Source organism: Capsicum annuum, chromosome 12 (genome assembly GCF_002878395.1).
Source record: "Capsicum annuum cultivar UCD-10X-F1 chromosome 12, UCD10Xv1.1, whole genome shotgun sequence".
Lineage (NCBI taxonomy): Eukaryota > Viridiplantae > Streptophyta > Magnoliopsida > Solanales > Solanaceae > Capsicum > Capsicum annuum.
The window spans coordinates 106,144,282-106,216,370 of NC_061122.1; positions in this window are offsets into that span (position 1 = coordinate 106,144,282).

Consider the following 72,089-nt stretch of genomic DNA (forward strand, 5'->3'; position numbering starts at 1 on the left):
GCTTTAGAATGAGATTTATAATTTCAGAAAGCTGCATTCAGAGTTCATATATGAGGCTTGGTTTAAGTTCTAGAAGAAGTTGAGTATGGTTCCCAACCATCGAATTTCAGGGAGAAACTTATTAGAGTTATTCTATAGAGCCCTAACCATCATTTCTAGAGCCATGGTAGACACTATGTCTAGAGGTGCTCTTATGAGATTACACTGGAAGGTAGCTTCTGATATTCTAGACTAGATTTTTTTCACTAACCAAGGGTGGCAAACTCGAGAGGCTGAGAGGGATTCTTAAACTTAACTATTATTGCCTGAGTGACCAAAGAGTAGCTGATAGTTTTGTGGTAGAAGAGATTGTATTTCTGAGGACTGATCTTGAGCTACTGGCTAAGCAGTTTTCGACAAGAAATTCTAAAAAGGTTAATATAGTAGGGGCACAAGGTGTAACCTCTAGAGTATGAGTCTGAGTTTGAGGAGAAGGCAAAGTATGTGGATCAGCAGATGGTAGGTTTCTGAGTGCAAGGCAAGGAAATAAGGGTCAAAACTATTATGATGATAGATATAAAGACCATAGTAGGGACAAAAATGGTGACTGGAGATGGAGAGATTATTATAAGCATAACAGAAATAGGTACATTTCATCTAGCAGATGAGATACGAAAACAAGAACAGAAGCAATAATGACCGAATTGGTAAAGGGGCAGGAAAGTCAGGAGACTAGCCTCAAGGAGATCAAGGTTGATATTTTAGGGTGGACCTAGAAGGTTGAGTCTTATGTAACTACTATCAAATATTTAGAGCATTAGTTTGGGTAGATGTCTGCCATTTTGTATCAAAGACAGCCAGGCACCTCCCGAATAACAGAATGCCGAATCCTTCAAACACTAATCAGTGTCTAACTATCACCACTAATTGTTGTACCTCTAATAATGGTCCCCCGGACCTACTATTGAGGAGTTGACGATTGATAGCATTAAGAGTGATGAGACATGTGAGGCGGAGTCTGAGAAGTTAACATAGGGTAATGATGATTTTGAGTATGATAGTGGAGAGGATTGGGTCATCGAGCCTAATGAACATGTGGACCTTTATAGTATGACCCTTTTCTTAGTATTAGTTAAAAATAAGGAGGACCCCAGTGCAGTCACCATTCCATATTTGATTGGGCCTTTTATGTCAAACAGGCTTTATGTGACTTGGGATCAAGAGTAAATATGATTCCAATGGTTGTGTTTTTGAGTAATTAGGAGATTTTTAAGTATTTAGGACTGTTGCCATATTTTTTATTAATTTTTGAGAAAAATGATACCCGTTCAAAATTTTAAAACTATGTGAATATATATGTATGAACATTGTGAATCCTGTGATGGCATTACGATTAAGGACATGATAATCACTTGCTAACAATTAAATGAACCAGCTAGTAGTAGCTTGTAATATTGACTCTGTTCCATGTGTATATAAAATGCTACTTAGTTCCCTTTGTGTGTTGAATTCAAAACTTACTCGGTTAGTTTTGCCTAGGTTGTAGGATAGTCGGTTAGGAAAATATCACAGGTTATTTTTATTCTAGTAAACTTTTAACCTAAATGACCTTCCCAATATGAAATAGTATCCTTTGATTCCTATTTAAACCATATAGCCTATTTTTCTTGTTTCACCTTTCACGTTTTTATTTGTGTTACGGTAACCTATTTTAGCCCATTCCTCCTTGGACATTGTGCACCTCAACTTAGGAAAATTGCCTAAGTTGAGGGTGGCTATCATAGGGGTGTATAATGTAAAGTGGGTATATAGAAGGGTGAAATAAGAGAAAAAGTTAGTAGAGATTGATGTGGTATCAAAAGAAAAGAAAAGAAAAAGAAAATAAAAAGAAAAAGAAAAAGACAAAGAAAATGAAAAAGCAAAAAAAAAAAGAAAAAGAAAAAGAAAAAGAAAAAGAAAAAGACAAGAGGAAAGAAAAAGAAAAAGAAGAAGAAGAAGAAGAAGAAGAAGAAAAATAAGAAAAAGAAGAAAAAGAGAAAGAAAAATAAAAAAAATGTGAAAAAAAGTGGAAAAGAGAGAATAGAAGACCACACCCAACTTGAATGTGCAATAAAGAATAAAAAAGTCAAAATAAAAAGAAAAATTGGTTAAGCGTGGACCCCAAAAGTAGTTGTAGTGCCAAGGAGGCTTAGTTACTTAATATATCCATATATACCTTACCAGTCTCCCGAGCGTACATTTCAAGTCGAATAAAGTTCTATAGTGATCCTAATTTGACTGTCTAAAAACTAAGGTAAAGAAAATAAGGGCAATCCTATGGTATTTAATATACATTGATTGGAACTTCTCTTCTGAGTGTGAGTGTCTCATGACTGTCTCTACATTGACATGCATTATTTCATATCTGTGAGTGACACTTTTTTGTTGTGAGGGCACATGAGTCATATTGCTAGTTGCTTACATATTTTCGGTAGTGTAACTTATCTATATATTCATAGTTGTCTGTTTCTAATGTAATGCCATCAAATGATCCTATTGTATCACATTATTATGCTTCATGTTTCTGTGTTGTTGGTTTTGAAAAGTTGAGATAGGAGAGGGTATTGTGATTTGAACTTTAAGTGTGAATTGGCTGCCTTGGATTGCTTAGATTCCCCTAGTTAAGAATCCAGTTTTGTTTTGATGTGTTTTATTATGTTGCTTGAGGACATGCAAATTTCCTAATTTGAGAGTGTTGATGTGCTATTAGAAATATAGCACTTCAACGCTTAAAACTATGAAATATGCAAGTTTCTTAGGTTTTTTTGTTAGATATGATGTGTTTTGATTATGTTTTGTAGGAAACTAGGTTTTGGATACTAAGTTAAAGAAAAAAGTAAAAAATAGAGTTTTTGACTACTTACTTGATCATTTTTGGGTATTTGTGATACTTTTTAGATGTACGTGACTAAAGCATGTGCTGAAACTTTAAGTTCGAAAGCTTGGTTACAAGAATTGGAAGCCATTGAACTTACCTATGTCTGCATGTAGATTGCATGTAGCACATGTGGTCCATATGTGACTATGTTAAGAACCAGAATTGAAGATCCAAAGACTGAAAAAGGTGAAAAAGATCTTCTGAAACTTACCTATGTCTACATGCAGACCGCATATAGCATATGCAGACTGCATGTGGGTAAGGTATGTACCAAAAGTGCAAACTTCAGAGACCAAACAATGCATGCAATTTTTCTGGAACTTACCCATGTCAACATGTGCCCACTGGCAGGCCGCATGTGGTATATCTGCCTACTAGAAGGTAACATATAGACATAGTTAAGTGGACATCCACCCTTTTTATCATTTTTCATTTGGGCTTTGATTTTTAGGTTTTCCTAATGTACTATAAATACCCCTTATATGTTTTTTAGTAGAATTTATGCACTCTTAAGACTTCCAAACATATTTTGATTTTGAGATTTGATTTTGGTCATAGAATTCTTGTGTATTAATTTTTGTTGATTAATTCAATTAAAGTTTTGGGTTTTTAGTTGTGATTATTATGATTACATCTTATGCTTTTAATAATAAATGTTGTTGATTACTTCACAAGCATGAGCAGCTAAAAAACCCTTAGGTAGGGTTGTGGAAACACCAATAGAGTGATGAAGTAGAGGAAGTGCTATGTTGTTCTAAACCAATACCTATGCATTCATTATGTTATCTTCAATTTAATAGCTATCTTAGTGGTTGCAAATATTAGGATCCTACCTAGATTATTGCTACTTACTCCAAAAGAGGAGTAGTGACTACAAAAAGATAATTACAATAGTAATTTGAAGTTTAGCGGTTGATCTATGCTACTAGGTGTTATCTAAGTAAAATGGTTAGTTATTATCTAATAAATAGAAACTCAAAAGGTAATAGTTAACTAGAATCTAGGATAAAGGTTAGTAAGGCGACATCCTGAGACACTAAAGGTAAAGGGTAAAATCTGTCAGCTAGTACAAAAGATGATTGGTGATACATAACTTTTCAAATTCAGCAGGCAAGGTATCGGGGTGGTTTAATAAAGTATGATAGACTACAGAGTTGAGAATCCAGAGGAAATACAATCCTAGTGTTCACCGACAACTTATTACTACTAAAGTTAATACTAGATACTTGTTCAGTATTGATACTTCAATCCCCCTATTTGCTTTTCTAATTTTGCTCATTGATTTAAGAAGCTGAAAGATGCAATTCTATGTATTCCCTTAGGATTAGACCCCAACCTTTGTTGGATTAGTATATTGGATGGCGATTGAATAATCTTCAGATTGAAGGTGTAGCTTTGGCATTATCAGTTCATTAGTTTAAAGCTTCTACAACAAGGGACTTGTTCTCGGGTTTTGCAAAATCAAAATTTCTCATCCGCTTGCAAAGCCATCACAAAGTTCTATCAAGACAAAGCTCCAATAAGTAAAGGACCAGTTTTCTATAATGGAATATGCCTTTAGATCTAGGTTGTTGAGTCTTTGTATTTTGCTCTAACATTGTAAACCTACTCCTCTTTTGAGAAATTTGTGTGGGCATTTTATTTTCTCTCTTTTCCTGTAGATCTGAGATGTGGGCTGGAGCTAGCCATTATAGTGTTGGGGGGTAGAGTTAGCTATGGTAGTACCGTTATGGGCTAGAGTTAGTCTTGGTTATTTAACTAAGAGTGTCAGCTAGAGGTAGTTGATAAAGGGGTCTAGAGTTAGCCAAGTTGTGGTCAACTAGAGTTAGTTAACATTGGAGACTATAATAGAGTTATTATAGTGTTTCCCATTTTGAAGCTATCATAAGGGAATGAAGTTATGAGGTTAACCATAGGATTATGAGAATGAATCTGTAATCAAACCATTGCTTATTTTTAGTGAATTGGTTTTGGTTAAAATCCTACATGGTAGGTTGTGATTTTGTTCTTCCTTGGGCAAGGAGGCTTCCATGTAAATATCCTACGAGGTAGGTCGTAGTTTTGTCCTTCCTTGGGAAAGAAGGTTTCTATGTAAATATTTTGTGTTCCTTACTATTTTTCGTCGATCTTATTTTCATTCTCTTTTCTAGTAAAGTTTGCATTGTCCTGTTGTTAGTCATTGTTAGTCAGATTTAGTCAAGGACTTGGTCCATTGACTACTTGTGGATTCACACAAGCCAACATCAAGTAACAAGAGAAACAAGACAAAGGCTATAACAACCCTTTCACAGACTTTGAAGGATGATACAGAGCATGAAGAAACCATAATTCAACATGAAAACCCATGGGCAAACCTTTTTAAGAAAAATCAACTAGCCTCATGCGGTATGACTCTCGGTTACATTCCTCCTACTATAGTAAATGGCGAACAAGTAATGCAATAAAATAAAGAAAAGGTAGAAAAGAAGGATGCTAAATAGGGATGTTCTTTGATAACATATGTGATTAGGGAAATTGCCTAGACATAATTATATGAGAAGGTGCATAGATAGAATTTGAGTGGACGGTGCTCAATCAGAGTTTTTTTTACATGAAGATGGCTATAATGTGATTAAGTTCATGGAGAATACATGGAATGTGTTATTCTCTGGACCTCACATTATCAATGGTAGACCTATCATACTCAAGTAATGAGCAAGAGACTTTAACTTTAGCACTGTATTTCTTACTGAGATTCTCTCATGGGTTAGCTTCTCAAATTTACCAATGCATTGTTGGTAAATAATTCACTTAGTAGAATCGAAAGTGTTGTGGGTAGACCAATATTTGTAAATAATGTACCACATAGAATAATAGAATTTTATTTACTAAGAGATAATTGAAGTTAATATGACTAAACCGTCACCGAAGGCGCTGATTATGATGGATCCTAATGGTAGGTAATAATAAAAAGAGGTGGTGTCAATTTTTGTCCTCTATTGGTTAATTTAATTCTTGACATTCTTCAATTTCAAATGAAATATAAATATTTGTCTCACCCAGATAAAGATTTTCGATTAGATTCTTAGGATAATTTTGCCACATTTTAATAACAACAATGCATTTCTGTATTTAGGAATACGAGAATGTATAAATTAATTATTTTAATAAATATTTTTTTTGCAACAACTTTAAATCAAAAATTGTCTTAAAATTATTCAGATAAGAAAATCTTTGTCTACATATTTTTTTCTTGAAAATAATTTATTTAGGATGACTTTTATTTATTATTATTAAATAAAAAATTTGGAATTAAATTAGACATTAATTCATCTAAGAATTGGCACAACCTAGTCAATTTATTGATATGAGGCTTCAGTTGAAGTCAAAATGGTTACATTTGCAATACAATTGATTCATCGTCTTTCAATTTAGCTATGTCTTTAATAAATTTTGCTAAATCTTAGACACTCTTGGTTATTTGCTAAAATAGTCTATCCCTACCCCTTTAATTATTAATCCCTATTTTAAAAATATATTTGCCTATCCTATTTCTATACCCATGCCCAACCCAACAACACTTAAATCGACATGGCTTAGTCCCCTTATAACCCACTGTTCCTTCTTTACCCAGCAACGTACAACAACACCACAATATCAACAACAACAGCGAACAACACCATCAGTTATGAAGTGCAATGCATCAAAACCCTATACCCAATTTCCTCATTTCATTCTCTTTCCCACTCTCTCTACCTCTCATATTTGTATGAGCATGTGAGTTACATGTGCTAAAAAGTTTTTGAATGACCCAAAGTGGCCACACCAATGTTCAAATTCCCAATTTCAGGGTGGATTCCCCTCGATTTCATGCCATGAAGGTACAATGTTGTGCAATTGTTATTGATCCTTGAATAGATTGCATTTCCCCTATAAAAATCCAAAAAAATTCACTATGAATTTGACTCTTTTTTGGCCCATGTTTATCCAATTTAAAAGTTGAAAAAACTATTTCTTATGTATAAACTCAACTTTCAAAGAATTTAATTTATAAATAGGCAGTGGATGAGGGTTTAAGGGATAGGAATTCCTTGAGAAAAAATAGGGTAGAGCATTGCTTTAATTTTACATAACTAAAGCATTCAAGAAGAAATGAGCTCAAATAATCAAAGTTCAAAAACTTATTTAAGCTCTGGTGGATAACAGTTAAGTTTATTGGTGGAAATTTCATCATTGAGGCTCGTTTGTTCTAGTTCATTCTCAAAAAAAGGTAAACAAACCTTTCTATTTTTTGTTCTTGATTTATCTTCTTCCTTCCCTTCTTCTTATTAGCAACAATAATTCGTAAGAACAGTAGTAATGAAATTATTTTTTGTAGAAGACTTAAAGATCATAGATTTTTTATATAGATGAATGTTGCTTATTATGCGACTTATTTCTCAATTTTATTTCTTTTAGCAACATACGAGTACATTTTGAATGTCATTCTTTTTAGCTCTTTTTCCTGTTGTTTTGTTTTAGGCTAATGTTCAATCTACTATTTTTCTTTAGTGTTTCATGTTTTATGTTCTTTGTTGTTTACTTGTTCTTGGATCAATATCATTTGTTTCAAATCACAATGCTATTTATTTTAAGTGTTGGCATGCCTCAATTTTCTTTATTAGTTTTGTGTACTAGCTTAAAGGTTTCTTTTTTTCCATCTTGCTAGTTATTTTGCAAGAAGTATTCTTTTTATAGAGCTAATGTACTAACTCTTTGATGTTCCTTGTATGTTTGAGTTTCTGGATAAAATTGGATGGGTATAACAAAAACAATAAGGTCATGGTTCACATTTAATTTGTTTGTCCTCTTGCTTTTTGGGAATTGCTCGAAATTCGTGTGGGCAGTCTCTCTATCCAAATTTTCTCTAGTCAGTCCTGTGCATGATGCCGTGATAACTTGTATGTTTTATAAGTGTTGGATTTCTCAGAAATGTATTTGAAATGCATGTCCTCTTTTGAAAGAATAGTTTTTTTAAAAAAAAAATTATCTCATTTGAAACAATATCTCTCCAAACATTTTGCTTAAATATGTGAGGTTGTCTGCTTCAATCAGTTGTTTATTTTTAAGTTTCAGTATGTCGTAGAGTCTCTTGACTATTATTTGCATTAAAACATTAAGTTCTTGGCTGACATATTATTTTTTTGTTTTCACAGATGTTGCCTTCCTTTGAAATTTAAATCCTATTTTTGGTGTGAAATTTTCAGTTTTATTTATCCTGAATGTTTTAAAATCTACGAAGCTTAATCCCTCTGTCTCGTCACATCTAAAGAGAATTTTTGATATCCCTTATGCTATGATATTTAAATGAAACTAAGATTTTAGAAATTTCGAAGAAGTACGACTTTATTATTTTGCTTATGTCATTGTATGTTGCTTCTATTATTGGATTGCTTCATAAATTTCTTGCTCATGTAAAATTGTTGACTTTATAGAAGTAAAATGGTGTTTTATTGCTCGACTTGGTGCCTTATTCATTGTTATGGTTAAACCAAATTATGGATCTTTAGATACATATCTATGTTACTCTTGGCTTCACTAGGAACTTGAATAAATAAATGGTCTCATAGTTTCATGCACTTTCTTTTCTCCTAAAAGTTATGAGCTTATTCCATTTTAGTTAGGTGATTGTGTGTGTAGGGAAAAACTGATTTGAGGTATATTTGTGATTTGCTTGTTACTGTGTTATGACCTTTGAGAAATTGTGTATCAACATCCACTCTATCAAGTAACATTTTAGGATGCGAAATTCCTTAAAATTCTGAGTGTGCTTACTAATAATCTATGTATCTACTTACGACTTGCTATTGCATTTCATTAATCCTTATATTTTTTTTGGATGAACACCCTCGTTGGAGTCTAATTGGACTCATGTTCCTTGCATTTATTCAATGGATCATGGAGGCCCAATTTGTTAAGACAAGCCTACTCCAAGTCCAAAAAATAAACTAAAGTCATGAACATCAAGGTTGTATACAAAGATATGTTACATACAGGTTTTGAAAGTTGATATGCACACTTAAAAAAGCAAAAAATAGAAGGAAGAAAGTATGCAAATTTCCAAGCTAGCATAAAGTGTGTATATAGCTTAAACCATAAAAGAATGATGCTCGAATACAGCTAGTATACACAGCTAAATGGGGGCTGGAAAAGTGCATAAAAGATAGGCTCAAAGGCTGACCAGATTTGAAATGGGCCAAGTAGAGGTCCAATACTTGAACTTCTCTCCTTTATTTATTTGTAAATTCATGTTTGAATACTTGCTAGTATTAAAATCTTAAATTTGGTTAAATCTAAATAAATTTATCTTCGATTTTTTAATATTTTTCTTTCTTTATTATTTGTCACGTAGCATATTTTGAAATTAATAAAAAATGAGTTTTTTATGTTTCCTCATAAAATGAATCTTTGAGAATAAAAAATGACATTTTATATTACTCATGTGGAAAATTGATTTATTTAAGTTAAAAAATTCTCCATAACCTAAAAATCAACTTTTCTTTTAAAAATCAAAATAATTTCACTATTTAATCAAATTTCATAACTTGTTTTAATTGGTATTTTTTCTTTAAAGATAAGAATTTCTATTATCAAAAATGATATTCAAAATCACTTTCTATCTCTTTTTTTAATTGAAAATAATTGTTTGTTCCTTAAATTGATAAAAGAATTATACTTTGTTAACCTTTCCTTTCGAGAGAATTTTACTTAATTTAAATAAACAACTTTTCACTTTAGTAAAATGAATTCCATATTTTGCAAATAAATTTCAAGACTTTACAAAATTATCCATGTTTTCAAAATGAGTTAAATCAGTCAGTTTGTCTTTTGATCAACTGTTTTTGAATGGACACACTTAAGTATCTTTCAAACCTTCTTAAGGCGTTATCTGAATCCTTACTCATTTTCTCTAAATTTGATGGAACTGTCTGAGTTCTGTATTATAACTGAAATTTGACTGTTTCTAACAGTCCTATATACGGATATCTAAAGAACTGTCTGATTTCTTTTACTGACATTGAGTCTGAAACTGGAGGTAGTTGTTTAACCGACATGCCCCATGGATTCTAAAGTAGCTGAACTGGGGCCCAATTTCTTCCCTGGAAGGGTGTCAATACCGTGCCATGGGTAAAGACATGCTGTGAGTGACCCTCAAATCTATCAGTGTCCCCAAAAAAGAATGGCGGATGTCCGCCTCATTAACCTTTAAGCTGGCAGTGTTGATGTCTTAACCTATGTTGGCTACGTAGTTTTGGAACGCAAGGATTGCTTCTAAGAATCGCACCTTCACCTGAAGCAGGTGAGTTACCATCCTTGGGTTCGCTCGGTGCTAACTCCTACTCCAATCTGAAGAGACATAACATGAATTAACTGACTATACATGAATTGGGTTTACTAAATTTTCGTTGACTGGTGGAATAATACTGATAACTGACTAAGATCATAAGGTTTCTGAGGTTTCCTGAGTCACATAACTGACTGAAATTTATAGAACGTGGATTGACTGAAGATATCATGACAACATGACATGGCTCTAGGCACATAGCTATAGTTTCGGGTACAAATACCCCTAGGACTCGATAGAAGGAAACTGACACACATGACATAACTTGATTACAAGATTTGAGTCCACAATTTATAATATCATAAGTAAGGGATAGTGTACTTTATGAGTCTATTCAATATCTCAAACATGGTAGGGAAAGCATGGATACATTTCGTGTATATGTTCTATTATTCCATTATCACATATGCTTCACACCACAACAATAGCAATACATAAATAGCATAGAATTCATATTGAGTGTACAATAACATGGACTTGTCATTTTGGTATCATAAAATCATGTAAATATGGACTTCTAGCATCCTAGGCATTTTAACAAACACCTTGCAGGCACACCTTGGGCATAGGTTTTCTCAACAAATGCTAATCATCTTGAACCACCCAATTTTATGGGTTTTAACCACAAATATGCATACTTCATGGAAATCATCTTAAAATAATATTCTGAAGTTTAAACAATGGTCATTGACATGAACAATATCACATAGCAACAAGGAAAACAAATTTTCTCATTTATAATCATGGTTCTTGAACTCTATAAATAAAAGGGGTCCATAGATGAACACTATGTATACCTCACTCAAGGTTCTTTATGTATTTTAACTGGAAGGATTTGAAATCCTTTGATTCTTGAAGAAGATGGAGTCTTGTTCTTGAAGACTTAATTTAGGGAGGAACCCTAGTTGTTTGTAGTGAAAGAATGATGAAAAGTGGATGAAATCGGGTGTAATTAGGTTTATATAGACGAGTGGTAAGTTACCAAAACACCTCTATTAAAATGACCTGGAAATAAAATGAACGTGGCGTGTGACGGTCCGACTGATGGTCCGTTAGACTCTTGGTGGACCGTCATTTAGCCCATAAAACGTGGACCAGAAATGGGCTTCAGTGGATAAGGGTTGACGGTATAAGTGATGGTCCGTGAAATATCTGGTGGTCCGTCAACTCACCTGTCACACCTTATCTAGAATGTAGCTCAACTGGTATGGCTTTAATGGTCCAAGTGGTGGTCCATCAACTTGGCCGTCAGGCCTTAACCAGAATGGGGCCCTTCTACCTTGGAAGTGATGGTCCAATTAGTGGTCCGTCACTAACGGTCCGCTAACTGGGCCGTTGCACCTGAGCAATTCTGACAGTTTTGAGTAAAACGTCCATAACTCCTTCGTCTGATGTCGGATTTTGACAAAATTGGTATTGTTGGAAAGACAACTCAATTTTCCACTTAATAGAAAGTGAAAATCTCAAAAATAATGCATGTATAAAAATAAATTTCCATTTCAAAGAAAGTCCTAGAATTCTTGAGATGATTTCTAGCTAGGAAAAGGTACAGGTATTACAATATATCCTACTTGAGAACATTCGTCCTCAAATGAAACTGACTGGGAGGGGAAACATTGATCTGAACATGAATTGCTGGAACATGATCTCACTACTCACAAACTATACATAGCATACTGATCATGGATATCTGATTCATGGATAACTGATACATGAGTACGTAACTGAGCAATCTAATAAACTGAGTTTCTCAAGGTGAGAATGCATAGCTGATGCATGATTAAATACTGTACCGACACATGAACTCATGTATTAGTATGCAATGGAAATAGATACCACGTTTATACTGAATGTTGAACATGAAACTGAATAAGCTTAAGAAGGACTGTTACCTTGAGCTTGATCTGAATTGGCGGAGAAAAGGTGAGGGTACTTGGTACGCATATCTGCTTCTGTTTCCCAAGTAGCTTTCTCATAAGACCGATTTTGCCAAAGAACTTTGAATAGAGGGACTTCTTTGTTCCTCAATCGATGAGTCTGATAGTCTAAGATTTCAACTTGAATCTCTTCATAAGAGGGGTTGTTCTGAATGTCAATGCTCTGAATTATAACTACAACTGTTGGGTCACCCATGCACTTCTTGAGCAAAGAGACATGGAGGACTGGATAGACTGAGGCTAGATCTAAAGGCAATTCAAGCTCATAAGCTACCTTGCCGAAGCGACTGAGAATTTTGATGGAACTGATATAGCGAGGACTGAGTTTCCCTTTCTTGTCGAACCTCTTCACTCCCTTCATAGGAGAGATCTTAAGATAGACATAGTCGTTGACCTCTTACATGAGATATTTTTTACAAACATCTACATAAGACTTCCATTGGCTTTGAGCAGCCTGAAGTCTCCCCCTGATCAATTGAACTTTCTCTAAGGCGTCAAATACCAAGTCAGGACCTATGACTGAGGCCTCACTAACTTCAAACCAACCGATTGGAGACCTACACCTCCTACCATAGAGAGCTTTGAATGGATCCATATGAATACTGGAATGATAGCTATTGTTATATGCAAATTCAACCAAAGGTAAGTGGTCATCCCAACTTTCTTTGAAATCAACCGCACACACCCTTAGCATATCTTCGAGAGTCTAAATGGTCCTTTCTACTTGACCATCTTTCTGAGGATAAAATGCTATACTGAGATAGACTTGGGTACCAAGACCTTTTGGGAATGCTTTCCATAAGTAAGAGGTGAACTGGGTACCTCTGTCTGAGATAATAGATAAAGGAACACCGTGTTATCTGACCAAATCCTTGATGTAGATTTTGGCATAATCCTCGGCTGAGTAAGAAGTATGAACTGGAAGGAAATGATTTGACTTAGTCATTCTGCCTACAATGACCCAAACTGAATCATGCTGGTAGCGAGTGCGAGGCAACAAACTCTGCAACATCTCTCTTCATCCCACTCCACTAATAGATCACCTGTAAGTCACGGTACATCATAGTGGCCCCTGGATGAATAGAGTATCGCACACCATGCACTTCTTTAAGAATTCATTGCCTCAAGTCATCTACACCTGGAACGCACAAACGACCCTAACAACGAAGAACACCATCTCCCCCTAGGGAGAAAACCTCAACCTTCTGATTCTGAACTAACTCTTTTAGCTTAACAAGGATAGAATCCCTGTCTTACTTTTTTTTTACCTCGGAAACTATAGATGACTCTAAACTACTCTGAAAACATACAACACCCTCTGAAGAGTCGACTAAGAAAATGCCTAGTCTGGCAAGCTGATGGATTTCCTGAGCTATTTTCTTCTTGCTATCCTCAACGTAAGAAATACTGCACATGGAGAGTCTACTGAGAGCATCCGTTGCAATGTTGGCCTTGCCTAGATGGTAAAGGACACTTATGTTATAATCCTTCAAGAGCTCTAACCACCTTAACTAATGAAAATTGAGATCTTTCTTAGAAAAGACATACCGCAGACTCTTATGATCTGTGAAGACATCTATATGAACTCTGTAAAGATAATGCCTTCAAATCTTTAAGGAAAAGACTGGCTTCTAACTCTAGATCATGTGTAGGATAATTCTTCTCATGTGGTTTTAACTGTCTGGAGGTGTAGGCTATGACCTTACGATGCTACAAGAGGACACAACCTAAACCTACTCTGGATGTATCCTAATATACCACAAAATTATCTAAACCATCTGGAAGGGTTAGAACTGGAGCTGAGGTGAGTTGAGTCTTCAATTCCTGAAAACTCTTCTCACATGAATCTGACCACTAAAACTTGACCTTCTTGTGAGTCAATCTGGACATACGAGATGCAGTAGAAGAAAACCCTCAACAAATCATCTGTAATAGCCATCCAAACCCAAGAAACTCCTAATATCTAATAGAGAGACATAGCATGGCCAATTTCTTACTTCTTCAGTTTTTTGAGGATCTACTCTAATGGTATCACCGAAGACAATATAGCTAAGGAATGCTACTGAACTTAGCCAAAATTCACATTTGCTAAACTTGGCGAATAGCTGAAGATCTCTGAGATTCTGAAGAACAATTCTGAGATGGTCTGAATGATGACGCTCTGTGCGAGAGTAAACCAGAATATCATCTATGAAGACTATGACGAACATATCCAAGTACTTCTTGAACACCCGATTCATCAAGTACATGAAAGCTTTAGGTGTATTGGTAAGACCAAAGGACAGGACTAGAAATTTGAAGTGACCATACCGAGTACGGAAAGCTGTCTTTAGAATGTCACATTCTCTAACTCTGAGATGATGATAGCCTGATCTGAGGTTTACCTTAGAGAAGTAACTGGTGCCCTGACTATTCTGGGAAGTGGATACCTATTCTTGATTGTAAATTTGGTTGAGATAACAGTAATCGATGCACATTCTAAGAGAACCGTCTTTCTTGCACATGAATAAGACTGGTGCACCCCATGGGGATACACTTAGCCTTATGCATCCCTTATCTAAGATATCCTTCAACTGATCTTTTAGTTCCTTAAGCTCTGTTGGTGCTATTATGTATGGTAGAATAGAGATAGACTGAGTATTTGGGAGAAGGCCTATGCCAAAATCTATTTCCCTTTTGGGAGGAATGCCTGGAATATCTTCTAGAAAGACATTAGAATATTTATTAACCACTGCGACTGATTCGAGACTGGGAGATTCGGAGCTGGAATCCTTAATATGCACGAGATAATAAACACATCCCTTAGATATCATTCTCCTTGCCTGAAGATAGGAAATAAGCTGACCCCTGAAAGATGAAGTACTAACCTTCCACTCTAAGACAGGTTTATTCAAACACTGGAACTAAACTATTATATTTCTGTAGTCAACTGTGGCATAGCAGGAATGAAGCCAATCCATGCCGAGAATGATATCGAAATCAGTCATCTCTAATTTAACTAAGTCTATTGAGGTGACTTTCTGAAATATGATAACCAGGCAGTTCCTGTATACCCGCCGGGCTATGATGGTTTTACCCACAGGGGTGGAGACTAAAAAAAGCTCTGCTAGAATTTTGGGACTGATTCCAAAATCTCCTGCTATAAAGGTAGTAACAAAAGACAAGGATTCACCTAGATCTAGCAAAGCATAAACATGAACATGGAAAATATGTAATGTACCAGTAATGACATCAGTTGAAATTTCCTGATCCTGTCAGGTCTGAGGAGAATATAGTCTGTTTGGGCGTTTCCTACTATTAACACTGGAAGTGGAACCCTACTGATTTGGGTGATCGGACTGAGCTGGGGAATGAAGATGTTTCTGCTGACCTGAATGAGGACAATCCTTGATCCTGTGGCCTAGCTTGCCACATCCAAAACAAACATCACTATCGGCTCTGCAAATACCTTTGTGGTTCTTACCACAAGTCTGACATAGGGGATTAGTTCGGGCACTGCTAACACTGCCCTACGACTTAGATCTTGGGGATCTATCTTGGTTACCCTCTCTGAACTTAGGAACTGAAGCACTTGCTATAGAATGAGCTGAACCTGATAACTTGGGATAAAATTGTAAATGGTTTCCTTCCTTAGATTTGAGTGGAGCAAAACTAAAACTGCCTGATCTTGCTCTCTTTTTCTGCCTCTCTTTAGTCTTAACCTTCTGCTCCTCTATCTGCTGAGCATGGGTCATGAGTTTGGCTAAGGTCATATCACTATTTAGAATCGCAGACCTACACTCATTTACCATACTGTCGTTCACCCCTGACACGAACTTACTCATCTTAGCCCTATTGTCTGCAACCACATGAGGGGCATATCCGTCTAGCTAAGTAAATCTAAGAGAATACTCCCTAACCATAATGTTTCCCTGCCTAAGGTTGATGAATTCAAGAACTTTGGATTTCCTTAGCTCTTAGGGAAAGAATTTGTCAAAGAAATCCATGAAAAATTCCTCCCACTCATTAGGACCTGCACCATCTACCCTCTCGAATTTCCACTATTTGTACCAAGTGTGAGCCACATCTTGCAACTGATATGCGGCTAACTCAGCACTCTGAATAGAAGTAACACCCATGATGTCAATTACCTTTTGGACTTGGTCAATGAACTCCTGAGTGTCTTTATCAGACTTAGACCCGAAGAAAGATGGAGGATTCATTCGGGAGAAGTCCAGAATCCTAGTTGTTGTGGAATTTGCCACTTGATTAGCCAGAATAGCTGGTGGCCGTTCATTGTGGGCAGCCATAGACTGAGCAAGTGTGGTGAATGTGGTCCTAAAATCTGCATAGGAAACATGTTCGCCCAAAGGATGTTCGTGCTAAGGAGCTGGCGGGTTTCTTCTCTTTGGAGGCATATTCTAAAATAAGAGAAGGATTGATTAGACTGAGAGTTTAACTTGAGATTATGCTCACTAGCACTACATGAGTAATGAAAGAAAGGAAACTATTTCTAAAATATCTTATAGCCTCCTGCACATAAATGTGGCCTGCAACACACCCATGTATAAGAATTTACTAGATGCGGCTTTTAGACTTCCAAGGAATCTATTGAGCCTTAGGCTCTGATACCAAGTTTGTAACGCCCCATTTTTTTGAACCAGAATGCTACATAGTGCTTATAACCCCGAAGGACCATAAGCTAACCCATGACTGATATCTATTCCTGTACACTGTATAATATACTTGTAAAATATGGAAAAGATGAACAATAGGCCATAAGCTTCAACTGAATAAAGAAACTGTCAAAACATGACATTCATGTAGGTAGCAAATACCCAAAACAACTGAATCTGAACTAAATCCAAATACTAAATCTGAAAACCTCTAAGTACTTTCTGCATAAGGAGTTGAAGGAACATGTCTCCAACTAACTCCATAAATTGAAAACTAACTGAATTAATAAATAAATAAATTAAGTAATATCATCCTTAAATGAAGAAAAGGCACTGCAACTCTGAGTGCTAAATGCAATAGCTACTGCTGGTCTTGAAATCATGTCTTCGAACCTGTGGTGTAACATAAAAAGAAAGCACCATAGCGCAAATGTGTCAGTACAACTAGAGTACTAAATATACGACTGAGGTAGGTTAATGCGAAGGGTTTACATGCATGAATAATGCTAACTGACTGACTGATATGAACGTAAAAGTGTAAAGTTACATATATAGTAACTGAGGTCGTGAGTACGTGATAGCTAAATCTGTATGCCAATACATGGCTGAAAATGAATCTGATGGAACTGTCTAAGTTCTGTACAATAACTAAGATTTGACTGTATTTAACAGTCCTGTATACGGATATCTAAAGAACTTTCTAAGTTCTTTTACTGAGACTGAGTCTGAAACTGTGGGAGGTAGTTGTTTAACCGATATGACCCATCTATGCTAAAGTAGTTGAACTGGGCCCAATCATTTCCTTGATTGAAAGGGTGTTAATACCGTGCCATGAGTAAAGACATGATGTAAGTGACCCTCAAATCTGGCAGTGTCCCCAAAAGAGAATGGCGGATGTCTGCCCCACTAACCCTCAAGCTGCTAGTGTTGATGTCTCAACCTATGCTGGCTGCATAGTTCTGGAATGCAAGGATTGCTTCTAAGAATCACACCTTCATCTGAAGTAGGTGAGTTCCCATCCTTGGGTTCGCTCGATGCTAAATCCTACTACCATCTGAAGAGACTGAACATAACTTAACTGACTATACATGAACTGGGTTTACTGAATTTCCGTTGACAGGCGGAATAATATTGATAGCTGACTGAGATCATAAGTTTTTTGAGGTTTCCTAAGTCACATGACTGACTGAATTCTATGGAACGTGGCTTGATTAAAGATGTCATGACAACATGACATGGCTATAGGCACAGAACTATAGTTTCGGGTATGAATACCCCCAGGACGCGATAGAAGGAAACTGACACACATGACATGACTTGATCACGAGATTTGAGTCCATAATTCATAATATCATAAGTAAGGGATAGTGTACTTCATGAGTCTATAAAACATCTCAAACATGGTAAGGAAAGCATGGATACATTTCGTGTACATGTTCTATAATTTCATTATCACACATGTTTCACACCACAATAATAGCAACACATAAATAGCATGAAATTCATATTGAGTAAATAACTAATATAGACTTGTCATTTAGGTATCATAAAATCAACTACATATGGACTTCTAGTATCCTAGGCATTTTAACAAACACCTTGCATACACACCTTGGGCATAGGTTTTCTCAACAAATGTTAATCATCTTGAACCACCCAATTTCATGGGTTTTAACCAAAAACATGCATACTTCATGGAACTCATCTTAAAATAATATTATGAAGTTTAAACAATGGTCATTGACATGAACAACATTACATAGAAACAACGAAAACAAAGTTTCTCATTTAAAATCATGGTTCTTAAACTTTATGAACGAAAGGGGTCCATAGATGAACACTATGTATACCTGACTCAAGGTTCTTGATGTTTTTGAACTAGAAGGATTTGAAATCCTTTGATGCTTGAAGAAGATTGAGTCTTGGTCTTGAAGATTTAATTTAGGGAGAAATCCTAGTTGTTTGTAATGAAAGAATAGTGAAAAGTCGCTGAAATCGGGTGTAATTGGGTTTATATAGACAAGTGGTAAGTTACCAAAATACCCCTGTTAATACAACCTGAAAATAAACTGAACATGGCATGTGAATGTCCGACTAACGGTCCGTCAGACTCTTAGTGGACCGTAATTTTACCCATCAGACGTGGACCAAAAATGGGCTTCATTGGATAAGGGTTGATGGTATAAGTGATGGTCCATGAAATATCTGGTGGTCCGTCAACTCGTTTGTCATACCTTATCCAGAATATGGCTCAACTGGCATGGCTTTGACTGTTCAAGTAGTGGTCCATCACTAAGTTGATGGTCCATCAACTTGGCCGTCAGGCCTTAACCAGAATAGGGCCCTTCTACATTTGAAGTGACGGTCCAAGTGGTGGTCCGTCACTAGTTTGACGGTCCATCAACTGGGCCGTCGCACCTGGGCGATTCTGACAGTTCCGAGTAAAACGTCCATAACTCCTTCGTCTGATGTCGGATTTGGATGAAATTGGTATTGTTGGAAAGACAACTCAATTTCTCACGTAATAGAAAGTGAAAATACCAAAAATACAGCATTTAAAAAAATATATTTGTATTTCGAAGTAAGTCCTAGCATTCTTAAGATGATTTCTAGCTAGGAAAAACCACAGGTATTATAGAGGACATGTTATGTTTATTCAGTTATTTCAATAGTTCAGTTAATTCAGTCAGTCAGAGTCAGTTGGAGGTATTTACCATCAAATCCTTAGTTAATTTAGAGACTTTTTAACATTCAAAAAAATAGTTAGACTATCGGTTAGTTACTTTTAGTTCTTATCAGTTTTTTCAGACGTTTAGAGTTTTCCATTTCAGTATTTAGATATACATTACCTTGTTAGTTTATCTTCCGTATATATGTTATGTTTATATTTTATTCAGTGCTCATAGAAGGTACCAGCTCATAGGTTATCTTGTGGTCACTTGTGACCGTAAGGACTGTTATCGCAACTAGGAGGTACCCTCGGGTCATAAAACAACTTGGTTATAGATCCCTAAGTTTTAATGTGTCTTAGGGATTCAGAAAGCCATCTTTGTTAGAGTTTTGTGCATGGTTGTGAAGCGCACCACACTTATGGACAAGAGGCTACAAGACATTTTAGGAAAATTTTCCTTACTATCAATATTCATGTCGAGCGAAAAAGCATGAGATCTACTTAAACTCACTTTCTAACTTATCTTTTGTTGCATTTACAGACAATGCCTCCTAAAAGAAACAATAGAAGAAGGGAGAAAAATTAGCCCGCACTACCACCTGTTTAGAAATATCTCCTAAATGAGCATGTCTCTCACACCGATTTAAGAGTTGCTTTCACTACTTTAGCTCATTCAGTAGTGTAATACCCCACATTCTGGACTAAAATGAAAATCCATCATTCCTATGGGTAGACATTACATAAGCCTTTAATCCTATGTAAATCTAGTATGTTAATTAATTATATATCGTGGGAATCTATTTGAGCATGCATTTAGATCATAGAGGTTCCCTAACACAAGTACAAGTTGAAAGTTTTCCTATCGTTCAAGTTTTAGTTAGCGTCAAAACTTAGGTCATATTCAATCGGTCATAAATCCTTGTATATATTGAATTAGAGAGCCTAATCTATATCAAATGAAAAATATTTGAATTATCTTTCCAATGATACTAATTTCACCCAAATTCAATAACCAAGCAAGAAGTTATGGCTTTGCAAAGTATAGTATGTCGCCTAACATAAGGTATGCGATGCATAACCTAAGGTGTGCAATGCACACCCTAATATGTGCGATAATATGTGTGACGCACACCCTAAGGTGTGCTATAATGTGTGCACCGCACATATGGGTGTCTAGGTGACTTAAACAGTCCTTTTTTGGGGAAAAATGGTCCTTTTCCCACCCTTATATAATGCCTAAACATGGAATTAAGCCCTTGTTTTCACCAAAACATTTTCTTTCTCACAAAATCCTCTCAAGAACACATTAGGGTTTTCAGATTGGAATTCAAGTTCAAGAAATTCTCCCCATGAATCTTCATTTAATTAAGAAATAAGGTATGCGTAGTGTTCATCCATGGATCCCTTTTATCCGTGGATCTTAAGAACCATGTTTTAAATAATAAATTATGATCTTTATGTTTTTGTGTGATTATGCTCATGTTTATGGTTGTTAATTGTGTTTCAAGATTGTATCTAAATGTGTTTCCAAAAAGTGTATGGGCATGATAGTTGGAAACCCATGAATTTGGGTAGTTCAAGATTTCTAAATTTTTTAAGTACACCTATGCTCAATATTGTGCATGTATGGTATTTGATAAAATGCCTAGAATGATAAAAATCATGTATTATAACTTATGAGTGAACTATATGATAAATTCATGCTAGTTTATTATGTTCAAAGAGCTCACTTGTCATTGTTGTTCTATATATGTGTTAATAGAATGTACATGATAATTGGGGAATGGATTCATAGTGTGTCTATAAGCCTTCCATGCTGTGAACAAGATTATGATGTTGAAGTACCACATGAGTTATCCCCAAATTATTACAATATGAACTAAATGTTACATGTTTGCCAATCCCTTATGCTTAAATGGTTTCCATGCTATTGTTATGAATAGTATATGTTGTTGGAATGACCATGATATTAGAATATGATATTTATGATTAAATTATAAGCATTCCTATTCATGTTAGATATTATGATAACCATGTACTTAATGAAATCCCTCACTCATGTATTATGGATTGTTATTGATTGTCATGTACTCAAGAAAGTCAAGTTGTGTTAGTTTCCTTCGATCGAGTCTTGGGGGTACTTGTACCCGAAAAATATAGCTTGGTGCCTAGAGCTATGTCATGTTATCATGATACTCTCAGTCAAGCCATGATCTATAGAATTCAGTTAGTCATGTGACTCAGGAAAATTCAGTAATCTCAGTAGTCCTGTAATCTCAGTAATCTCAGTGCTCAGTAAGCTCAGCACCCTCAATATTCACTGTTAATATCAGTAACTTCGGTACTCTGAACTAGTCCTCAGAACTCAGTACATCCGGTCAGACACGAAATCCAGTAAACTTAGTTTAGCTTCTCTAAACAAGACCACTAGTATCAGTCTAGTTAATTTGTACCAGTTCAGTTATGTTATTTAGTTCAACTTAGTTATTCAGTTCAGTATCCTTCAGATGGGAGTAGAAGTTAGCACCAAGTGAACCCAAGGATGGGAACTTACCTTCCAGTTAAGGGTGTGATTCTTAGCAGTCATCCTCGTGTTCTAGAACTACGTAGCCAGCATAGGTTGAGACATCTTAACCTGTAAGATTAGGATTAATGAGGTAGCTTAACCTGTTAGTTTAGGGTTCCCACCATTCTCATTTGAGTACCTTCCAAATAAAGGTCACTCATAGTTGTCCTTACTAGTGGCGCGGTATTGACACCACTTCTATTGGGGCAGAGACTGGACCCCAACTTAGCTATATGCATTATTAGGGCATGCCGGTTAGACAACTACTTCCCACAGTCTCAATAAAAGAACTAAGATAATTCTTTAGATTTTAAGATCGTCAGATACTGTCTACTTAGAAATAGAATGGAACTCAGATAGTTTCTTTAGATTTATGGACTATTAGGTACAGTCACTTATGCTATCAGTTATATAAGTTCTCAAAACTCATGTTATCAATCACATCAGTTATCAGAATTCATGATATTAGCATTCAACTTCAGGACTGCTAGTTCTTCATAATCAAAACTGTGATATACAGTTATTCATGTATCATTAACATAGTACTAGTCCCTAAGTATTTAGTAATACAGTATTAGTTCCTTACTTATTAGTGATTTTCATACTCAGTATTCAGTATCAGGACTGTTAGATAAAGTTAATCAGACCAGTTCTTTATAATTTGAACTATCAGAAATAGTCATTCATCTATTTAGTATCTCAGTATCAGTACACTTATGCTGTCAACATTTAGACTCAATAGTCAGTATCTCCATGAGTTCAGTTACAGTTATGTATGCATGTATGTTTTCTCATGTTCATATCAGTCAGTATTGTTCATGCATATAACCCTTTGTATTTAGCCTACCTCACTCGTATACTCAGTACATTCAGACATAATGATGCATTTGTGCTATGGTACTTTCTCTTATGTTATGCCATAGGTTCAGATGAACAAGCTCCAGATCAGCAGTAGCATTCCAGTGTTCATAGTTTGCAGTGAGTCCTTATCATTTGAGGATGATATGATTATTGCTTCATTTACTATTTTAGTTCAGTTGCTAGATGGAGTTAGTTGGGGACATGTCCCATCAACTCCTTATTTAGACAGTTTAGAGGCTTTCCAGAATATAGAATGTTAGATAGTTATTTCAAATTTGTTTTGGTATTGTTATACCATTTTCAGATATTGTCCTATCAGATGTTTATTCAGATTTAAACCTTATGGCTATTCAGTATATATTTCCATATTTTCATGTTATATTATGTAGTGTACAGGTAAAGATATCAGTCATGGGTTAGCTTATGGTCCTTCGGGGTTAGGAGCACCGTATAGCATTTTGATCAGAAAATTGGGGTGTTAGAAACTTGGTATCAAAGCCTAAGGTTTAATAGAGTCTTAGGAATTCTGAAAGCCATATCTAGTAGAGTCTTGTACATACATATGTTGTGCACCACACTTATATCCAGGAGGCTATGGGATGTTTTAGGAACAGTTTCCCTTCTTTCACGTCTTAGATCGTGCTATAGCAAGGTTCTCTTAGAAACTCGTGTACATTCTCATCATGCTTCACTCATGTTAATTACACCTTACTTTTAAGGTAACAAAAATAGTGGAGCTAAAGTACTAAAGATAAGGATTTCTCAAAAAGTATCCCATTAGTTAAGTTATGTTCCAAAGTTGTACATATCTCATTCATGATCATGAGAACTTATTTTCGAACCCAGATTTAGATAGGCCATTAGATCCCTTCTCAAAATCCTATAATAGCATGTGACCCAGAGTTAGAAGCATTAACACAGGAGTTTAGTAGTAGACAAGTTGTGATACGATATCCAAATTGAATAGATTATATATTCATGGGGATAGTTGTGATATAAAAAATCAGTAGGTTTGAACAGTGTGAGTTAGAAATTTAAGTTTATTAATTTGAAATTAAGCATGAAGGTGTGAATGTGATATCAGTAGTATGTGAGGAAATAGAGGCAGATGATTTATTTAGTAGGGCGAGCATGTGTTGATCATAGTGTAAGTATGTGATGATGATTTCAGTGTAGTACATAGATTAGTTTAGTGTTCACAGACTTATGATGATGGCTTAAAGAGAAGGGAGAGATGATAGATCAAGTAACCAAGTCAGGCTCTCATATTATAGTAGTAGTGCCAATATGTACAAAAAAGCAATTAAGAAAGGCGATTCCCCACCCATCCTTATCTCAGTACAAAGGTTCGTACTTTAGTCACCATAGTGCCTATGCATGCTTCATATCTAATATTCCATACATATATCTTATCTTCACACATATTCTATAGAATTATGTGTGCTTTCAGTTCCCAGTATAGGAAGTTCAATTCTATATCACTCAGTGTTACAAATCGTGTTCCATAAACTCAAAAATTCCAGACTCAGGTCATGTAAATCATGACTCATGTACACGTATCATGCTCCCCAGTATACTTAGTTTCCATGACTCATAATACACCCCACTAAATAGATAAATTTAGACTATATCATGTATATACTCAGTTCAGACCTTTTTGGTAAATCCATGTCATTAATATTCTACTCCTAAGGTTTTATTCATGTGTCAAGTTCAGTTAGTATCCATTCATGTTTTGGGTTCTCCTGAATTAACCCTTCATGAGCTCTCTTTATGAGAATAGTGTAGTATTGAGAAATTGCTTAGATGGAAGAGAGTTAATGTTTTATGTTAAGAGCAAATTCTTGCATGCATGTTTTATACGAAGGTATAGATATGAAGATAGTCTTGAATATCCTGTTAGTATGCAAATAAAGGGCTAGCAAGAGGTAGTACTTAGAAATTGGAAAAAGAATTCAGAGTGTCAACGTATATTCCGATCCTTGACTTATGTCAGCCTTTATTATACGACTATTATAACTTAATTGACATCTCAATTATAGTTTCAGTACTCAACACACAGTAATTAGTGTTCAGTCTCAAAATTAAGCACTTTAGTATCAGCCAAAACCTCTGTTTCATTATTCAGTTATCGGGACCCAACATTTAGTTCCAGTATGGATCCCAGTTACAGTCTTAAGTTATAGTGTCAGCTTCAAATTTGTATTCAGCTCAGAAATTCAGTTCAATTTTGGACTTGTTTGACCATAGCATACACTTATCAGCTACTCAGTTATAGGTATTCCAATATCTCAGCCTATGGAATGTTTACAAATCATCTAATATGCTTGGTCCGGCATTTTCAGACAATAAAGCTTTCATGAAATCCATGATTAGTTACCTCATGTTACTCAGTCAGTCCCTTCTCATATGCATAATACTTTATGGGCTCAGCCTTGCTACTCAGATTATGTACAATTTAGTCTTGCATACCCAACATTCAGTTACTAGTTACTCAGTTAATCAGATAAGTCAGTATGTTTATGAATTCGTGCATCACGCTTCAGTTTTAGATCTTAGATAATCAGTCATGATTTCGTACCTAGGTTCCTTGTGCATCGCCTCAACTTCCTCAATATCTCAACAAGGTAAGTCCAGCATCCTTCAAGGGACATAGTGTTCCAAGGGAAAGATACACTATAGCCCCCAAAGTTCTTTGTTTTGAACATATTGTTTTATTTTATGAATCTATCTTGGAGAAAGTGTTACTTATGAGCCAACCCTCTAGCTTCAAAACTCAGTAGTAAGCCATGTACTCAATGGCTCAGTGTAGCCATGATACGATACTCTGTCCATGTCATGTATTACAGACTCAGTTCAGTTCATGTATCATGTTCCAGACTCAGTTATGTTCTTATGTTTTCGCTCATGCATATTGAGTAATCAGTCTCAGACTCATCGGTATTTTCAGTTCATGGTAGCAGTCTTCGTTGAGCTTACTCATTCTCATGTTCAAATTTCAGTACAAACATGGTATTCAGCTTCATGCTCAGTTCCCAATTCAAAATTGGTATCTTTACCATTGCATATTCATTTGCATGATCATGAGCCATTTCATTCATATATTTACGCATCAGATTTGTGCGATCAGCTTATCAGTACTCTTCCTCATGTACTTATGAATCAGTTATGCATGCATTAGATATACATGTTCAGTATGATATGTTCAGCTTATCAATCATGTCAGCCCTGAAATCATGATCAGTCATCCACGCTCTGTATTCACATCTGTTATCTTTTCTCTCATCTCAGCCAGTCTCATTCCAGGACAAATGTTTCAAAGAGGGAGATTTTATAATACCCCACATTATGTTCATGTTGATGGTTGTTAATTATGTTTAAAGATAGTATCTAAATTTGTTTCCAAGAAGTGTATGGGCAAGTTAGTTGGAAACCCATAAATTTGGGTGGTTCAAGATTTCTAAAATTTTTAAATACGCTTATGCTCAATATTGTGCATGTAAGGTATTTGATAAAATGCCTAGAATGATAAAAATCATGTATTATAACTTAGGGGTGAACTATATGATAAATCCATGCTAGTCTATTATTTTCAAATAGCTCACTTGTCATTGTTCTGCAATATATGTGTTAATGGAATGTACATGATGATTGGGGAATGGATTCATAGTGTGTCTATATGCCTTCCATGCTATGAACAAGATCATGATTTTGAAGTACCACATCAGTTATCCCCAAATTATTACAATATGAACTAAATATTATATGTTTGCCATTCCCTTATGCTTAAATGGTTTCAATTCCATTGTTATGAATAGTAGATGTTGTCGGAATGACCATGATATTAGAATATGAGATTTATGACTTGATTATACGCATTTTTATTCATGTTAGATATTATGATTACCCTGTACTTCATGAAATCCTTCACTCATGTATTATGGATTGTTATTGATGGTCATGTACTCGAAAAAGTCAAGTTGTGTCAGTTTCCTTCCATCGAGTGTTGGGGGTACTTGTACCCGAAAAATGTAGCTATGTGCCTAGAGCCGTATCATGTTATCACGATACTCTTAGTCAAGCCATGATCTATAGAATTCAGTTCGCTATGTGACTCAGGAAACTTAGTACTTTCAGTATTCCAGTAATCTCACAAATCTGAGTACTCAGTAACCTCAGCAACCTCTATATTAACATTTAATCTCAGTAACTTCAGTACTCTTAAGCAGTCCTTTGACTCAGTACATTCCGCCAGTCATCGGAATCTAGTAAACTTAGTTTAGCTCCGCTGAATGATACCACTAGTATCAGTTTACTTAATCAGTATTAGTTTAGTTAATTAGTTTAATTCTGTTATTTAGTTCATCTTAGTTATACAGTTCAGTGTCCTTCAGATGGGAGTAGAAGTTAGCACTGAGTGAACCTAAGGATGGGAACTCACCTTCCAATTTAGGGTGTGATTCTTAGCAGTCATCCTTGTGTTCCAGAACTACGTAGCCAGGTTAGGTTGAGACATCTTAACCTATCAGATTTGGATTGATGAGGTGTCTTAACCTGTTAGTTTAGGGTTCCCACCATTCTCATTTGAGTACCTGCCAGATAAGGGTCACTCATAGCTGTTCTTACCAGTGGTGTGGTGTTGACACCCCTCCAATAGGGGTAGAGACTGGACCTTAACTTAGCTATATGTGTTATTACGGCATGTCGGTTAGACAACTACTTCCCACAGTCTCAATTTTAGTCCCTGTCTCAATAAAAGAACTCAGATAGTTCTTCAGATTTTAAGACTGTCAGATACAGTCTACTCAGAAATAGAATAGAACTCAGATAGTTTCTTCAAATTTATAGACTATTAGGTACAGTCAATTATTCTATTAGTTATATCAGTTCTCAGAACTCGTGTTATCAGTCACATCAGTTTTCAAAATTCATGATACCAGTATTAAACTTTAGGACTGTCAGACATAGTCAACTAGACCAGTTCTTCTTAATCAGCACTATCATACATAGTTATTCATGTATCAGTAACATAGTACTAGTCCCTCAATATTTAGTAATACAATATTATTTCCTCACTTATTAGTGATTTACATAATCAGTATTAAGTTTCATGACTGTTAAACACAGTAAATCAGACCAGTTGTTCATAATTGAAACTGTCAAAAATAGTCATTCATCTATTTAGTAGCTCAGTATCAGTACACTCATGTTGTTAGTATTCATACTCAGTAGTCAGTATCTCCATGAGTTCAGTTACAGTTACGTATGCATGCATGTATTCTCACGTTCATATCATTTAGTATTCTTCATACATATAACCCTTTGTATTTAACCTACCTCACTCGTATACTCAGTATATTCATATGTACTGACGTATTTGCGCTATGGTGATTTCTCTTATGTTATGCCATAGGTTCATAGGCACGAGCTCCAGATCAGCAGTAGCATTCCAGTGTTCAGATTTTGTAGTGAGTCCTTCTTATTTGAGGACGATATGAGAATTACATTACTTACTATTTTAGTTCAGTTGCTAGATGGAGTTAGTTGGGGACATGTCCCATCAATTTCTTATTCAGACAATTTTGAGGCTTTCCAGATTATAGCATGTTAGACAGTTATTTCAAATTTATTTTAGTATTGCTATACCATTATCAAACATTATCTTATTAGATGTTTATTCAAATTTGAACCTTATGGCCATTTAGTACATGTTTCTGCATTTTTATGTTATATTATGTAGTGTATAGGTATAGATATCAGTCATATGTTAGCTTGTGGTCCTTTAGGGTCATGAGCACTGTGTAGCATTCTGATTCAAAAAATTGAGGTGTTACAAGTAGTAGCTCAAAATAATCAGCAGGCTATTTCCCCATCTTATCTAGTGGGAAATGCAATTGCATCTAGGATTTGGCACTTTACCCGAATGAATCCTCCTTTGTTTTTAGTATCCAAGTCTCAGAGAGATCCAAAGGAGTTTTTTGATATAGTCCTAAAAGTAACTGATATTATGGGTGTCACTTTGAGTGTTAGTGTAGAGCTGGCTGCATATCAGTTGCAGGATGTAGCTCACACCTAGTATAAGTAGTGGAAGAAAGGTAGGGGTATTGAGGCAGGGCCTGTAGTGTAAGAGGAGTTTTCCATGGATTTTCTATTACATTTGAGGGAAGCTAAAGTATAGTAGTTCATTAACATGATGCAGGGTAGTACGAGTATTAAGGGATACTTGCTTAAGTTTACTTTGTTGGCGAGGTATGCTCCTTCGATAGTGGCTGATAATAGGTCTAGAATGAGTAAGTTTGTATCTAGTATATCTGATAGTGTGGTCAAGGAGTGTAGAACCACAATTTATATTAAGTATATGGATTTATCTAGACTTATGGTTTATGCCACCATATTAAGGAAGAGAAAATTAAGGAGAAAGAGAGAAAAAGAAGGCTAAAATGGGTAGTTTTAATTTTTCACAACCAAGGTCAAAGGGTGGTAACCGTTCTCAGTTTCATCAAATATCTTCATCCCCAACACCATTTTTAGCTAGTGCACCAGTGCTTAAGTTCAAGCAAGATAGTCGAGATAGAGTGCCAGGCTCGAAGTCCCAGGGTAGAGTGAACTGTGTTTGTACTAATTTACTTTATGGGAAGTGTGGAAGACATCATTAGCGTATGTGTAGAGCCGACAATTATGTGTGTTTTTGATGTGGCAAGCCAGGCCACAGAGCCATAGACTGCCCAAAGGTCGGTCAACAGAGTCAGTTTATTTATCCTCAAATTCTAGCTGGTCGCCCGACTTAGCAGGCTGCCACTTTATGCATAACTAGTGGGAAGCATCATAACAGGTTGTAGGCCCTCCAAAATATATAGGATTAGAAAATTTCTCTTGATGTGGTTATAGATATGTTACAGGTCTTTCATCTACTTATTTATGCTTTATTAGACCCCGAAGCTTCACTTTCTTTTATGACTCCTTATATAGCAGTAGATTTCGATATTATTCATGAATATTTAGAAGAACCTTTATCAGTGTCTACTCCTGTGGGTAGCTCTATTATAGCCAAGCGGGTATACAAGAACTGCCCGATTATAGTGTTCCAAAGAGTTACCTCAGAAGATCTTGTGGAGTTGGAGATGATTGATTTTACTGTCATTCTCAGCATGGATTGAATCCACTCATGTTATACCTTTGTTGATTACATAAATTGAGTCATTTAGTTTTAGTTTCCCAATGAACCAGTCATTGAATTAAGGGATTGTACCTCTGTGTTTAAGGGTCATATTGTTTCCTATCTTAAAACAAGAAAAATGATTTCTAAGAGGTGTGTTTATCATCTTTTTCAAGTCAAAGAATCTAGTTCTGATACTCCAAGATTTGAGTCAGTTTTAGTAGTAAGGAAATTTCCAGATGTGTTCCCTGAAGACCTTTTCGGAGTTCCTCCCAAAACGGAAATTGACTTCAAAATAGATCTCTTTCTAATGACCCAAACTATCTCTATTCCACCCTACAAAATGGCTTCAGCTGAGCTTAAGGAGTTGATAGAGCAGTTGAAGGATCTCTTAGATAAGGGATTCATAAGGACTAGTGTTTCCCCATGGGGCGCTCCAGACTTGTTCGTGCATAAGAAAAATGGTTCTCTCAAAATATGTATTGATTATCATCATTTGCACAAAGTCACAATCAAGAATAAGAATCCACTCCCCAGTATTAATGACTTGTTCAACCAACTTTAGGGTGCCAGTTATTTCTCTAAGATAGACGTCAGATCCAGCTATCATTAGCTTAGAGTCAGAGAATTTGACATTTTAAAGACAACCTTCAAAACTGGGTATGGTCACTTCGAATTCTTTGTTATGTCCTTTGGACTAATGAATGCCCCTGAAATTTTCATGGAATTGATGAACATAGTGTTCAAGTAGTACTTGAACCTGTTCGTCATAGTTTTCATTAATGATATTTTTGTCTATTCCCGTATTCAGAATGATCACGCAGACCATTTGAGAATTGTGTTGCAGACTCTTATAGCTCATAAGTTGTTTGCCAAATTTAGTAAGTGAAAATTTTTTCTAAGATCAGTATCTTTCCTTGGCTTAGTTTTTTCGGTGATGGAATTAGAGTCGACCCTCAAAGAACTGAAGTAGTGAGAAACTGGCCTAGACCTATATCTCCATCAGATATCTGGAGTTTCTTGAGTTTGGCTGGGTATTACAGACGGTTTTTTGAAGAGTTCTTCTATTTTATCCCCTATGTCTCAATTGACTCATAAGAAAGTCAAGCTTCAGTGGTCAGATTCTTGCGAGATAATTTTTTAGGAGTTGAAGACTCGACTCACTTCATCCCCAGTATGGTTTAGATAGATTTGTTGTTTACTGTGATACTTCCAAAGTTGGTCTTTGTTGTATGTTAATACAGAGAGGTAAGGTCATAGCCTATGCCTCCAGAAAACATAAGCCCTATGAAAAGAATTATCCTACCCATGATCTTGAATTGGTGGCGGTTATGTTTGCTTTGAAGATATGGAGATATTACCTTTGTGGTATTTATGTTAATGTGTTCTTGGATCATAAAAGCTTGCAGTATGGGTTCTCATAGAAATATTTGAATCTTTCTTAGAGAAGGTATCTTGAGTTGTTGAAAGATTATGATATGAGTGTGTTGTATCATCGGGGCAAGGCCAATGTAGAGGTAGATGCCCTTAGCATGTTGTCTATGGGTAGGGTTGCTCATGTTGAGAAGTATAAGAAGAAGTTAGTCAGTGAGATTCATTAGCTTGCGAGATTAGGAGTCCGATTGGTTAATTCAACAGAAGGTTATGTATGGGTTTAGAATGGTTCAGAATGGTTCAGAATCTTCCTTCGTTACCAAAGTAAAAGAAAAGAAAGATAGAGATCATATTTTCGTTAAGTTGATGGAGGCGGTTAGATATCAAAAGGTGGAAGTTTTCAACCAAGAGATAGATAGTGTACTTTATTTTAGGGTAGACTATGTGTTCCGTGTGTTGATGAATTGAGACAGCGAATTGTAACACCCCGAAAGGACACCCTAGATGTCACACGGTGCTCAAGACTACGAGTAGTCCCGAGCTAACCCTTTAAGCCTTATAAATTTAGAACTCATGATAAAGGTAAATTTGACATATGAAATATTATGATAACTGAATTAATATCTTAAATGAAAATCTTAACTTGGAAATATTGAAAACAAACACTTTCAATCTAAAATAGAAAACAGTTGGACAAGCCTTTACTTCGAACTAGAGAGCCACTGGGACAAGACCCATCTTACCCAAAATTAACTGAAATCAAATGATAAAAGTACTTCATCAATATCAAAGCCTAATAAATGGTTCCTCAAACTATGAGGACTCACCAAGCGTTGGGATGTAGGTGGAGATGCCCGCAATCAATCACGCTACTGGAATTGAGCATTAAAACCTACATTATGAAACAATGTAGCACATAGACATACATGTGGATCAGTACTTCTGGAATGTACTGAGCATGTAGGGGTGAATGCATAAATAAAATAGTAACTCAATGTACACTTCGATTTTCAAATGATACATGCTAACTGTAAATGACTCACCTTGGACTTGAATCAAACCAAAATTGCAAAATAATAAACATGAGTAATAAAGCATAATGATAAACTTTGTGAGCCACAATGCTTAGTTCTAAAAGCCTTACTTTTATTCTTTTATAGGGAGGTTCTTTTAACTGACATAAATCATGTTAGCTACTATGGAGTCCAACATCTTACCCATGTTGGGGAGAGTCGTTCTACCCTTGTCATCGGAATAGAACCTTAACTTAAGTGATTACTATACTTAACCCACTATGGTACTTTAAACCTATAGTGGCACGTAGTTCTAGGGAATGTAACCTTGGACTCATACCCAACTCGGTGGTAAATACTACTCCCTTATTACTTATATGCTCATACTTTAGGAAATCCACCTTAAAATAGCATAAGGGTTTATAATGAAAACCCATTATACTTCTCTTTGCTTTAATATATAATCAAGATAAACAAATGTGGATTCCATAACTTAGCTTAGGATCACAAGATCAATTCTTGGTTTAAATCTTGCTATAAACTTATCAACAAAAACTTAAGAGCAATATTTTCTTGAAATCTCAACACTTAAACTTAGGTCTTAAAATTAATGATTTAAACTCATGACAATTCACAACGAAACTTCATGCTCAATATAAATCTTGAAATACTTCAACAATATCAAGTCAAGATAGTACAATTTCATTCATAATGTAAATGTTATAAGTTAAAACATAAACATAAGCAATTCTTGATATACTTAAAGCTTTAAATCTTATGATAATCACATGCTTCAAGAATATAGAAACTTGGGTATGAACCCTAATTCAAAACAAGTAAATTAAATCTTAAAATCATGCAATTTGGGCATAAGGGTTGAAGGATACCCTTTTTCATAACCCTAAATACCTTAATAGACTTGACTTGGTGGATAAATCTTGACTTTGAAAGCCTCAGAGATGATCTTGGAAGCTTTTCTTGAAATTCTTGGGTTAGGGAACTAAATTCTTGGTTTTTCTTGAAATTCATGGATTAGAGAACTTAATTCTTGTTTTTTTTCTTGAAGAGAAAATGATGGAATAAATGAACTTGGGGAGGAATGATTAGGGTTTGTTCTTAAAAGGGATATGAGAGGATTTTGAGATGTTTAATCGATGAAATAGAGGAAAATTAACGCCCCTCAAAGGTTATAAGTTGTGGGTTGGGAGTTATAAGAGGAAAAAAGACTAAAAAGCCCTTAAAATAAACTTTATAGACAAGTTTTGGCAGTCCTTACGGGTCTACCATACGACTCATATAGTCTGGGTTCGAGTTAGACTTGGAAACTTGTATACTAGATAGTGTGTCACATAGCTTGACAGTGCTTCAGTATTTTGGCCATAAGGTTTCATTCCAATGTCGGATTAAGGAGAAATTGATATTGTTGGAAATATAATTAAATTACCTATCTGGTGGTGGTTCTTGAGATTAAAAATTCTTTGTAAAACAAAAGTTATTATTATTCGAAGATGACTATAGTTATGTATATCCCAAGAATTTAATCGCTAAGGGAGGTTTTGACTTGGTCATTGGCTAGGAGTTATTTGAGGACTTAATATATATCTAAGTAACTTATAAAGCGATCAAAACATGAGGATTGATTCTTAGATTCTTCTCAGATTTGGATACGAGCCATATCATATGACTCATAACAAGTCATATGACTAGCGCTGGACCGAAGTCATATCACTTCACACTGACTTGGTTATGACTTACTATGTATAAATCATACGATCACCTTAGGAATTCCAAGGTTTATGTCGTACCTTATATAGAATATTACCCATCATAAACTGACATGGGTACAAGTTGAAAATATGACTCTTATGTTGTCCATATTGCTCAAAGGCATGAGTCATATATTTTACAGTGACTTTAAAACATGGGGTGTTACATGAATACTTGTAGAAGAATATCGTGCATGATACTCTATCCATCCAGAAGCCTCTAATATGTACCGTGACTTGCAGAAAATCTATTGGTAGAATGGTATGAAGAGGGATATTGTAGAGTTTGTAGCTAAGTGTTCTAGTTGTCCTTAGGTTAAGGGTGAACACAAAAGCCTTAGTAGCATATTACAGGAGTTCAGTTTTCCTACTTAGAAGTGGGAAGTGGTGAACATGGATTTTGCGACAGGGTTGTCTCATATGCGTACTCAGCATGATTCAATACGGGTTATTATAGATAGAATGACCAAATCAGCTCACTTTTTGTTAGTTCATACTAGTTACTTAGCTAAGGATTATGCCTGGATCTACTTTCGAGTGTTGGTTAGGTTGTATGGGATTCCATTATCCATCATATTAGATAGAGGTACTCAGTTTACCTCTCACTTTTGGAAGGCTTTTTAGAATAATCTGGGTACCCAATTTTATCTCAGTATAACTTTTCATCCTCAGATAGATGGTTAGGAAAAAAGGACCATTCAAACCTTAGAGGACAAGTTGATAGCATGTGTTATAGCCTTAAAGGTAGTTGGGATAATCATTTACCTTTGATTGAGTTTGCCTATTATAATAGTTATTACTCCATTATTTAGATGACTCTATTTGAGTCACTTTATAGAAGAAGATATAGATCTCCTATTAGTTGGTTTGAGGTAGGTGAAGCTGCTTTGATAGGGCTAGATGTAGTGTTGGATGCTATGGATAAAGTTTAGTTGATTCGGGAGAGGCTGAAGACAGCCTAAAGCCATCAGAAATCCTATGCAGATGTGAGAAGAAGAGATCTTGAGTTTGATGTTGGTGATTTGGTTTATCTAAAAATCTCACCCATGAAGGGAGTGAAGACATTTTTCAAGACGAGAAAACTCAATCCCCATTATGTTGGCCTATATAAGTTCTTTAGTCATTTTGGGAAGGTAGCTTATGGGATAGATTTTCTTATAGATTTAGCATCAGAGTATCCAATATTTCATGTTTCCTTGTTGAAAAAGTGTATTGCTGATTCGGTTGTTATCGTCCAAATAGAAAGCATGTATGTTTAGGATAACCTGGCTTACGAAGAAATTCCAATTGAGATCATTGATCGTCAAATTCGTAGACTAAGGAACAAATAAGTTCCCTTGGTTAAAGTTCTTTGGCAGAATCAGTCCATTGATGGTGCCACTTTAGAAGAAGAAGCAGATACAAACCAAATACCCTAATCTTTTCACTGTGAACTTAGATTCAACTTGAGTTAATGATTTTCCTTAGATTGACTCTTTTTCATTCTTAGATTCAGCTATGTAATCCATTTCATTCCATTGCATACATTCAGTTCAGTTCATGTATCATGTTTTAGACTTAATTATGTAATCATGTTTTTAGTCATGCATGTTCTGTTTATGAACTCAGTTTCCCCAGTGTTCTTAGCTAACCAGTATTATTCAAGGACAAATGTTCCCAAGGGGGAGATATTGTAATACCCTATAAGATCCTAGCTCAATTCAGCTCATGATTGCATGTTAAAGGGGTCTAAGACATAGAAATTTCACTAAGTATTAGGATTTAGTCATTTCCAAGGCCCTTACACTTCAATGATTTTTTTGACCTTTCTAACCTTATAACGTAAATTTTTAAGTTGATTCATGATCAATGTTGTTAAAGTTGGGTCTCGGGTGAGTTTTGGAATTTTTAGACGAGCGTAGGGGCGTGTTTGTAGAAGAAAAATAGTGAGGGCACTATGATAGGCTCACAACATAGGGCTTAGTCTGCCGGACTGGAGCTGCGGCGAGGGGTTTAGACCGCCGCTCTGAAGCCTGCAACACAGGGCTTAACCTGCCGATACAGAGCCCTCGATGCCCCCCCTTTTTGGTCCATCTTTTGTTCTTTGTTATTTAAAGTTATTTGGGTCAATTCCCTCATCGAAACTCATCCATATCACAAAATTTAGGTCCCCAAGGAGGATTATTTGCCCCTTTGTTCATAAAATCTCTCAAGAAAACTATCTTCCACCTCAAGAACAAACCCTAACATATTCTCATGGAATTCAAGCTTCAGACCTCAAAAAATTCTTAAGAATCTTTATTAAATCATCTAGTGAGGTATGGGTGTTGTTAATCTATAGGTTTCTTTCACCTATGGGGTCCAAGAATCCCTTTTTGGTTTTAAATAATGAGTTTTCATGTTTAAGTTGAAATATCTCCATGAATATCTTGTGAATTTAATTACAAGTTCTGTTTAAAAGTGTTTTTCAAGTGGGATGAGCCATTACATATTTTAATATTGTAATTTTCACGTTAAATCTCTAAGTTAAGATTTTAGTCATGTAATCATGTTATTTTCGCATGCTTTACAAATTCCCATGCTTAAGTTCATGACTCTCATGTGTTTGATGAAATGCCTAAGTGTTGGGTTTTGAACAATGATCCCCTACTATGGTTTTAAAGATTTTATATGTCATTATTGTTGATTCCATTCAGTGCTGGGGGGTTACGAACACCCGATCCCTTTGTGTTTTACATGAATTTAGCTTTTCAAGTACTCAGACAGTTAATTCAAGGATCTTATCAGTATACTTACACTTTGTAGTCATGATGAGCACTATCAGTTATGTAAACATGTTCAGTCTAGTTCAGGTTATCCCAGTATTAGTGTCAGTTCTGTTGGGAGTAAGATTTAGCATTGAGAAAACTTAGTGATAAGGGCTCACATGACAATAGAGGTATGACGCTTTGTATTAATCCCCTGAGATCTAGAACTACGTACCCAGCGTAGGTTAGAGATATCTACCTGCTAGTTGAGGGTTGACAAAGTGTTTACCTGCCAGTTGAGGGTGACACATATCTTATTAGAGAACCTGCAAGTTAAGGGTGACTCATTATTCCTTTAGGACACCAGTTTAGTAGATTCAAACAACCAGTATTAGTACCCGTGGCACGGTACTGACACCTTTCGAACTGGGGTTATAGGTTGGACCCCAATTAGTTTAGATGGGTCATGTCGGTTAGATGATGCCTCTCATAGTCTCAATACAATATTTAGTATAGTTTCAATTTAGGTTTGCCTGACCAAAGCATATACACTCTCAGTTATTTAGTTATAAGATTTCAGTCTTTCAGTTTATAGACTATTTCAAATATATGTTTATGCAAGGTCTTGCATTCTTAGATGTTGTAGTTTTCATGCATTCATGTTCAGTTGTCTCATGCTATTCAGTTAGTCCTTATTTCATATGCACAGTACCTCATGTATATGAGCCTAACATCATATCATATACCAGTATATTTAAAGTACTGACCGCATACTCTTCTTTACACTATGATGTCTTATATTATAGGTTCAGATGCACATTTTCCAACTGCAGTTAGGTAGTTCAGCGTAATCCAAAAGCCATAGTGGTGAGTCCTTTTCTATAGAGGAAATGTTATGTTTATTTAGTTGTTTTAGTAGTTCAGTTTATTCAGTTAGTCGAAGTTAGTTAGGGGTCTTTCCCATAAAATTCTCAGTTAGGTTAGAGTCTTTCAGACATTCAAACAAAAAATTAGATAGTCAGTCAGTTACTTTCAATTCTAATCAGTGTTTCAGACATTCAATATTTTGAACTTTAGTATTCAGATATACATTACCTTTTTTGTTTATGTTCCGCACAGGTTTTATGAATATATTTATTAAGTGCTCACAACAGGTACCAGCTTATGGGTTGGCTTGTGGTCACTTGTGACCGTAAACACCGTTGTGTGACTAAGGGGTAGTCTCGGGTCATGAAAGATTGTACACCAGCAAAAAAACCTGGTGGATGCTTCAACCATATATCAATTGAGGGAAGAACTAAAGCAAGCCAGACAATAGTAGTTAATGCTAGATGGTATTTGATTGATTTGGACAATTGCGGGGTTTTCCAAATTGATATCATAAGTAGAATGACCTATGATAGTAAATCATAATTATGCAAAATTTATTTGATCACTAACTAATATCACATATGGAAAGAGGTGGACAAAGATAAGAAGGCAAAATCAATGAAGGATCATCTGGATGCCAATTTTTCTAGTTTTACCCCCTACGTTGGACTATTTTTCTTGTATTTTTTCCATTTCCCCAAGATTGTATCCCTAATTTGCTACTTTGTAGGCATTTATGCCCTTTTTGAATTTTATGAAAATGATTTTGGGGATAATAGATCTATTTAAAAGGAATATACTTCCTTTATACCTGTTAGACCAACCCTTAGCTCAAAAGGGCCACTCAATTAGACTCGTGCTTATTATAATATTGTTGTGTTAAATAACTTTCTGACATATGTATGCACGTTTGTTTGAATCAAAGCAAAAATGATCTACTATTATTTTCAACAAGTTATGGAGCACATCAAGGTTGAAATATACACCCACTATATAAAAGTTCAACCAAACACTTCAGGTCTACCAAATTTTGCAGAAAAGGCCTCAACCATTCTTTAATTAATTTCCTAAAGATCTGTCCCTACTTTTTTAGAAAGATTAATTATGGACTCAAGAATCACTCAAATGAAAAGACGGGTAGTGGAGTTAGTCCAAGTATATTATAGAGGCAGAGACCAAGAGAGTAATTAGAAGATCAATCGAACGTATAAGGAAATTGCTAAAATCAAACAATTGATTACGCAATATAATGAGAATTATAAGCTTAGGGTTGAAGATTTGACTGAAGGTCGTGGGAAAGAAGGTTTGGAGCAAGCCTTGTATATGAAAGTAAGAGATGAATAATGGGCTAAGCTAAAAGGGGACCCTATTTTCCAACTAGAATAAGTCTAGGAAGTGAAAAATCTTCCTTAAAGCTCACTTTAGAGGATACTCTAGTAGACCCAAGGCCGTGACATGCTCATAAGTTTATCAAACTTTAAAAGATGTAGGAATTCTCGAAACTTGTCAAATAGAAGGATTTGGATGCCTTTCCAAATATGGTCATAAGAAAATCTCTTACAATACAAATAAACCTGGCTATACCACCTATGACTTCATCGCTCAAAGATCCAAAATTTGTAGCGTGATCCGCAAAGGTCAGATAAGTAGGTTATAAAGGCCACAAACCACTCTAGCAAATGACCATGTTAATCCAGGCATGCTCATAGCTGAAAAGGTACAGATTTACAAATATGACTACACAAAGTTCAAAAAAATCTATCATGACTATTAATCAAATCTTATCCATGCTAAGATCATGGAGCCAGTGGAAAGGATGCTAAACATGATGTCAAAATCTTGGAAGGAATTATAGGAGGTTTTCCACTGTTATGGTGGGATAAGGGTGAATGGATTATAGACTTTTCATAATTTTAAGATGGAGTAGAAGCTCTTGGTGAAGACTAGAAGGGTTGATTTGGAGTTACCACCATTTCACCCTTAGAAGATCAAGATGTGAAGAGAGTAGAAAGAAGTGGGAATGTCTGCACTTATATAGGAGTTAGTTTCTAGCTTTATTTCCTTTTGATCTTGTTCTAATCGTGTTTTTCAAGTAATGGATTTTAATAAGAATGTAGTAAATTAATGATTTTCCTCTAACTATTTGAACTACATATGGCTTGATTTCCCCTTCGTGGGATACGTAGTTAGCCTTTTGACTCAGCCCCTAACATTCAAAATTGTTATTTTACTTTACTTTTGCGAAGGAGGTGTAAGGATGAAGAAGAATAAGATGTGATGACGAAGAATAAGTTTTGACAAGGTCAATATTCCTTACAAAACTCACTCTTATAAAATCAATGAGTAAAGACCTATTCATTGAGATTTTTTATTAATGCTCCCGCATATCAAATTGCCTATGATGAAAACAACTTTTTGTTCTTACTTCTTGTAAAATAATTCTATTATATTCCACTAACTGGATCTACCACATCGGCCATTGAGTTGTTTTTGCTTTATAGATAATATAAAATACTCCATGTTGACATAAGCTGGTTGAACATCCTTACTTCATCCAATCAAAAGCTCGTAAGATCCCATCCCCTAGTCATTATTTTAATAATATTGGAAACAATAATGGAAACACATTGTCCATCAGTGACACTATGATAGTAGAACAAAGCTAGATGTTTATTGAACTTGCGAGAATGATGGAAATGCTCCGTAATAAGATGAATCATACTAGAGATTTCACTACTTCTAGCATCACCACTAATGCTCTTGCCCTAGAAAGGAACAATCCTCCACTCCTAATTCTTCCTCTCAACTTCACTATTCTTGGGAATATCCAAGTAACATGCCATCCACATCCACATCCCAACTTATCATCGATCCTATCATCAATAATCCACCAGTTTATCAAATTCATACTTCACCTATCCAAAACACCGACTAAGAAAATATCCCAGATGCTTACCATCCATAAAACCCATCCCAACCTCCATAACGTCACTCTCAACAAAATCACTTTCAAACTCCGCTAAGTACCTAGAACCCCTAAAATGTCTTTTCTACCAATAATCCAACTCCCGCTCATCCTCAATATCATGCTTCAGTATACCTAGACCCTTCCGCAAATATCCCAAATTCTTCTCACATTCTATTTGTACCTCCAACCACTTTTCATATCTTATCATATCCTAATCTCTATAACCTCTTTCCCAATTTTTAGGTAGACCATTATAAGAAGATAGATAAGAAATAGTAGATCGAGTATGAAAATAAGTTGATGGCATTAAATGAAGAGATTATGAGAATCAAAAAGTTTCACGAGAAAGTAGATAATGATGGACTTAGTTATGATGATTTTTATGTCCATCCTAGGTGTAGATATACAAGAAGGATATAACATCCCCAAATTTTGAAACATTTAGCAGCGTTGGAAATCCCATGGCTCACTTAAGGATATATTGTGACCAAATGGTCATAATAGAAAGGAATGAGGCATTTCTAATACACATATTTAGTCGAATTTAAGCGGCGAATACTCTATCTTATCACTATAATTAAGTAATCTCAAGTTCTAATCAAGGGGTACTAGCAACACAATATAATGGTTTACACGTCTATCAATCACAACATTATAGAGTATCATTATGTCAACTACCTGGCCCTTCTAGGAACTTCAACCATCTAAGAATTTTACCACCTTTCTAAAACTGAAATTTTATGAACAAATGCAAGAATGCACAACAAAAATTCTCAACAAACTATTAGATATATCAAATCGTCACCTTGATCTTTTTTTACTCTTATAACCTTAGGGAGTAACCATACCATATTCTTCACAATAAAGGACATCTTCCCTTTTACCTAAATCATCATACCACTATTGTAACATATAGAGGGTTGGTAAAGTACTATAGTATGAGAACCTCGAATAAAAGGGAAATTGTTTATCTATGACTTGTACTTACTGGGGCCTTGGTACTAAAAAATCTAACTTGTTGGGTAAGGTATAGTAGGCATAAATACCTCATAGAATAACTATTAAAGTGTGAGTAGGGAGTTTTTATAGGCATATAATTGACAAGATCGTCCTTAACTTTCATAAGTGGACATACATAGGGCTTAAAAATTGATCACAAGAACAAATTATTTAAGAGATTAGATCTATGAATATACATGATGTAGCATGGTTTTAACTAGTCATTAAGAGTATATCATAAGTTTGTAGGACTAGGTATGATGTAAAATATGAGTTCACATATCAAGAGTTGTATTACATAAAACCAAAATCCATAGATTCATTGGACATGATTTGGGGTCCGGAGTGAGGTTGTTACTTCTCATAAAAATGAATTAAAAATGGTCAAGAATTTTTCAGCAAGCGCATAGTTTTTGTCCTGGACATGACATAATATGAGTTGGTATTATATAAAAAGTATAGTTTCTTAAAACTGAACATAATATGAGATAAGAGTTCATGGATGATAAGCATCAAAACATAAAAGTTGGGTCCTTACAATCTTAGAGGAAAGCTTAGACCGCTGAAAGGTACGCTTGCTTCTTGCTTAAGGGACAGAACATGGACATAAATTTACATAAAAGATTTGGTCCTCAGACATCGGCATGGATTAAAGGCATAAGAAGTAGGTAGAGTTTCCTCTTAGCTAAATGAGGAATATGCTAGAACAAGAATGGTTCTCTATGGCATACATAATAACCCTTTTTCCTTCTAAACTCAGCACACTTGGAAACTTAAGACTTGCCTTGGTTCAATACCTCATCATCTCCCCTTTATCTTATAGGCCAGTATCCTAGTCTGCAAATAAATTATCTAAACAAAGCTATACACATAACACATGATACGGTGGTTATCATTATGCATATGAAAGTTAAACTTACCATGACGCACTATAATAGAAAGGTACTAACTTTTTTGTTGGACATCCCTTTCAGGGATAATACTTTTAGCTTTTTCTATCCTCTATAGTCATTACCCGATAAATTATGCTCTCATTAATGTACATATCCACTCCCTCTAAATTTAACATTTGATTCTCCTCTTCTTAGTCTACTAGCATCTTACCTCTAATATCATATGCCTCGAATTCAACTAAACTTAAAACTATACCTAGAGGCATGACATCATCTACCAAGATCATAATTCCCCATTTTAATTCTAAAGAATGCCAAATAATAAGTACCTAGCCTTTTTCAGAAGAACACCAACTAAATACACATAACACTTATAAACTTAAAACCTCAAATATCAACATACTACCTTGGAAACAACTTATGTTTATAAACTTAAGGCTGATACTCATCTAATGAATTAGACACAATTTACTACTTCAACAATAGTCCTCATGTGTGTATATATATCACACTTACACAAACAAGCCTTCCATAAGGTATCAACTTAAACTGTTTGACACACCAAATTGAACATACTAGTACTATTTTTCATATATCCAACATTAAAATTCCCAAGCTTTCTTTCTTTTCACCATAATAAACATCTAAAGCTCAGACTTAACGTCTAGTACTAATATGATAACACAAATGAAACATTCCACCTACTATACTAGTCCATTAATTTTTTTAGAATCAACTCTAATTATTTTAGTTAACTTCAACTTACAAACCAATTCTACTTCATAACATCACTTCTACACCTTAAAATTTACAACATATTTTTCACATACCAGACTGGCTTTTAATTGCTAGGTAAAATCAAGAAATTCTAGGTCTACTAAACCTCATGATACAAATAGTCAAATTTAATACAACCTATCTAAACATATAGTCCACTAAATACTTTATTTTTACATAATATCTACTCATCCATACATGTATTTGAACACCTTCATATTCTATTAGACGGAGCCTGCCTCACTACGAACCATTAATTAAAGCATAACCTTATAAACTCTCAACAACTATATAATTCCATTCATAACATAAAAATTGATACTTAATGACTCAATCACAAGACATCAAAAGCTTCTTCCCTAGTTCACACATAAATTGTAAGTCATTTCAGCTAATCACTCTTTCTTTACTAACCACCACAAATGTAATGACCCTCCAGGTTATTTTATACATTTCCATACATTTTTACCATTTTGATCTTTCCTATAGCTGCCCCATGTCATTTATGACTTGCTAAAGCTGACAATTTAATTATTGAGTAGTTTGTTTAGTTTTTAGAGCTAATTCTCTATTTTGAAGTCTTTGCTGGTAAGAATTGGCTATCAAGTGAAAACTTTAGTTTAACAACATCGTATACCAGCTATAATAGTTCCATCAGCTTTGGAACATCGATTTTAGTCCCATAGGACCTTTTTGTTTGGGTCTTGAGGCTTTTAAACTCATTTTGGGCTATTAGTCAGAAATTGGTAAAATGGCCTACAGGTGTAGGGCTTATATTTTGTTGAGATGATCCCAAATGGGAATTTTGATTATGACACTAAGTTTGAAATATTGAGTTTGATAGGGTAGCATAGTTCATTTGTATTTATGGTATTTTGGATGAATCTAGAAGGGTCGGTGGACACTTGGAATTTACCAAGTTTTAGCTAGTGCATCTGCTAAATTTGCACTTGCACCGCTTTAGCTGAGGCCACTTAAGTGGCTAGACATTTACTTAAGAGACCAGGGTTTCTATCTGGGCCTTTAAATAAAATCTTATTCTATTAAAGTGGAGGCTTCTTAAGCGACTCTTTGTATGCTTTAGCAGAAGGGGCAGACCCAGCAGGTACCGCTAAGTGGTACTTAGCTACTTTTTTAGTGACCACTTAAGAAGTCAAGTGAATGCTTAAACGGAACCTAGGTGTCCATTAAATGCCTCTTTGTTTGATTTTCTCCCTATTTTTCATAATTTCAAGAGCTTGGAGCCCTAGAAAGAATGGAAAATTAGGGGAGCATTCATTTGGATATTTTGGGGTGTTGGTGAGCTCGAATTACTCATTTCCTCCTTGAATATTGGAATGTTTCCATTAAATTCACAGTTAATTCCTTAATTTATTTCCAAATATCTAGATTATTGTCAGGTTAATTTTGGCATCATTTGAGCTCAAAATATTCCTAAGCTTGATGGTTAATGTTCTTTGAGCATAGAGGGATATGTTAACGGTTTAAAGTAAAACTCAACAAGTGGGCCCCATATGAGATTTTTTCTTGATTAAGGACCCGAAGCATAAAAATGCAACACATGTTGGTTTGTATTGATGAGTATATTAACATGTTGATAGTTTAGCATCATACGAAGGCTTCTCAAAAGGAGAAATTCATGTTTTATTGGGCTTCACCAAGCTTTTTATGATGTCCAGGTAGGCTAGGTTCAATTTTCTTATATATTGGGATAAATTGTAATGTTTGTCTATATATATATATGATATTGTGCTAGATATCAATTGGAAATCAAAACTTTGAGCTACATTTGCATGAATTGGATTAATTTTTCTATTTAGAGAGGTATATTTGACTTAGTTGATCACTCCTTAGGTAGAATTTCTATCTTAGGACTCAATAAGGCTTAATTAGTATCTCATAGTTAAATTTTACACCTTAGCCTAGTTTGAGGTTGACTTTGTATTAGAAAAATATTATCGGGGTTTAGATATGGGCCCCTCTATCCTACCTTAGGCCAAGATTACTATTATCTTCTTATAGACTCAATAGATGTGTTGGTTTATCTTATTTTCTTTCATAAGCCTAATGAGATTTTAGACATATGATGATTTATTTTAGATTAATTCTTGAGAATGATAGTTTTAGTTTGAGTCCAGCAATTTATGATGGCAAAATAGATTTGATTTTGATGATTTATGATGCTAAGACTGGTTCAATTCCAACATGATTGATTATATTAGTTGCGGTTCATGTCTGACATTTATTATACTAGTTTTGATTCAAGTTTAACATTGAGAGGCTATTTATAACAGTTATGGAATAGGTTTGAGTCCAGTGATTATGGCAGGAAAGGATCCATTGTTATGATTTTGAGATATAATTAGCTAGCATAATTATAGTTATTACTTCTCCTTGACTGCACCCTCTGAGTTTATGGGGTCCTACATTGGGTTATTGCTTTATTTGCACCTTCTAGCTTATGGGGCCAGTTGTGTCGAGATAGTTATGCTTTACTATAATATTGTTATTATTCCTATTATTTATTTATAATGTTGGAGAATTAGTCTAGGTTTTCCATCCTACTATGACTTAATTTATTTATCTCACATTTTTATTATTTTTATTTTATGATTTAGCTTAGTCTACCGATGATGCCTATAAAGTACCAGTGAATTTGGTATCCAAACTATATTTCTATACCTTTTTAGTGCAGATCTAAGTACTAGTTGCTACTATTGAGGATGCAATCGTGCAAGCAAGAGTTTGGAGACAAGGTGAGCTCTTAGAGTCGGGGTTGACCTTTTCTCTATATTCTATATTTTGGATAGTCTTTCTATTTTTGATGTCAGTGTATATTTGACTATGATAGTACTCAAGTTCTTTTGGATAGAGTCTCTTGTACCGTATATAAAAGGACATAAAATGTTGTCACTTATCTTTTATTTTTCTTTATTATATTATTATCCTATTGTCTGTAGCTTGTAAATCTTTTACATGCATTATTTTGGCATTTATGCTATTTTTCACCAACTAGCCCAATTCTTATAGCACCGAGATACATTTTGACTTATTTACTGGTGGGATAAAGTAGGCGCCAGTATGACTCATGAATTGGGTCATGACCAATTTGTATCAAATCTAGGTTTACCATTATTATTGGTACAAAAGCAAATGTCTAGCAGAGTCCTACAGATCATAATGATGACATCCATTTCTTATCTTTGGATGATATAGGAAATTCTTAGGAGATCTTGAGTTCCTTCACTTATTTCTTGCTGAGAGTCTGTGTTGGTTTCTATAATTTCTTTGGTTTTACATTTTTGTAGATGATTAAGATGTGTGCTACCATTACACGAGACGAGGACCCAAAGTCTATGACTAGGGATTCTATCAGAGTATGTAGAAAACCTAGAGGTCAGAGATAACTAATAGATGCAGCCCTTTCTAGAGACCAGGATAGAGAGCCTTCACCAGACCCTATTCCTACTTTCGAACTAGAAATTTCTCCACCCTAGCTAGTGGTGGGCCAAGTAATATCCCAGGCTCTACCAGGGATGCATTAGTTTTTCTCAGGGGATTAGCTGGTGTTTCACTATATGATAATGCTCTATTTGTGGATTAGAGTGGTACTAGGGCAGGGGCACAACCTATAGCTGTGACTCATAGAGTTGAGGTTCCTTCAGTGCTGGTAGTTTCTTAACCAGTACTCGCACATCCTACAATATTTCTTGAGGAGCAGAAGATATTGGATAGATTCCACGTAGGTTTTTTAGAACACCGGGTAAGGATGCTTCTGAGTTATTAGTTTCTTGTGAGAATACGCTTCATAATTTAGTATAGTTGAGACTTGTAGCGTGCATTACACTACCTTTTAGTTTGATTTAGAAGCTCGACATCGGTGGAGAGGTTATCTTGATTCCAGGCCAACTAGATCTCCCCCTTTGAAATGGTCTCAATTATCTAAGGTTTTCTTGGAGAAGTATACACCTTTTAGCCTTAGAGATTGGTTGAGAAAATAGTTCTTAAGATTGGAGTGAATTACCATGACTGTTGTGGAATATGAGGCTCGATTTCATGAGTTAGCCAGATATGCTACATCTATCTTACTAACTGAGCATGAGTGAGTTTGGTGTTTTGTTTAGGGATTAAGGCTTCTTGTTTCTATGGTTACATAAAGTTTTATTATTGCTGGTAGATCTTTTTCTGAGGTTTTTTATCATTTCTAGATTATAAAAGAGATACATTACAAGGCCTAAGGGGGTACCAATAAGTAGCCGCGAAACTAGAGCAGTTTTAATGGACCCATAGTGGCTCATAGTTTAATAGAAGCAGTTCTCAGGATAGTACCTTCTACATCAGCCTTATCAAAACTAAGGTTAGTCTAGTAGGCTAGTACATGTCGTATTTTAGATTACGGATGGAGGTTAGTCTAGCTATAGCGATCATCCTGACCAAACTAGTGGTCAACCTTATAAAGGTTCATCTTCTGTGTATTGTATGTGAGATGGTTATTCTGAGTTAGTCGGATCTTCTAGATAAAGCACAATGCTTGGGGAACGCGATGATTGTGGTGTCTTTAGACATTTCTCTAGAAAGTGTCCCAGGAATAGAATAGTTGTTCGTATATCATAGATCATTCAATAATTAGGGAAGTACCACTCAAAGGTAGAGGTGGTATATGATGTTGGGTGTATTTATGTATTCTAGCATTACTATTCTAGCCTATTTAGCCTTATTTTGAGGACGATTCATATGATATATGTGTTTATAATGATATAAATGTACATTTAAGTGTACATATATATGTTTACAATGTTTAATGGTGTTTTCACATGAGTTTTGATTCAATTTGAGCATTTAGAGTTCAACCGAGGAAAACTAGTACGACTAACTTAAGCTAGGTGTTCGTCTAGTTTCTTGTGTTGGGTTCTAATGTGTTGTAATGAGTTCCAAAGGTTTTCATACTGTATTTATATGTAAAAAAATTGGTAATAATGTTCAAGGGTCAATTAGATCAAGTCGAGGGTTAAACAATGAGTTAAAGATCAAATTGAATTTAGCCTATGCTCAGCTCGTGTTTTCAATTCACCATCTTAGATGTTGGGTTTTTATTTTGAGCTCTACATTTTTGTGTTTAAAGTTATAGTATACTTGGTGAATGGAATATGATGTGATATAAAGGATATATAAGCTTCAAATCAAGTGGAAACAACTCAAAAAGGGTTAGAATGGATCACAAAACACAATACACAACTTGGACTCAATTTGGAAACCTAAAATATATTGGGCGAGTGAGGGAGCGTCGAGGGGAATCATGGTGTGTGCGATGCACCATTGGATTCCGAAAGGGCCCAAAAATAGTAGCTCAACGCGATTACACCGCTCAACGGTGTTATAGTGATGAGCACAATACCTCTTAGCGGTAAGCACACAAATTAGGATAATTTTGCCCTGCTAAACAAGAATATCATGAAAACCCAATCCAAGTCAGTTTATGACTTATCTACTATAAATTTAACATGTTAAATTCTATTTTGGATATCTTGGAACACCCTAGATTGCTTGGAAAAAGATTGGAGGCTACCACAACTTTTTTTAAGGTTTTTATTTCTTTTATTTAGCTTTATTTATGGTTTTAATCATTCATACAGTTATTTAGATGTTGATTATGACTATGAGTGGCTAAAAACCCTCTTTCTGGGTTAAAACCAAGAACATGATTACTATTATTTTGAATTATGTTTGTTTGATTTTCTTATCATTATTGGTTGTTTGTTTACTCTTTTTATAACTATTTTAAGGATTTCTGAGCCTTGGAATACATCAATTGTCTACCTTTTAATCTTGGGAGAGTGAATAAGGAGATAGAACATAGGAATAAACAAAGTATAGTTTGTATTTCTTTATGAAATAAGTAATTCAAAATTGTATCTAGGACAGGGATGTACTTAGATGCCTTACTTGATTCAAACATAGGATGATAGCTTAAATAACTTAAGTGGACCATGAATTGAGAATACAGGCTAAGGACATCCCAAAGACGACCTTCAATACTTGTTATGGTCAGTATGAGCTCCTGGTGTTGTCTTTTGGGTTGACCAATTCCCCAATAATATTTATAGACTTGCTTGGTGATAGAGTTATGACAATGCTCCGATAACACTTATGTGTATCTTCTGCTCAATCTTTGGATCATTCGATGTAGATTACCTATCAAAATAGTTATATTTTTCATCACAAAAATTTCAAGAGTGCTATTTGGACCTGAGTGTTTGTTCTTATATCTCTTAAATATTCACATAAAGGAACTAAGAATGTGTTTGTACGTAATTTTTTCTTCTTAAAGCACTTGTTTTTGCTACTTCCATAAATATCGGATCTAATATGTGGTTCATTTCCAGGGTTGTTGCTACTGCAGTTACATACATGAGGGGCATATATGTCAGGTATATAATCTATCTTTGGTATTAGGAGTATAGTGCACTATTCTTTGTAAATTAAAAGTATGATCGAGTATGAGTTCAAGTAATTATGGAAAATTAGTTTGATAATATGAAATTTTGGAAATTGCGAAAGCTATACACCAGAACAATGTTGTTAGTGAACTAGTGTTAACTATTTTGGGATCTAGGGAATGTCCTTGAATGTAGAATCATATAAATTGGTATTGAAGGATTAGTTTCATTGTCCCCTTGAAGAGGGTGTTCTGGAGTTTTATAAAGTTAAGCATCTCGGTTACATTACCCTATATCTTAATAGTTTTTGGTTTTCATGGTCCTCTAAGAAAGTTGGGTTAGAACTTGGGATAGTTAATTTACTGGTATTAAAATTAAAGTGACATTTATTTGTTGAATTGCATCTTCCTGAGTTGTTGCGGACTTTAAAATATCCCGAATCCTTGTTTAGCTTGCATAACGAACAATGTAGTAATTGATTTATCTTGAAATTTCTTAAGTTGATACTTTCTAATTATCCTACCAAATATTGTTATGTATTTGGGTTTTACTATGAAATCTCTTAAACTGATGATGTGTAAATCCGTTGATGCTTTTGAGCTTGTAAATATTGATTTAGATTGTACTATTTTTATGTAATGTCTTATAACTGGTGATATGTTAATACAGTGAATTTCTATTGTAAATTGTTCTGGCTTGCTATTCTTATTTGTCATACACATCTACTGGCTATAATGGTCCATTTAGAATTAATATTTGAATGTTTGCTACAGTTGGAGCAGAGGGTGAAGATGATAGGCTTCAACTAAAGTTAAGGGCAAAGATATCACTGAGTTGATTGCTGCTAGTAGAGAAAAGTTGGCTTCAATACCTTCTGGTGGCAGTGCTTCTATGTTTTTCTCGAATTTCATTTTTAGGACATGGGGTTTAGTCTTTTCGATTAGAAGAATTTGGTGAATTCATCTTATAAAGTATCCCTTTTTTCAGTTGTTCCCCTAGGACATAATTTAGGATGTTTTTTGTCTACCTATAGATTTTGTTTGAACTTATATTTTTTATGGAAAATTGTCAAAATTATAGTACTACGTATTTCAAATTTCTAACTTTGTTATATTTCTAACCATTTTGATATTTTAAAAGATGTCATGGCATTTTTCATTATAGATATGATGTGTAATTGTGCTTTTGGTGTTGATATTGGAATCTTGATATGATCTGGAGCTTTGAATAGCTCAATTTCATGGTGCATTATCATATTGCTAGTTAGAAATCTTGCTATTGCTGGCATTTCAAGAGTAGAATTTTTGGATATTCTAAGTTAAATTGAGGGCATTGACCTTGATTGGTACAAATACACGATGTTTCCAAGAGTTTTAGAGCAGGTATTTACCTCTGGTGCCGTTCAGTTTATGTTACTTAGTTAACCTAAAATTTTCACAATATTCTAACTTCTTGTTACCTCATAATATGTTTAGGTTATCATTTGTAAAGATGAGATTTCACAGGGATATTTAATAGATTGCATTAAAGTCTTCCCAGATGAGTACCATTCAGGCATTAGGTTTGTACTTCACAATTTACTATCCCTTAGTGATTATCTATTAGGTCCACAGACCTGTGTTCAGATGTTCCATCTATGTTCCTCTTTTCTTTGCCTACTTAATTTTCCCCCTTTAGTACTCCTTAATGGTGTAGATAAGTTATGTTGCTTCTCTTGTATGACCAATATTTGAGCATTTTATTAGATAGATCACGCTGCATAATCTATACCACCAGGAAGTAATAACAGGTTAGAGTATACATAATATCTTACATTTGAGGAGACAAAATAAGTGAAAGATGTAATCCAAAATAAACACTATAGAGTGTGTTATGGAGAACCCAGAAAGTTTGTTTTTCTTCAAATACTTCTTGCAGGAACCTTCGTGGCATTGGGAAATCTTGCAGTTTGTGCTACCTCTATATTAGTTGGAAAATGATCATCTCTCTAAGTAGGTGATCCGAAATGTAATTGTTTTGCTCAAGATATTTGTGTTCTACTCTCTATGGTTCTTTCTTTCTTTTGGATGAGTTGGGAAAGTACCCTTGGATTCATATTAAGATATGAACCTATTCGTTGTTATGCTAAAATACTGCTTTTGTTATACTAAATTCACATGGAAGAAAAATAGCTCTGGGGAGCCTGCCTCAGCTCTTGGAGAGTACTTAGGAGTTTTGAAATATGGGTTTTTAAGTTTGATAGTGGTTCTTCTTAAGACATATTTAATTCAGGCATGAGCACATAAATGTAGTCTTTTAGAGGTGTAACTCTATTCGTGTGATAAAGGTTGCAATTCAATTATATTTTGGTTTTTTAGCTCCATCATTTTCGATAAACCCAAGTTGTTTGCTTTTCACTTATTTTTCTTCTTTCTCATAGAGGTGGAATTATGCTGGTTGTTATTTTGATAACCTCAAGTGTCATCAAATCAAGTGCATACTTTTAGTACCATATGAATGGTTGCGAGTTTCCATCTGTTTGATTTCATCTGTTCATGTTTTTCACCCAACACTCCCTATGTTAACACTTGGTTTGGTTCTTAGTAGGGAAAAGGAATTGTAAAGAAATAGGAAGAGGAATTGTATATCTTTTATTTCTTTTTCTGTCTTCAGAAAAAATGCAAAGTACAGGAAAGAGAAACTCATTGTTGTACTTCTTATATTTACGTTTGTAGTATTTTCTTTTTTTTTTCTATATAAGTTGAATCATTCTTTTTTGCTTCTTATTCTCAAATTGAATTTTTTGGCATTACATATTTGTCTTGTTACCAGGTACTTCCTTTAGTGTGCCTTTTTAATGGTTGAATAAAGACTGAATAAAACTATGGTGAAAATTAGACATGCTTTCTAGCATGGAAGGATGATTACATTTTAATCTGATTCATTATATATTGCTGGGCCACTGGTATAAGTGATTGAACGTGAGACAAATTTTTTATTTCTCTTGGTAAGGGGTGCATTATTGTCTTCATAAATTGGAGCTCGTGCAGATGAAGCTGGCAGATTTTGTGTTTTCATGTAGGCCAATTCCAAGTGTTGAAGTTGTTAAACACTTTACGTTAAAGTTTTTTTTTGGAGAGGAGGTGTTGTTTAATATGGTGTGGAATATATTTGTTTCTCAATTAGTTTTTCTGCCTAGATATCAATTAGTCCTCGAAGATGGATTTTTTTTATGCATTCCTTCATGTTTCACTACATATTTAGCTTCTGGATTCTATTGGTTTGGTTAGGTATTGTCGAAGGGATCCAAGCAGAAGATTTCATCTCTGACTCAGGAGAGTGAGAGGTAATTCAACTGCTTCTTCCAACTAGCTTGTATAGGCAACACCTGCTATTTTCTTTTGAGTTTTTGCTACAACTTTTTCGGCATGATTGTTCTATGTATTTGAGTCTCATAATAAAACTGGAAGACATAATATTATTCTAATGCATTTCAACTAAGGTGCCTAAAAGATATTCTTAGGTAAATTGGCATATGTATCAGGCATCAACCCTGTCTTAAAAGTTGGTTTTGCACTTCTGTTTTGGAAGGAGTCTGGGGGAGGAAAATATTTATAAATGGTTGTATTTTCTGCACCAAATGAACAATGCAGAAGACCTTTTATCCAAAAATGAATTACAGGGAAGACAGTAAGGAGGAGACCTTCTTTTGCTGGAATGAAGAATGAAGAAAAGTTTTTTTATGTCAAAAGTTTTATATTCAGTGATTGATTAGGTTAGTTGACTTGTCGAAAAAGTTATGAAAGAGAAGATATGTTAGTATTTGCATTGAAGGCCCACACCCACACCCACCCCACCACACATATATATCTTCTTTTTTTCATTTGTGTGTTTCTTCACTAAAACTCATATTTCAATAGCATCTTGCATTTAAATCCCCAACAGTTACTTGTTGGTTTTTACCAGCCTCAAATAACTCTACTAAGGTCAGACATCTCTATTTGGAAAGACGCATTGGACTTTTTTTTTCATAATTGTTGAGGTAATTTGACTTTTTCCACAAAATACATATATTATATTATTTCATACAAATAAAGTAGTTTCCACGTGACCTATAGGTAACGAGTTAGAGCTATGGAATCAGCCATTAATTCTTGCACTAGGGTAGGCTTTTGATATCACACCCTTTGATGTGCGGCCTCCCCTGGGCCTTACGTGAATACGGAATGCTTTTTGCACTGGGCTGCATTTTTGTATTATTTCATACTGATGATAAATATACCTTAACGTCATTAGTGTTCTGTAGCCAGTTGCTAATTAGGAATTTAGATATCAAACGTGCAAATAATTATTTACTTTAATGATAGATTAAGGAAGACACCAGATAAGGTAATCACTCTAAAAGGCCAATCAGGAACTCGTTCAACCTTTTCATCATTAGGGTAAGGTCTCGGTGATTCTCTTATGGTCCTTCTCATTATAGTCCATGATTTCTGTTATTTCATGAATTTTAAAGAGCATTTCCAGACGATTTTCCTATCTTATTTTTTAATTTCAAGTTTTTTATTTTAAAACTTTTGCAACATGGATTTTATTGAACCTCTTTTCCTTTTTAACCATTCAAAACTTTCATCAACTGTAGTGCCTGTGGTTTTTGAAGTTAAAACTATCTATTGAAACTAAATAAAAGGTTCTATAGGGACTTTGTATCTATCTTCAGAAATTTTAGCTTTTCCTGTCCTTTTCCCCCCTCCCCCTTCCCTTCCGAGGCCCGATCAAACAAAGAGTACTACAAATAAGGTTGTAGATAGAGGCATTATTTTTTTTATAGATCTACCTTTATTCCAAATATAATGTTGGTTGACTCCTTCCTCTGCATCTCCTTAGCTTAGTATCCTGTACTACTTTTTCCTTCTGAATGATCTTTGAGCAGTATTTTGAAATTGCTTTGGCCGACTGTAGAAGTATGTATGTTTACGACTATGTTGCTCGGCCTCTTTAAAAATGTCAATAGTTGTGTGTCAAATTCTCCAAAAGTAGTATATTTTTGGAGAATTCGACACGGGTGCAGCAACGAAAGTGAAGAGTCCATGTGACTTACATGTACGGAAGAAAATCCATCAGTTATTACTTCAAGTATGCCTCTATAATGTTGCGGTACTTCAACCAATTAAATGTTATTGAATGAGAACTTCATTTAGCATTTTCATTTTGGGTTCTTCTCGTGCTCGACAATCCCTTGCATTGATAAATCTTTTAACTCTCGCTATTACTTTCTAAACACAGTTTTGTAAAACATCTCGTCATGGATAAAAATGACAAAACACATAAATTCACATAGTTAATTATGTACAATCTTACTTATCAGTTTTACAGTTGCAATTCATTTTCTTTCATTAAGAAGTTAATCTTCATTTTAAATAGGGCGCTTAAAGATTTTGGGTTCGAGAAGTAAAAAGTGAATTTTGTCTGAGCTTCTACTGGCCCGAGAATTGATAGATCAACTCATAAATGGAAGGAGGTATTACAAAATCTGGCCTTCATTCCCTTAACTCTAGTTTTTCTAATCTAATTTATTTGGCCTGCTTTGCACTTGTATCTCATCTTAATTTTTCTTTCCTTCTTTTCCATTAAAACATTAAAGTTCTATGTCTCAAGTATTCAAACAGATATGCAATGATGTTCCTTCATAGTGTAAAATAACTTTAGCATTGATATTTGAATGATGCACCTGATCTGGCCAAGAGACCACATTTTTCAAAACGATAAAAGAGTGGTCAATGTTAAAAACTAAATAGATTTTCACAATGACAACTAATTAGATAGTAGGTGCAGATGACTCAAAACATCTATTTGTTGAACTAACATAATAAGAGTATATTCACTAATTGTGAGAAATTCAACTGTCCCTCTTAAATACTGAAAACTTAGATACAAACTAATGGGAGAGTTCTCTAGGAAAGTTTTTGGGATCCTTTAGATTCATTCTTCCAGTCCATGAAAATTGGCGTTGATAAGAATACTAATACTTTTACTTGACAGGTAACTTTACTCCTCTAAGACATAGAGCAAATGTTCACATTGAGGACAAGGGAGCATTGTGCTTGGTCGCACTTCTAATGATCTTCGCCTAATATTGGTTGATTCTACAAAGATGATGCTTGAAGGATAAATTCCATGACCTTATAGTAGCCTATCAAAAAACGCGAGCAAACTCTTTATATGATCAATAAGAAGCGTGCTCAACTAGATACAGACTGATGAATATCTTTCTGAAAATTTTTTAGCTGTATGGGAGCAAATCTTAATGACGTTTTGGCTCAACTAGATACATGTAATGTTTGGTTGCTAGTTAGCAGGTTAGCAGTTCAAGTAGAACATTAATATGGTTTTTTGGTTGGTAATTTAGAAATATACAGAAATAACCGCTCTATCTATTCAATTAGATTAATTTAATTTTTTTATAATTAAAATTTAGATATTTAAAAATTATATGAAAAGTATTATAAATTATATTTACTTTTTTCAATTTGATTAAGAAATACATTTTAAAGCATTGATCAAATTTGTATCTTTTGTCTCTAAAAAAGAAAATTAGGCAAATAAAAAGAAACGGAGGTAGTAACTTAGAATTTTGCATTACGAGAAAATCTAAATACCTAATATAATTTTACATATTTTGTATTATTGACATGGGTACTCTTTCATTATTATAACTTTTGACTACCTTTTTGTTTTCGTATTTGGAGATGGTTGGGTTATTATATTCCGAATAAATCGTCGATCAATATTGTGGCTTGTTCTAAATAATATTGTGAGTTATTATAATGAAACTTAATAATCACTTTTTCATAAATGCCTTTTGTTGGATAATGCATATGTCAATATATATTTAAAAAGCTTGTTGCATCTCTTTAACAGTTTTGGAGTTTTTGTTTGCAATTTTTTCTAAATATTCAAACTATCATAATGATGTGTAAAAATTTTATCTTTTCATATTAATTATGTGACGTAGTCTATATCACTTTCTCTGAATATATATTTATTTTTTTTATTTTTTATTTATTTGAATAAATATTTTTAGAGTATTGATCTTATAATTATTCCTATGAATTTCTCCGTATCTAATAATTGCACTATCCAACTACCAAATCTAAGTCGTAATTATTTTTGGGTTAAAATTTTATTGTGATTAATTGTAGGTTAAACAGTGACAGTAATATCTCGTTGCTAATTTTTTGAATTATTAGGTACAAAAATTATTGTCACAGTTAAATATAAAATTTTGTGGCTAAAATTTATAATATGATAGCTTCAAACTTTAATTAATTAGTTGATCATATTCAAATTCGATATACTTAAAATATTTCTCACATATACAAGATTAACACACTGACTTTATGCCTTCTGAAAAATTTATTCAATAAGTTCACTTCTACCTTTACACAATTAGATCGAGTCTTATTTTTTCTCTAGCTAAATCAATATACAATTAAATCTATAATCATAAACAAAAATAGCCAAAGATCAATTTAGAAATTTTTTTGTAGAAAAAAATAACTATATTATTCAGCTACAAATTCTAAATCATCACTACTTAACGATGACATATTTTGTGATAAAATTATGTTGTCACTAAATCATAGATTAATTAGAGACAATAAAATGAGTGTCTCTAATTGTTTAAAGTATTAGTGAAAAAAATTGAGGTCACAGTTAAATATCAAATTTTCTAGCTAAGACTTACAATATTTAATTACGAACTCTAATTTGTTTCTATTGGGATAACTTATTTTTTATGATGATTTTTTTTTGTATCTAAAATTATAGCTAATTCAAGATAAAAAAAATAGTTTGTCACGAATTGGATCCATTATCAGACACAATAAAATTAGTGTCACTAATTGTTTATATTCTTAGTGATGAAAATTGAGGTCACAATTAAATATCAAATTTTGTAGCTAAAACTTACAATATTTAACTACGAAATCTAATTTGTCGCTATTGCGACAACTTATTTTTTATGACGATTTTTTTGTGTCTAAAATTATAACTAATTCAAGACAAAAAATAGTTTGTCACGAATTGGATCCATTATTAGTGATAAAAAAGGTGCCACTGAAAACATAAAATTCGTCACTAATGATACTTAATAAAATGGTGCCAAAATATTTTTTGGTGGAAAACTTTAGAGGACAAAATTTTGGTACGAAATTTTACATTTCATCACTAATAGTATGTACTTCATGTATTTAGATACGAAATGTAATTTTCATCATAAAATGTAAATAATTAGTGACGAATTTCATCTTGTAGCTAATAATTTCATCTCATAGCTAATAATTTCATAGCTATATATCAATTTTGATGTAGTGTCGTAATACCCCACAAACTTCAAGATAAGTTTCCAACTATCTGTCATATGTTTAAAGGCCCCACAGAGATTATGTCAAACCATAAATAAGTGTCATGACCATTCACCTTGAGTGTGAGGTATTTTTAATGTGATTATGCTCACAGGAAGTACTTTGAGCAAAGTGGAGTTGAGAATATTTGTATTGATTGAGTTTTAATATTGGATGCTATAAGGGTTATTTTGAAACAAGTGTAAATCCTAGAATATAATGATTTAGGTGTCCTACTATAAATCAAATTAATTATTATTGAGTCTTCTTTCGAACGCATCTGATTTCACCTTAATCTGATAGCGGAGCAGAAAGTTATGCTCATTTTACTTAGGAGTGTCTGCCTGTCAGAAAGTAATGACTAAGTTAACGAGCTGTCAAGTAGGTGACGACTAAGTTGATGAGCCTCCAACTCAATTCATCAACCTTAACTAGTAAATGTTAAAATCCAGCTAGATATTGATGACTAGGTTGACTAGTTATTACCAAACAGAGGAGTTGTCAACTGAAAATTCTTTCAACTTTTTTCAAGTTTACTTAGGGGTAATTTGATCTTTTCCTCACATCAAACTCCTCTATCACGACTTGAATTAGCCAGTAAGCGTTATTTTCCCATTCTTAGTCAATCTTTAAAGCTCATTCTCCTCTTAACTCTTAAGAGAAAAAAGTTAGAGTTTCTTCCAAAAGTTTAACATCGAAGGATCCAAATTCAAGATTTCCTTCAAGAAAATCAAGAAATTTAGGTACGTGGGGTTTGAACAAGGATGACTTTCCATCCTTGTGCCCAAAATTTTTTATTTTTAATTTATTTTGAAGAAAGTGACTTACTGGGGTTGATACCCACTTTTGTTATGCTTTGAGATTTTGATGCTTTCTCATGAATTGACCATTATTTTACATATGATTTCATGTTTACTTATGTTTCTATCCTTGAAAGTGATCTTAAGCATTGAGTTTGATATTTTGATATGAAGTTTCTATTAGAGGATGAATGATTTCAAGCTAAGCATAAGCTACTGAGTTTACAAGAAGTTCAAGCTTATCAGTTTAAATTACAAGTATTACAACATGACTAAAGTTGAATTTTGATCTCATGATCACAGATAAGACATGAAATCCATAATTTTCCTCATGAATATGATTTAAGTAAAAAAAGTATAGTTGATATCATGACCCAAGTCGAGGCCCTGGTTGCGACAGGCTTCCCAAGCCACAAAGGTCCGAGAGACCCCACAATATGATATCATGAAAATAAGGGATAGATAAATCATATGCGAAAGTTATACTGAAATTCAAGGGAGTTTATAACACAAACTACGTCGACAAAACATGACAATACAATACTCAACTTCCGTCTAGAAAGTCTCTAATGAGAACTAATTATGTAAGTCGGGACAAAGCCACCAGCTGGACCATATCCTAAAAGATTCAACATATAAGTAAATGTCTTCCGAAAGATGGACGGCTCACCCATTACTTTCATATCCCAAGTGTTGTACTGATATGATAAACCATGGGACTATACCGCAGAACCTGAAATATAGGGGCTCAATACAAAATGTACTGGTATGTGAAACAATCCTAAATAACATGTTTTATTCAACATAGGTGAGAGCATTTCATCAAATGATTTAGCATAAGGTAAGCGAAAACATATGGGCATAGTTTGATAAACCTCAAAACATTTTTCTTGCATTCACGTCTCAATTTGTTAATGTTCTGCTAATCTAGATAGTACACCCTAAGAGTTTAAAATTCTGCGGTCTATATGGAACCCACCCTTGACTCGGTGGCCAAGCCCCCAATATATGTTTTGCACAAGGATTGGAGTATCAGTAAGGGAGAGGGGACACACAAAATGACATAGAAGGGTACTAAAATCCCCCAATCAAATAAACATGTCATGGTTGGGCATGAGATCACAAAGTAGGGATCCTAACCATACTGTCAATAGGGACGACATAATATAAGGAACACAACATCACAAAGTAGGGTACCAAAACCCTGTGTTGGCAAATCATACTTTCCAGCATAAAGTCTTTCAATTCATACTTTCTTTGGGTAACCATCTAACTCACTTTAAGCCTAGTTTTTAGCCTCTTAAAAAACATACGTCATGCTTACAAACAATTTTTTTATCATTCTATTAAGGATATATCATCACAATGGGGTATCATCATACCTAGACTTGTAAGTCATTCATATCATATCAATTTCATAGGCCTTCTTATTCAAAATATGTAACTGACCACCAAAAGATTTATAACATCACAAAAGAGTCCTAATTTTTAAATTACGTAAAGTCTTATGCAAATACACTCTCTTATCGAGACTTAAATATGCGGTGGCCATGTCAATCAGTTAAATCATATGTAATTCATCTTTTTAATATTGAGAGTATCGTTATGGCAAGAAAATTCACTCTCATCAATTCAAAACAAACCTCAACCCAAGTTTGGTAATAAACATTGACATTGAAATTAAAAACATTCAATTAAATACCCCCTATGGTACAAATCAAGCAAAATCCACATTGGGAGGGAGGTCTCATAAATCATGCTCTCAATTAAACTTTTCAAAAGAAAACCAAAAGCACTTGTATACATAGTTATAATTAAATTCTGTGAAAAGTATTTGAAGACCAACATATACTTTCATCAAAATGAATGCATGGTACATTCTATTCAAAACAATATAAAAAACCCTTTTCATAAACATGATTAGATATCTTTAAAATTGGTGAAATGATAAAACCTATGCCCATGAAGTTTAAGGAAAGTCCCACATACCTTTAGTTTATCAACTAGGAGGATGAAACCCTAATCTTGATACTTTCTTGAAGGATATTGATCTTAGAAGGCCTGAATTCTAGATTATTTGGGGAAAAAGAATTCAATTTGTTCTTGGGAAAGGAGAGAGTTTTTTCTTGAGAGTTAATTGGAGAAGAAGGGTAAATAAAGCCCTAACTAACGCCCCAAGTCGTGTTATGAATGATTGGGTTGAGGAGGAAAAGACCCAATTGCCCTTCTGATATTTTTAAAACTGTACCTGCATTTTTCATGCTCACCCCAATGTGGTCTTATCGCGGTGGCTTACTGGTTTAGACAAAAATGGTCATAACTTTTCGCTCGGGTATCGGATTAAAGAAAAATTGGTATCTTTGGAAAGCTGACTCAATTATATACAATTTGGTGGTCTTGAGCTGAAAAATTCTGCATATATCAAAAGTTATACAATCTCAAAGTTGACCCTCATGGAATCAAATACCAAATTGTGGTCGATCAAAGGATCTTAGCTCAACTTTCCTCTAAGTGATTTCTATGAAAAATTTTCACCTAATAAGCACTTCACACACTAGGATAAAGATCATGACACATACATTCAAATTATAAATCAAGGACTAGATGAAAACCCCTTCACTACGACGTGATGTACGTGCCAACGAGAATGTCACCGCGATGCGATCCTATCGTGGTGACTTACTAGATTCGTGATCCAAACATAACCCAAACCTTTTTCGAAATATTTGAATCTTCCCTGAGACATTTTTCTCATATCCCTAAATATGAATTAACTCAAAAAGTAACATTTTTGGGTCGGGAAGACCAAAATAAAAATCCTCAAAGTTTAGGGGTCATGAAGACGACTAAGTCGCCAACACTAAGTGAAACTTTAAAGCCTTAAGCCCCTTAAGCATGCAATTAAAAGTTGAATCTAGCTAAGAATAGGAAGGGGTATTACAGATTGGGTCTATAAACATAGGAAAGACGATTTAACTTTAGCCCGAAAATGTGGAGTGTTCCATTATCTTCCCCTTGGTATTATTCATTCCCAAATGATGGGTAGAAACTTGTTGAAGATCTAAATATGGAATAAAACCATAACCTCACATTGAATATTTTTCCTCAACCAAATCAAAAGAGCTTCATGATAACCTCTAGTGAAACATGTAAGCACGAAGCATGAGATAATGAGACTTTAATTAGGTATGATCTTGCACATTAGTTTTATGAATCGTAATCATTATGACATAACACATGAATTAATTTTGTTATAATATGCCTTATTTACACTGGTACAATCATGAAATGTGATTTTGCAGGAGATACGAATAAAAGCATTCTCTACTTTACATGATACAGCTAATAGACTTAAACCTAGAGACACTACTCGGTTATGCCTCAAACAATAAATTACATACCTCGCTATTTCCCTCTTACAATTCTCCATCATACATCTAACCACAAAAGTTTGAGTCCTACTATATATTACTCCTATGTTGAAGCCTGACTCAAAGAAAAGAGGTGCTATCTCAAGCTGTGGGACCCCATACTCTACATCCCTTTAAGAAGGTTACTTCACCAAATCACTGCCATCAAACACCTTCGAGTTTTAATTTCGTGAATACAAACCTCATAGTACATGGGTTTGTGTTTCTCATCAATCACAACATTCAAGCCTATCATTACTACACCCATTTCATGGATATCCCACTATGACCAACAATTTTAATCACTCTCACAAATATTTTTTTCGACATACCTCCTTCCTAACTATTTCACATAACGAAAGTCCATCTCCTTCTTTCCCCATCACCTATAACCTTAGCTAAAGAAATCACATCAAAATTTTTCACATTCAAGAACATTTATTCCCCCTTCCTAAGTTACTACCATTCTTCTATAACTACTATCATACTATGATTCGGATGGTCATTGAGAGACCCAAGCATATGCATCAAAAAATGGATTAAAACTATTCGATTATACCATATACTTATGACACAACTTAAGGTGTGATATGAGATAAAGATACATTACAATAGACACCAAATTCTCCAAATATCAAGTGTCTGGATCATAAATAAAGAGTTGTTCAGATGTAAACCTTCACAACATGAGTCCTTAGGAATGGACACAATGACAAATATCTGAGCTTGTATCATGAGCGGTATAACATGCAGATGGAATTCATGGGGTTAACGATTGAGACAAGGATTGCCACTTGAAGCTGTTGGTTCTTATTTTTTGAGCTAAGATAGTCATGAGTTTGCATGAACCTTATCACTTTGGCTAATACTGATGTAATATGAATTGGTAACATATATAGAAAGCATAGTTTCTTAGAACTAAACATGATATAAGGCATTGGTGGATGTCCATTTAAATTGAAGTAGGAGGTTGCTTGAATAGGAATCGATTTATCATGATTCTTACCTAAAACTTAACATTACAAAGAAATTCAAGATTACCTTAATTCATCATCTCCCCTTAGATTAAAGCTCCAAACCTAGACTTGAGGACATATCTTCTCATTAAATCTACAAGCACAACACTAAATACATAGGGGTATCACCATACACATAAACGCTTAACTCCGCCCTGATAAACTATATCTGAAGGCATTGCTTTACAAAATAGCTACTCTTAACTTTTGCTAGCCTCTATTGCCATCACCCTATCACTCCCACTCTCATGAGCATACATATCTCCATTTCTTATTACGCAATAATTCATCCTCCACTACTTAACACACCAATGTTAGACCTCTACTCATCTACTTACAATCTTAACAAAATTTGTAAAACTATAGCAAATGCGCATATTTCGTACCTTTATTTTCCCAATTCAACTTTTAAGAGCACCATACAATAACTCCCCAAACTTCTTCATACTACAAAATTCAAGAATGTGAACTAGGTACAAATGAAAATTATACATATATAAACCTTATCTAACAAGATGCTACTTGGGGTGGTGGTAAAGTCGCATAATAGGGATAGTAAATCTTAATCTTACAAGATAACCCATTACGATCTTATTTACATATTCTACTTTTTCATATCATATTTACTTACCCATGCATAAATTTTGAATACCTTCAAGTTCCATTTATACCAATGAGTCTCCAACCATAACATATTGACTAATCTACCCCTTTCCATTTACCACTTATAAATGAATTCTACAACCACCATAAGTATCCACTCTGGGATCCTTTCCTATTTTGAATAAATAATAATCATTGCCAAACACTTCCTACACAGACTACCATACACTTTAAAAATTTGCTACAATATTAGCCAAATACCATAAAAGAGAAAACCACCCCTCAGTCAAGGGTTGTACAACTAAAACTGTTTATTTACACAAAAGTCATCCTCACTCAAACTTCTAAACTTCTGAATTCATATCACAAACTTTAGACCATCTCACTAATAATAGGTCATGAAACTTTAACATATACTACGACTAGGGTGGAAACATTGTTCTAATATTATTCTATATCACATTACCCTTAAGAATGACATCAATTACAAGAAATTTTAAAGGGTACTGAAGATATTTCATACCTCAGGCAGAAAAGCACTATTTCATCAGGATAAATGTATACCCTTGAAATAATATACCTTAAAGCACTAATAGACTTCTCTCAAGTCCTTTTTCTATCTCATAACTTTATGGGTAACTCAATCAAAAAAGACCGCATCATTAAGACTCTAATTCTTTGCGCTTGAATTGCCTCGATAATGAGACATATCTAATAATATTAGAGTAATGAGAGAATCTAAAAAACTTTCACATAGATGATGCTATAGTATGAACTAGAGGATGAAAGACTAAGAAACAACTCCAAAATACCCAGTAGCCTCCTAATTATAAGTATGGTGCATAACACACCCATAAGCAAGACTCTACTAGACACGGCTTTGTAGATACCCTGGGACTATTGTAATGCCGCAAATCTGGTACCCGAAATGCTACACGATGCTCATAAACCTGATGGACCACAAGCTAATCCATGGTTGATATCTGTAACTGAGCCCTGAATGATAATGGTAAAATCAAAAATACGGAAACATGAACTAAAAGCCCATAAGGTTCAATACTGATACATAACTGAAAATATGGTATAAAAATACCAAAACAACTGAAATAATTATCTTAACATGCTATACTCTGAAATCCTCTAAAACTGAAATTTCTAAATAAAAAGTTGATGGGCCAATCCCCTAACTAACCCAATCTGCTAAAATAAACTAAGTACTAAAAGAATGAAATAATCAAATAATAAAATCCTCAAATGATAAGGACTCACTACTGAATCTGACTGCTAAAACTGGAATGCTACTGATACTCTAGAGCGTGTGCTTCTGAACCTATAGTATAAAACACCATAGCGAAAATGCATTGGTATAATTGAATATAATGTTATTCAAGTGAGGTAGGATAAATAAAATATTTCATATGCATGAACAATACTAACCGACTGAATAACATGAATGTGAGAATACATATATGAATACGTAACTATATATGAGATCGTGATAACACTGACTCATAAATTCTGATAACGTGGGTTTAATGATATCTGGATACTAATAATAGGATACTGAAAGACTAAGTCTATTGAGTACTGAGGAACTAATGTCATATTACTGATAAAGGAATGATTGTTGTTAATAGTTTTGATTATGAAGAACTGGTCTGATTTACTGTATCTGACAGTCCTGAAATCTGAGCACTTGTAACATAAATTTCATATAATTAATATACTATTAACTGGGTAATTATGTATAACAGCACTCATTCAGATAGAACTAGCTTAGTTTCGTACGGAGCTGAGCGACTATATCTAACAGTCCTGAAACTGTAGAATTGAACTGAGTTCTATTACTGAGACTAAATTCAAAACTAAGACTATAGGAGGTAATCATCTAACCGACATATCCTAAAACTAAACTGGTGGGGTCCATCCTGTAACCCTAGCTGGAAGGGTGTCAGTACCGTGCCACGGGTAAAGACAGTCTGTGAGTAAACCCTCTCTGACAAGGAGCTCTTCCGTCAACCCCTTCTAGTAGGAAAAACTCAAATGAGGTATGTAATCCCTAAAATGATAGGGTACATCTCAACCTATGCTGGCTACGTAGTTCTGGAATACAAGGATTGGTTCTTAGGATCATACCCTCTACTGGCTAAAGGTGAGTCCCCATCCTTAGGTTCACTCGGTGTTGAATCCTACTCCCAATTGAAGAGACACTTAACTGATTTAAACTGAATAGAACTATTACTGATAGTATCTTTTAGCTTATTTAAACAAAGTTCACTAAATTTCATTGACTGATGAAATACTACTAAGATTGGATAACTGACTGAGATATTGAGCTTACTGAGTCCTGAGTCTTATAACTGACTGAATTCTAATGATCATGGCTTGAATGGTAGTATCGTGAAAACTGACACTAACTCTAGGAACACAGCTAAATTGTTGGGTACAAGTACCCCCAGGACTCAATAGCATGAAATTGACAAGACTTGACACTTTGTGAACACATAACCAATATCAACAATTTATAATACAATAAGTTGGGGATTTCATAAAACACATGGTTGTCATAATGTTGTACATGGATGGAATTGCATATAGACATGTCATACTTTCATTAACCTAATCTCATGAACATTCCATCAAATACTCATAATGCACACAATATTATAGAAGTTCGTCTTGGTCATAAGGGTAAAACATGCATTTATTATTTGAGTCACAATTAAGCTATAATACCTAATTTCTATCCTCCTAACCATTTTGTCAAACACCCTACATGCACAACTTAGGGAATAGATGAAATCATCAAATTACACATCATAAACAACTCAATTCATGGATTTCATCTTGTATGCTAATGTAGATTCATGAAAACACATAAAGATTCCAACTTTGGAATCATACAACAAGATAAACATGGTTACAAACAACCCACAATATAAATATCTTTTTTTATAATTTGAAAGAGGGTTCTTGCACTTCATGGATGAAAGGAATCCATAAATCAATAGTTGACATACCTTAGATCCTGATTTTACAAAGATTGACTGAGAGATTCTTGAATTTGAGTATTGAATTTGAATTCTTAATTGAAAACCCTAACTTGTTCTTGAGAGAAACTTGAGAGAAACTCTATATTTTGGGTGAAATATGGCTGAATCACTTATTATTGGGTTTATCTAAGAATGAGAAATTGACCATTTTGCCCTTAAAAATACAGACATTTAATGACTAAAAATTGGGTGTCAACACTACAAGCAACGCAACACGTTGATGGCTGCGATGCGATACTCGACACGTCGCGCCATAATCACGTCGAGCCTCAGAAGTTTTGGCTCTTACAACCTATACAAATGTTATCTAATGCGATTGGCGATGCAGCGCACCATGATCGCATTGGTCCATTATTCTGGGACTCCAAACATGATCTAAATGTGTTCCAAAAAATCCAAAACTTGTCTGGGAACACCTATTGACCTTCTTGATCATGAACTAATAAAAATACGAATCATTAAAGGACGTTAAGGTGGAAAAATGATATTTCCAAATTTCGAAGGCCAATAATAGGCTATGTCTGGGAACCTAGCTAGAATTTTTCTAAGTCTGAAACCCCTTGACAAGCTTAAAAGACTGAATTAAGGTTTAGGATTTTACAGAGTCTTACAACTATGAGCCATTCTTTGATACCAAGTTTGTCACGACCTAAGCCAAGGTCCTGGACGCAATGGGAATCCCAAGCCACGAAGGCCCGAGAGACCCTATACCATGCTATCATGAACATAATACATAGATAAATTAATTGCAAAAGTTATAACGAAATTCAAGGGATTTTATAAACCAAACTGCATCTACAAAACATGACAATAAAATACTAACTTCTCTCTACGAATCCCCTAATGAGAACTAACTATCTAGGCTGGGAAAAAGCTCCTGGCTAGACCATATACTGAAAGATTCAACATATAAGTAAATTCCTTTCAAAAGATGGACAACTCACCCATTTCTAGCATATCCCAACTGTTATGCTGATATGATGGACCGTGGGATATACCGCAGAACCTGAAATATAGGGGGTCAATACACAATGTACTCGTATGTGAAACAATTCAAAATAATATGTTTTTGTTCAATATAGGTGAGAGCATTTTATAAAAAAATTTAGCTAAGGCAAGTGAAAACACATGGGCATAGTTTGATAAGCCTCAAAACATTTTTTTTGCATTAGTGACTCAGTTCGTTACTATTCTGTTGATCTAGATGGTACACCCTATAAGTTCACAATTCCATGAGCTATATGGAACCCTTCCTTGACTCAGTGGCCAAGCCTTTAATCTAAGTTTGTCACAAGGATTAGAGTATCAGTAAGGGAGAGGGGACACAAAAGATGACATAGGAAGGTGCCAAAATCCCCCAATCAAATCAACATGTCTTAGTTGGGCACGAGATTATAAAGCAAGGTTCATAACCGTAGTCCAAATTAGGATGACATAGTATAAGGCACACAAGATCACAAAGAAGGATACCAAAATCCTGTGTCGGCAAATCATGGTTTTCAGCATAGAGTCATTCAACTCGTACATTCTTTGGATAACCATCTAACTCTCTTTAAGCCCAATTTAGCCTCTTAAAAGAAAACATACGTCATGCTTACAAACAATTCTTTAATCATTCTATTATGGACATATCTCAATGAGGTATCATAATACCCAGGCTTGTAAGTCATTTATATCATATCAATTTCATAGCCGTTCTTATTCAAAACATCCAACTGACCACCAGAAGATTTATAACATCAGTAGAGAGTCCTCATTTTGAAATCCTCTGAAATCTTATGTAAATATACTTTCTTCTTGAAACTTAAACAACTGGTGGCCATGCCAATCAATTAATCACATACAATTCCTCTTTTTAACGTAAAAAGCATAGTTATGGCAAAAAAAAACCCTCGTATCAATTCACAACCAACGTCAACCTATGTTTGGTAATAAACATTGATATAGAAATTCAAAACATGCAATTTTATACCCCATATCATATAAATCAAGAAAAATCTATATTGGGAGGGAGGTCTCATACATCATGCTCTCAATTAAACATTTCAAAAGAAACTAAAAGCACATGTATGCATAGTTGTAATTTAATTATATAAAAGGGAGATCAAGACCAACATATACTTTTATCAAAATGAATGCATGATACATGATATTAAAAAGGATATCAAAAAACCCTTTCGTAAACATGATTATACATTTTTAAACTTGTTAAATGATAAAACCCATCCGCATGAAGTTTAAGGTAGTCCCGCATACCTTCAATTTCTCAATATGGAGGATGAAACCCTAATCTTGATAATTTCTTGAAGGATCTTTATCTTGGATAGCTTAAATTCTAGATTACTAGGGGAAAAAGAATTGGATTTGATCTTTGAAAAGGGGAGGGTTTTTTCTTAAGAGTTAATTGGAGATGAAGGGAAAATAATGCCCTAACTGATGCCCCAATTCATGTGATGAATGATTGGGTTGATCAAAAAGAGACCCAATTTCCCTTCTGACATTTTTAAATCTGTAACTGTATTTTGCATGCTCACCGTGACGCGGTCTTATCACGGTGTCTTACTGGTTCAGACAAAAATGGCCATAACTTTTCACTCGGGTATCAGATTAAGGAAAAATTAGTATCATTAAAAATTTGACTCAATTATCTAGAATTTGGTGTGTCTTAAGCTAAAATATTCTACATATATCAACATTTATACACGTTCAAAGTTAACCCTCATAGAATCGAATATAAAAGTTTAGACGAATCAAAGGCTCGTAGATCAACTTTGCTCTAAGTAATTTCTATGAACATTTTTCATCGAATAAGCACTTTACACACTAGGATAAAGATCATGACACATACATTCAAATTATAAATCAAGCACAGTATTAATACACTTTCACCGTGATGCGATATACGGCCAAAGGATTTGTCACTGCGACACATCCCTATCGCGGTAACTTACTGGATTCGTGATCCAAACGAAGCCCAAACCTTGTTCGAAAAATCTAAAACTTCTCTGAGACATTAGTATTATATCCCTAAACATGAATTAACTTAAAAACTAATGTCTCAGTGTTAGAAAGACCTAAATGAAAATCCTCAAAGTTTAGGGGTCTTGAAGACGACTAAGTCCCCAATACTTAGTGAAACTTTCAAGACTTAAGCCCCTTAAGAATGTAACTAAAATTTGAATCAATCTAAGAATAGAATGGGGTATTATATTTTGGGTCTATAAACGTCAGAAAAGCGATTCGACTTTAGCCCAAAAGTGTAGGGTATTATAATTAGTTCTCAATTTATAAACCCATATGCTATTTTTAGGTGGATTTCACAAGTATGTGAATATAATTATAAGTTTTGGGAGTAGTATTTAGCAGTGAGAGGGGATTTTAGGTTTAGCTCATCTTATTTCCCACAAACTATGTGACATCATAGGTTTAGGGGGCTTGCCAGAGAGTGTCCCCTCTTTTCCCAATATGGGCTAAGTTTAGTGATCATTTTTAGTTAAGGTTCTATTTTGATAAGGAGTGTAGAGCAACTCTCCTCAATAGGGGTAATACGTTGAACTCCATGATAGCTCATATGGTTTATGTCAGTTAGACGAATCTCCCATAAAAGTATAGATTTTAGAAACTAAGTGTAATGACCCACTAATCTTATCAAATTATGATTTATTATTCATGTCTCATGATAACTTTTTGTTTTATTCATGATCAAGGAGAGTCCTTTGACACTTAGCATGTAAGATTTGGAAGTATGTTCAGCTTTGGTTTTACATATTATATTTACCTCTTTCATCTTTTGTTTTACTTAATGCATTTACCCCTACATACTCGATATTTTCCAAAAGTATTAAACACATATACGTCTGTGTAGATATATTGTTTCATAATGTAGGTACCAGTTGTAGCCCACATAACATAATCAGATAGTTCGTAGCTTCTAGCTTGTATGTGATGAGTTCTTCTGATTCGAAGACTTGATTCAACTATAGTCCAGTATCATTTTTGTTCAATTTAGGATAGGTGGGGGTCATGCCCCAGCTATCTATAGTCAGTATTAGTAGAGGCTTTATAGATAGTCAGTTAGAGTTGATGTATTTAAATTTCAATTTTGTTTTGTATAACCAAAATGTAAATGTTTTAAATAGTTTTGTATTGAAAATATTCAGCTAATGACATATCTTCCATTTATTACTTCTTGATTTATGTATTTTATTAAGTTTTTTAAGATTTATACAAGTATCATGGATTAAATTAGGATCATTATCATGTGTTAAATTAGGATCTCTTGTGGTTCTAAGCACTGTGTGATATCCAGGGGTAGTCTCGAGGCGTTAGATATTGTCTCCAACACTTTATATTCTTGCATAGTTTATAGTTACTTTTGAATTCTCAAATCTCAAATGTTATTGGTTACACTTGCACTTGTTTAATCATAGTAATGCAGCTAGAATTGGATTATTTTTCAACTAATTCCCTGTGGGATCAATACTTTGCTCTTAAAGGCTATTTTTCTACTTGGGAAACCATGTAAATTTGCATGTGCGCTAGGCGCCATTGCCGGGGAGTTGAAAATTGGAAACTATCATAGTTTAAGTTTTTCTATTTTATTTTATAAGTTCTAGCAACTTGATCTTAACTTTTAAATTTACAAGTAAAAGTGTGAAGCTTGTGTAAGCTAGAAAGGAAAAGGGATTTAGCTAACATATATCCTTAACTTTAGCGATGCTTGCATCAATTAAGGACAGAATCTATGATACCTCAAGTTATTGAGCACTAAACCCTCCATGGGATAAATAATTGGATTAGCTTTCCAACGCCATTAGTCTTTCCTTATCCAAGATTTAGTATAAGAAGTTATGGTAAAATTATGGTGGTGATGTCAAACTACTAGTGAAAATGGC